At 46.4% G+C, this 70768-nt stretch overlaps 4 protein-coding genes across 4 annotated transcripts in view; 1 reads left to right on the top strand and 3 right to left on the bottom strand.

Moving 5' to 3' along the window:
- The first annotated feature begins 17732 nt into the window (after positions 1 to 17732).
- On the top strand, positions 17733 to 26803 carry LOC128048526 (pulmonary surfactant-associated protein D). The gene is made up of 7 exons (XM_052640929.1): positions 17733 to 17931; positions 22221 to 22337; positions 22619 to 22726; positions 23034 to 23141; positions 23501 to 23617; positions 24233 to 24316; positions 26427 to 26803. The coding sequence occupies exons 1-7, from the start codon at positions 17733 to 17735 to the stop codon at positions 26801 to 26803; spliced, it is 1110 nt and encodes a 369-aa protein (XP_052496889.1).
- A 13257-nt stretch (positions 26804 to 40060) lies between these two features.
- On the bottom strand, positions 40061 to 42684 carry LOC128048866 (mannose-binding protein A-like). Its single transcript, XM_052641324.1, has 4 exons — positions 42504 to 42684; positions 42001 to 42117; positions 41057 to 41131; positions 40061 to 40434 (listed from the first exon to the last, which is right to left on the bottom strand). Exons 1-4 carry the CDS (start codon positions 42682 to 42684, stop codon positions 40061 to 40063), a joined length of 747 nt encoding a protein of 248 aa, XP_052497284.1.
- A 7549-nt stretch (positions 42685 to 50233) lies between these two features.
- On the bottom strand, positions 50234 to 53342 carry LOC128048657 (pulmonary surfactant-associated protein A). The gene is made up of 5 exons (XM_052641083.1): positions 53255 to 53342; positions 52246 to 52440; positions 51878 to 51997; positions 51064 to 51141; positions 50234 to 50610 (listed from the first exon to the last, which is right to left on the bottom strand). Exons 1-5 carry the CDS (start codon positions 53340 to 53342, stop codon positions 50234 to 50236), a joined length of 858 nt encoding a protein of 285 aa, XP_052497043.1.
- Positions 53343 to 69660: 16318 nt separating this feature from the next.
- Positions 69661 to 70768, bottom strand: part of MAT1A (methionine adenosyltransferase 1A) — a 14831-nt gene continuing 13723 nt past the window's right edge. The window contains exons 8-9 of the mRNA XM_052641112.1: positions 70407 to 70540; positions 69661 to 69763 (exon numbers count right to left, since the gene is read on the bottom strand). Of these exons, the coding sequence (XP_052497072.1) occupies positions 69661 to 69763; positions 70407 to 70540 (237 nt within the window). The remainder of the gene's footprint in view (positions 69764 to 70406; positions 70541 to 70768) is intronic.

The following is a 70768-nucleotide window of genomic DNA, read 5'->3' as shown; positions in this document are numbered from 1 at the left end:
CAAAGGCCTATGAATGCTTAGTTGATTTTATTGACTCACTACTGCAAAGAAAATTTTAAATGAAATCTGTACTTCAGAAGTTGGAATGAGGCCTGAATGAACCACAGGCTCATGGAAAGGGGTGATGAATACCCCTCCTCCAGACAGGAAACCAGCCACTCTTTCCTTTGTTCCCAGGGACAAAGGCCCTTTCTGAATAGATCCCCAAGTCCCACCTCTCTTCCCAACACACTTGCAGCCACACTGAGTATATGGGACAGCATGCCTGAAAACAAAGCCACAGCTGTCAACAGCATGCAGCTCAGGCCCCTGCTAAGATCTTTTTCCTGTTACTGAAAATCTCCCTAATTCCTGGCAGTTTCTGAAATATAAACAGTTACACAATCATGAGCAAACAGCTCTCCAGTACAAAGACCATGCCTGGTCATTCTTATCAAGGGAGTTTAGGGTGGCCTGTTTTTACTGCAAATAAGAAAAACAACTAGATCTAATTAAGCCCAAGGGGGGCATTTTTTGCTGCAGAGAATTCTGAATTGACATGAGAAGGACTGGGGGGTGGTTATAGGCAAACTGTGCCACCTCCCTGGCTTCTGCCTCTCTGCCCATACTTACCTCTTGGTTATCAGTCGGGAGAGGGGTGAGGGCAATATAGAGGTGTGGGAATTGGAGGTAGAAACTGATGGATGTAAGATAGGCTCAAGGTTGTGTTGTACAACATGCGGAATACAGCCATTGTGTAATACCTGTGAGAGGAATCTAACCTTTAAAATTGTACAAAAATGCAAAATTAAAACAAAAACAAAAGATAAATACTTGGGTCAAAGGAGTCACTTTGTTTAGACTTGACTCCAAATGCAGCAAGAGGAAGCTAGAATGATTTTTGGCCCAGTAGAATGTATTGGTAATTGTGTCCTCTTGTTTCAGTGAAATCTTATCACAGTTTGAAACCTATTTTGTGTTTTGTATGCTCTTGCCTATGAGGAGATACCAGGTCAAGTGAAGACAGACACCCATTAACACAACAATAGGCTATAGGCTGGGGGAGGTAGAAGCTGAAGCATCAGAACACAAAGTAATAGACTAAACAAATTGAGAGAAAGTCATGGGATAGATCATATTATTGATTGAATGTATTTTCTATTCTTTTCTGTCCAAAAGGCAAAACTTAGATGCATATTATGTGAATAGATGCATATTATGTGAATGAGACATGATTCAATTTGGGGGTCACAATATTTCCTAAAAGGAGCATGAGGTCTTGACCCACTGTGGACAATTGTATCAATAACCGGTCAAGGTAGTTCAATTTTTGGCAGGAGTACCTGGCTTAACAGCTTTGGTGAGGTCGCACAGCATGCAGTGACTAGTGAATGGAAGTAGGCAGCACATAATACATTACGTTTCTCAAGTTAGTAAAAGTCCGTTCATTTATTTGGAGTTATCATGCATGTGAATAGCATAAATCTCACTTGAAAAGAATCTCTGCTCGCATAGATTAAGACCTCGAAGAATGCTTTCTGATCAGCTGAAGATTCTTTTACAATATGCTCAAATATTCAATAATCATATCATCCTTGGATTATTTTTAATTTTTTTTAACTTTTTCTAATTGATTTTTGTTATTTAATTTTTTTTTTTTTTTTTACTTTGCAATACTGTATTGGTTTTGCCATACATTGACATGAATCCACCACAGGTGTACATGAGTTCCCAACCCTGAACCCCCCTCCCACCACCCTCCCTGTATCATCTCTCTGGGTCATCCCAGTGCACCAGCCCCAAGCATCCTGTATCCTGTATCGAACCTAGACTAGTGATTCATTTCTTACGTGATAATATACATGTTTCAATGCCATTCTCCCAAATCATCCCATCCTCTCCCTCTCCCACAGAGTCCAAAAGTCTGTTCTATACATCTGTGTCTCTTTTGCTGTCTCACATACAGGGTTATCATTACCATCTTTCTAAATTCCATATATATGTGTTGGTATACTGTATTGGTGTTTTTCTTTCTGGCTTACTTCACTCTGTATAATAGGCTCCAGTTTCATCCACCTCATTAGAACTGATTCAAATGTATTCTTTTTAATGGCTGAGTAATACTCCATAGTGTATATGTACCACAGCTTTCTTATCTATTCGTCTGCTGATGGACATCTATGTTGCTTCCATGTCCTGGCTATTATAAACAATGCTGTGATGAACACTGGGGTACACGTGTCTCTTTCAATTCTGGTTTCCTCAGTGTGTATGCCCAGCAGTGGGATTGCTGGGTCATAAGGCAGTTCTCTTTGTAGTTTTTTAAAGAATCTCCACACTGTTCTCCATAGTGGCTGTACTAGTTTGCATTCCCACCAACAGTTTAAGAGAGTTCCCTTTTCTCCACACCCTCTCCAGCATTTATTGCTTGCGGACTTTGGGATCACAGCCATTCTGACTGGCGTGAAATGGTACCTCATTGTGGTCTTGATTTGCATTTCTCTGATAATGAGTGATATTGAGCATCTTTCCATGTGTTTGTTAGCCATCCCTATGTCTTCTTCAGAGAAACGTCTATTTAGGTATTTTTCACAGAGCTAGAACAAATAATTTCAAGATTTGTATGGAAATACAAAAAAAAACTTGAATAGCCAAAGCAATCTTGAGAAAGAAGAACGGAACTGGAGGAATCAACATGCCTGACTTCAGGCTCTACTACAAAGCCGCAGTCATCAAGACAGTGTGGTACTGACACAAAGACAGAAATGTAGATCAATGGAACAAAATAGAAAGCCCAGAGATAAATCCACACACCTATGGACACCTTATCTTTGACAAAGGAGGCAAGAATATACAATGGAGTAAAGACAATCTCTTTAACAAGTGGTGCTGGGAAAATTGGTCAACCACTTGTAAAAGAATGAACCTAGAACACTTTCTAACACCATACACAAAAATAAACTCAAAATGGATTAAAGATCTAAATGTAAGGCCAGAAACTATAAAACCCCTAGAGGAGAACATAGGCAAAACACTCTCCGACATAAATCACAGCAGGATCCTCTATGATCCACCTCCCAGAATCCTGGAAATAAAAGCAAAAATAAATAAATGGGATCTAATTAAAATTAAAAGCATCTGCACAACAAAGGAAACTATAAGCAAGGTGAAAAGACAGCGTTTGTGAAAATAATAGCAAATGAAGCAACTGACAAACAACTAATCTCAAAAATATACAAGCAACTCCTGCAGCTCAATTCAAGAAAAATAAAAACTGGGCCAAAGAACTGAATAGACATTTCTCCAAAGAAGACACATGGATTTTTTAAAATTTAAAGTGGTTGGTATAACCAGACTTTTCTGTGAACTCAGAAAGGAGAAGAAAACCTGGAAAATCCATGATACCTATTTTCTTTTTGAAGCAGCAGTGTTCTGGGTGGTTGGCAAATAGTAGCTCTTAAGGCCATGAAATTAAAGGACACTTACTCCTTGGAAGAAAAGTTATGACCAACCTAGATAGCATATTCAAGAGCAGAAACATTACTTTACCGACTAAGGCCCGTCTAGTTAAGGCTATGGTTTTTCCAGTAGTCATGTATGGATGTGAGAGTTGGACTGTGAAGAAGGCTGAGCTCCAAAGAATTGATGCGTTTGAACTGTGGTGTTGGAGAAGACTCTTGAGAGTCCCTTGGACTGCAAGGAGATCCAACCAGACCATCCTAAAGGAGATCAGCCCTGGGATTTCTTTGGGAAGGAATGATGCTAAAGCTGAAACTCCAGTACTTTGGCCACCTCATGAGAAGAGTTGACTCATTGGAAAAGACCCTGATGCTGGGAGGGATTGGGGGCAGGAGGAGAAGGGGAAGGGGACGACAGAGGATGAGATGGCTGGATGGCATCACTGACTCGATGGACATGAGTCTGAGTGAACTCCGGGAGTTGGTGACGGACAGGGAAGCCTGGCGTGCTGCGATTCATGGGGTTGCAAAGAGTCGGACACAACTGAGCTACTGAACTGAACTGAGCTGAAGGACACATTCAGAAATTTTAAAAGCTGGTCGTTAATCCATTTGTAGATTAAATGCATGAAAATTTGAAAACACTACGAAGAAGTACTTTTTACTTCGATGAGCTGCTTTGCCAGCACACCACTAGATAAATGTATATGGTGGGCAAATATCCTAGTCCATAAACAAAGATGAAAAAATCCTGGCATTTGGATTATAACTTACCTGCTATCACTGGCAAAAATGAGGCTTAGAAATAGGGTGGTCTGCTATCATCCCAAACTGTTCACCAAAAGTCATTAAAGTAGGCTTATTCAAAATGTTTTTCATGTCCTTTGTGCAAATTTTCATATTATAATTCTTTTCAGAACAGAATATCAGTAAAATGTTGGGCTTTTAAGTGAATTAATATGCTACCTTCTATTAGAGATAAATTATTTACCAATGGTTTTTGCTTTAGTTTTGAAAGGAAATGTAATGCCAGTTAACTTAGTACTTTCATGGTTAAAGATATTTTTATTATTTACTTTTTAAAGATGCTATTTTATTTCATGGTTTGTAATACAGAGTTTCTACTCATGTAATTTAGACAGTGCCACTAATGATATTAGAGGAAAATGATATTTTTCATGATAGAAGTATTTGGTAAATACACTGTTTTTTTTTCTTTCTATTATTTTTTTTATTTAAGAGACCATATCACTTAAAGGCTTTTTTTAAATTAAAGTGTATTGAGTTTACAGTGTTGTATTCATTTCTGCTGTACAGCAAAGGATTTCAGCTATATATATAGCTGTGTATATATATATATACACATGTGTGTGTATATGTGTGTGTGTGTGTGTGTGTGTGTGTACACACACACATTCTTTTTCCCTACTTTCCATCATGGTTTATCACAGGGTATTGAATATATCTCCCTATGCAATATATAATAGTTTGCATCTGCTAACCCCAAACTACAACTCTATCCCTTCCCCATGGCCCATAAAGAATGTTTTAATTGAACAAATTATGGATCATCTACAATGAGAAATATTATACATCTCCCTTTGTCTTTAATCACATGGATGTGTACTCTGAAATAATCGCAATCCACATTTAAGCAAGACTTTAGAACCTATTTTATGTTTTGTTATTAACACTAATATGTCATTTTCATATTTATATTGTCTTTGTAAATCATAATTTAAAATACTGCATTGTATTCTATCAGGTTGATATGCTGAAAGTTACTAGTTAACTTATTGTTTCATCAGAAGAATTTATTTCCATTCCTGTTTCTTATCCCTGATTTTCTGTGAATGCCATGTTTATTTCTGGAAAAGTCTGTGTCCCTACAGGGTTATTTCCCTTGGCAGCTGTCACAATAAATCAGTAGTAGAATAATTTGCTGCAGCAAATAAATTGTCCATTGTCTTAACACCATCTCAGAGATTCACCCAAGAGTGCCTAATGGGCAGTGCAGGTAATATGATAATCACATGGGAAATGTGACCACCACCTGTTCCTTACAAGTATAGGGCTGACGCTTCCTCACCAGCTGCTGCTGCTGCTGTTTAGTCACTAAGCTGTGTCTGACTCTTTGCAATCTCATGGGCTGTAGCCTGCTAGGCCTCTCCTCTGTCTATAGGGTTTTTCAGGAAAGAATCCTGGAGTGGGTTGCCATTTCCTTCTCCAGGGAATCTTCCTGACCCAGGGAATGAACCTCGGGTCTCCTGCATTAGCAGGAGGTCCTTTATCACTGACCACCTGGGATGCACTCCTCACAGCTGTAGCCTCTTATTCGCTTCCCACCTGCACTGAGGGAAAGGAATGCCTTTCACATGAGTCACTTCTGCTTCAGCTCCTACAGGGAACAATGAAGACAGATTTCAGAAATTTTTATTTTTTCTCCTTTGATGCTCATTGTCACATTTTTCTCAGTTTTTTCTACATATGTTGTCTTTTTTCATCAGTTATCATTGTTCTGTTTTCTTTCATTTTTTCCAGCATTGTTTTATTTATTTACTTTTACCACATTGCACACCTTTTCTTAGTCTTTTTCATGCTTCCTTTTCTCACCCACATGTCTCCATTAAAACAATTTTTTTTCTCTGATTTTATTCCATTCTCTTTTCTTTGAGTGGTCATAGCAGTGTTAGAAGAGCTGTTTCTAAGACAGGTTTTCTTGCTTAAACCTCGGCTTTATCACTTACTAGATGTATGACCTTGGGCAAGATATTTGTTCTCTTTTTGCTTCAGCATTCCTATCTGTAAAATAGGAATAAATCTAATTCTCTCATAAAGTTGTGTGAAGATTAAATAAATTACTACAGGTAAATTGTTTAGAAGTGTGCCTGGCCCATAAGAGTCTACTATTTATATTCTAATTGCTTGACACTCTTTATTTGTAGCTCATTTTAATTCTCTTTGGCATCTCTGTCATTTCTCGAGCTGCTGTGGCTGCTGCTGCTAAGTCGTAGTCGTGTCCGACTCTGTGCGACCCCATAGACAGCAGCCCACCAGGCTCCCTCGTCCCTGGGATTCTCCAGGCAAGAACATTGGAGTGGGTTGCCATTTCCTTCTCCAATGCATGAAAGTGAAAAGTGAAAGTGAAGTAGCTCAGTGGTGTCTGACTCCTTGCGACCCCTTGGGCTGCAGCCCACCAGGCTCTTCAACCCATGGGATTTTATTTCTTGAACTACCTCCTTTGATAGCCTCACATGGGTTTATATTTTCAATTGCTTTGCTTTCACTTGTGTTCTCTTACACTATTTTTGCTCTTTGAATTCATTTCTGCATTTTCCTGTGCACAGAAAACATTATAATTTCCTTTCAATTCCCTAATTCTTTTTTTGATATATTTTTGTTTCATTGAGAACTAATTGGTGTACATCACTGCCATCCTCGAATTCTTGACCTCTCTTTACTGTCCTTAGGTCCATTTTATTCATCATAGGAATGCAGTCTTCTCTAGGTTTTATATTTACCCTGTTTCCTTTAACATCTCTTCCATTATTGTTTATCTATTTCTTCATCATTTACTAATCTGGGCTAGTTATCTGTAGAGATGACATTTGTTCACATATTCTTTTTGTGTTTATATATCATTTCTGCTTCTCCCATCATCTCTTCTTCCCTTTATGCTTATACAGTGTTTTGGGTCTTCTATTGCTTTGTGTTTTTATTGATGAACATTTTGGCAATTTTAGTGTTTTTCACATTTTTATTTTCTTCCTCTTTTCTCTATTTATATTGTGATGTTTCTATGTATGAATACTTCTATATTCTTCATCTCTTTGAATATATGCTTTCTTCTCACTTATCATTTGCTGTTTTTTCCCTAACCTATTCTCTCCACCACCTCACCCTTTCTTATTTTCAATTCAATAAATTTATTTCTCTAGAGAGTCGATTCTTGATTTCACAAGCCTCCTTTATCTTATATTTTTTACCCACAATCTTCCTATATTTTTCATATTCTTTACTCTTTTTTCTCTAGTATAATTTGAATTCTCACTTGTTCTTAATATTTTCTCTTAAGGAAATCTTGCATGATTTATGGAATACCATCAAGGAGCTGTGGTACACATTATGGGAGTCTCAGAGATAGAAGAGAAAGAAAAAGGAGCAGTATATTTAAGGAGAAAATGGCTGAAAACTTCCCAAATCTTGGGAGGAAAAATGGACAATGAAACTAATAAATCTCAAATGACACCAAATAGCATCAACCCAAAGCAGATTACTCTGAGACATATTATAATTAAATTATCAAATCAAGAACAAAGAGAATTTTGAAAGTAGCAATGGAAAAGCTACTTGTCATATATAAGAGAACTCCCATAATACTATCAGCAAATTTTTCAGCAAAACTTTGCAGTTCAGGAGAAAGGCCATAATATATTCAAAGCACCAAAAGAAAAAAAATTAAACCAAGCATACTTTACCCAAAAACAATAATATTTTCAAAGAAAGAGATAATGTCTTTCCTAGACAAATAAAAACAGAGAGAATTCATCACCACTAGACCTGCTTGTATATCAATACCAAAATCAGATTGATATTCTTTGCAGCCAAAGATGTAAAAACTCTATACAGTCAGCAAAAATAAGACCAGGAGTTCACTGTGGCTCAGATCATAAATTCTTATTGCCAAATTCAGACTTAAATTGAAAAATGTAGGGAAAACCACTAGACCATTCAAGTATGACCTAAATCAAATCCCTTACTATTATACAGTGGAAATGACAAATAGATTCAAGGGGTTAGATCTGATAGAGTACATGAAGAACTGTGGATGGAGGTTTGTAACATTGTTCAGGAGGCAGTGATCAAGACCATCCCCAAGAAAAAAAAAAGAAGCAAAATGGTTGTCTGAGGAGGCCTTACAAATAGCTGAGAAAAGAAGAAAAGCTAAAGGCAATGGAAAAAAGGAAAGATATACCCATTTGAATGCAGAGTTCTAAAGAATGGCAAGGAGAGATAAGAAAGCCTTCCTCAGTGATCAATGCAAAGAAATAGAGGGAAACAATAAAATGGGAAAAACTAGAGATCTCTTCAAGAAAATTAGAGATACCGAGGGAATATTTCATGCAAAGATGGGCTCAATAAAGGACAGAAATGGTATGGACCTAACAGAAGCAGAAAATATTAAGAATAGGTGGCAAGAATACACAGAAGAATACACAAAATGATCTCTATGACCTAGATAGCCACCTTGGTGTGATCACTCACCTAGAGCCAGACATCCTGGAAAGTCAAGTGGGCCTTAGGAAGCATCACTATGAACAAAGCTAGAGGAAGTGATGGAATTCCAGTTGAGCTATTTCAAATCTTAAAAGATGATGCTGTGAGAGTGCTGCACTCAATATGCCAGCAAATTTGGAAAACTCAGCAGTGGCCACAGGACTGGAAAACGTCAGTTTTCATTCCAATCCCAAAGAAAGGCAATGCCAAAGAATGTTCAAACTACCACACAACTGCACTCATCTCACATGCTAGGAAAATAATGCTCAAAATTATCCAAGCCAGGCTTCAACAATGTGTGAACCATGAACTTCCAGATGTTCCAGCTGGACTTAGAAAAAGCAGAGGAGAGATCAAATTGCCAACATCCGCTGGATCATCAAAAAAGCACGAGAGTTCCAGAAAAACATCTATTTCTGCTTTATTAACTACACCAAAGTCTTTGACTGTGTGGATCACAACAAACTGTGGAAAATTCTGAAAGAGATGGGAATACCAGACCACCTGACCTGCCTCCTGAGAAATCTGTATGCAGGTCAGGAAGCACAGTTAGGTCTGGACATGGAACAACAGACTGGTTCCAACTAGGAAAAGGAGTACGTCAAGGCTGTATATTGTCACCCTGCTTATTTCACTGATATGAAGAGTACATCATGAGAAATGCTGGGCTAGAAAGGGCACATACTGAAATCAAGATTTCCAGGAGAAATATCAACAACCTCAGATAGGAGGATGACACCATTTTTACGGCAGAAAACAAAGAAGAACTAAAGAGCCTCTTGATGAAAGTGAAAGAGGAGAGTGAAAAAGTTGGCTTAAAGCTCAACATTCCAAAAACGAAGATCATGGCATCAGGTCCCATCACTTCATGGGAAATAGATGGGGAAACAATGGAAACAGTGAGAGACTTTATTTTGGGGGGCTCCAAAATCACTGCAGATGGTGATTGTAGCCATGAAATTAAAAGATGCTTGCTCCTTGCAAGAAAGTTATGACCAACCTAGACAGCATACTTAAAAGCTGAGACACTACTTTGCCAACAAAGATCCATTTAGACAAGGCTATGGTTTTACCAGTAGTCATATATGGATATGAGAGTTGGACTGTGAAGAAAGCTCAGCACCAAAGAATTTATGCTTTTGAACTGTGGTGTTGGAGAAGACTGTTGAGAGTCCCTTGGACTGCAAGGAGATCCAACCAGTCCCTCCTAAGAAATCAGTCCTGAATATTCATTGGAAGGACTGATGTTGAAGCTAAAACTCCAATACTTTGGCCACCTGATGGGAAGAGCTGACTCATTTGAAAAGACCCTGATGCTGGGACAGATTGAAAGCGGAAGGAGAAGGGGACAACAGAGAATGAGATGGCTGGATGGCATCACCGACTCAATGGACATGAGTTTGAGTAAACTCCAGGATTCGGTGATGGACAGGGAGTCCTGGCATGCTGCAGTTTATGGGGTCTCAAAGAGTCAGAAGCAACTGATCAGCTAAACTGAATTGATACACATATGTGCAAAGGAATATTATTCAGCCGTGAAAAAGAAGTATATCCTGCCATTTGCAATAACATAGATGGATCTTGAGGACATTAGGCTAGCTAAAATAAGTCAGACCGAGAAAGAAAAATAAGATATCACTTATACATGGAATCTAAAAAAGAACAAATTCAAAAAACAGAGTAAATGGTTACTAGTGGATGACAGAGAGAAGAGTTAGAATATTTTTTTAGTGTACAAACTTGCAACAAGTAGTAAATATGTCCTAGAGATCAAACACCTAGTGAATATAGACAATATCCTATTGTAATGAAACTAAGGGACCAGAACCTAATATTCCATCTACTAAAAAGAAATTATAACTGTCTTATGATAGAGGTGCTTATTATCACTACAATGGCAATCATATTACAATGTATAAATATATGAAATTAATATGTTGTGCATCTGAAATATACACAGTGCTCTATGTCAAATATATTTCAGTTTGAAAAAAAAGAAATCTTTGCATTCTAGAAACTAGAATCCAAGTATGCTCTAATTCCTCTTGCATTATCTCTCAGGATCAAAGTAAAGAGATAATCTGGGCTAGCAATTTTGAATCAATATTTTATATCAAGTATTTTTCTAAACAATTTTTACAAGTTATATCATACAATGTGAAGGATTAATAAAAATAAATTTTTCTGTATCTTCTACCAATGGAGGAAAGCTTGGTTTGGTGCATTCACTGATGGGGAAGGGACCTGGACTGGATATTCATCTCACAGTAGAAAATGAAGTCACATGAGGACATTGTAGAGAATGTAAGCAACAGGGTCAGTTTGATTATGGGATGTTGTCCTTGATGACTATAGTCAACACTAGAGAATAATGAACAGTATATACTGTGTGGACTCTGGATAAAATAATACCCATATTGCCAGTTTCAGACCAGGATTCCTTTTTTGCACTACTGTTGCAGATGGCTTTGACACAGGACAACTTATGGACTGGTAGAATAATTTTGAATGGAATAGTTCATATAAAAAAGGGGGGAAAACGTATCTAGTGATCAAATACACAGCTAGAAAGAAAATAGTTAATTTAGAAGAAGCCATTGGAGAAGGCAATGGCAACCCACTCCAGTACTCTTACCTGGAAAATCCATGGATGGAGGAGCCTGGTAGGCTACAGTCTCTTGGGTTGTGAAGAGTCAGACACAACTGAGTGACTTCACTTTCACTTTTCACTTTCATGCATTGGAGAAGGAAACGGCAACCCACTCCAGTATTCTTGGTTGGAGATTCCCAGGGACGGAGGAGCATGGTGGGCTGCCGTCTACGAGGCCACACAGAGTCGGACACGACTGAAGCGACTTAGCAGCAGCAGCAGCAGAGGAAGCCATATTCAGACTACCAACAAATAAAGTAAGCAACTTATTACAGATCAGGTTTTTTATAAATGTTATAGTACCCAATAAGCTATGGGGGAGCTTCCCTGGTGGTCCAGTGGTTAAGACTTCCTGCTTGTAATGCAGGAGATATGGATTCCATTGCTGGTCAGGATCTAGGATTCCCCCATACCTTGCTCCATGGCCAAAAACAAAAGAAAGAAACCAATAAGCTATGGGTTACAGGGACTTCAAAGAGGGTACTGGGGAGAAGACTTCTTTTTCTTTTTTTGGCTGTACCATGTGGCTTATGGGATCTCAGTTCCCTGACCAGGAATTGAACCCAGGCCACAGCTGTGAAACCCAGGAATCCTAACCACTGGGCCACCAGTTGTTGGGGGTTCTTTGTACCTTTGTGCCAAACCACCCCCCACAACATTTCTTGAACTCTCAAGAAGACATGTTTCTCTTGCTTCCCTTTGGGGTGTTTGAGACAGCATTTACTCAAATCCTAGTAGCTAACGTTCATCCCTTGAGAATACATGTGGCCTTGAGTGGCTGAGTGGTACAGGCTCATTTGAATGGATGGTCAAGAAGGAATGTGCATAAATAATGAGGGATCAGGCTGGTTGGGCATGTGGTTTATTCGTTTATTCCTTTTCTCCAAGGTACGAGAACAGATCATTTCTCTGGTAAGTTCTGAAATAAGTTATTATGAAACAGAGGTACATTGGTTACCAGGATCTTGGGTTTGAGAGCCCTAGGAGCCCATACAAACCCTGCCCCAAATCCAGCCTCCCCTACACCTTGGGATAACCTAATCATCTCAGTTCGTTGGGCTCATACTTGGTTGGGGCTGAGACACAATTATCCCTGGTTGAGAACTGTTGTTCTACAAAAGGTAGGAAGACAGTGGTTTGGGGTATATCTGAGTCTGTGAAAGAGTCATTTGTATCCAAAAACCTATGATCCTGCTTCAGATGGTTTGTAAGACCCTGTGTTCCATTCTGAAAGGAATGGAAATTCAGCCTCAACAGAAAAGTGTTTCTCCCAATACAGCCTGAAGAAAGGGTGTTGATTCTAACTCAGGTGTGTTTCTTCAGGACATCGTGACTGCTTATTTCTGAACATCTGTACATAAGAGATGAGCTTATAGTCATATCAAGTGGGCACGTGCCCACTGAAGGCATGAATTCACTGAAGGTATGAATTTCAATCCATGCCTAAACCAGGAAAGCCATCTGAGCCAGAGAAGGTGATTTTTCATTTGGATCCCAGCTCTTGGCAGAGGGAGAAACGTTTTAAGGAATGCCTGTATACATGAGGACTTGAGTACTCTGGGTAGTGAAATGAAGGCAGATCACTATTTCCCCTAAGAATCAAAAAATGGGAAATGCTAAGATGTCAAATTTAAGGAAATGAAAGGACAAGATAAGCAATACTATATGAGGAGCCCTCCATTCTAGCCAACCAATGGAGAAGCCACTCCTAGCCTGGTGTGGACAGTTGCTCTGAATTTGCACCTAGTTTGCAAGGATGAGATGAAAGGTATAAATCAAACCCCCAAGATTTGGCCTCAGAGACATTGCCCTCTGCTTGACGGGTCAGGGGGGAAACAGTGGAATCTTACTTCTTCTGATGGCCATGTCTCCTTTTCCTGCCCTTGTTATGGTTTTAGAAGCAAAGAGCTCAGCACCCAGAACAGAGCAGAAGGGAGTCTGTGAATGCTCTGGCAGAAGGCCTCAATGCCAGACCTCCCCTGACAGTTCCCAGAGACCAAAACCAAACAATCTGCCCACTGCTGTTGGGATGGACCTCACAGGCCTTTGTGCCTTGCAGATGCCTTGCCTTAAGACTGAAGTAAGAGGGAGAGATAGCAACAAAGGCACGACAGAGGATCTTACGTTTTCAAAACAGAAACTCCTAGAGTGACATGCCATCATTTATAGCAGATAGGAAATGGCAGCAATATTTGACACTGGGAAGAAGTGTCAAAGTGTCTCCCTATGATTCACTGGGGGAATTGATGTCAGTAGGGCTTATCTGTTACCAGGGAAACCTGCAGCTAGGGCAGCAGCCAGCATGTGGGCAGTTACTATCTAAGCCCTATATTTAAGAGGACTGGATAGACCTGTGAGTGGAGCAAGGACTGGTCGAGCAGGGAGGTGTAGAGAAAGCAAGAGAACAGCCATCTTGAATGGGCTGACCATACACTCCACCCCTACATAACCTTCATACCCCTTGATGTCTTGGTCAACCCCTCTTCCGCACCTTACCTGGCTCAGGTATATAGAGGTGTACCACAAACAGATACCACAAATGCAACACAGACAACCACAGCTAGTGAATACTGAGTCCAAAAGGTAGCAGCCTTTGGAGACAGGCATTTATCAGGTCAATTTTTCATGGGATTCCTGAGGACAACAGCAGCATATCGCTGCAGACCCAGCCATCAGGCTCATTTTGGGCTGAGGTCATCATTATTGCTCTGTCTGCAAACAGAGCCCTCCACTCAGACCAGACATGAAATATAAGATGTCTAACAGACTCATTGCAGGGAAGATCCTGACCATTAAGCAAAAGACAAGCAGTAAGAGCACTGTGACATATTAACATGCTTGACTGCGATTTTGTCCTGGGCTGCAGTACCATTATGCTGTCCAACCTCTGTCCTCTTCAGCCAGTGTCAAACACTGGAGGGGGGCTGGGTAACAGAACACAAGATGAATGGTGCCCTTCTCTAGTAGGGGACCGAGATTAATTTCTTAGTCTTCTTACCAGGGTCCAGATGAAATCTGTAAGGTCCTTTCTAGTCTTAATCCCCACAGGGCAGCAAACCCAAAACACCTGGGGCTTCCCTGCCAGTTTTAGTCCTGGGGCCACTTACAATATGTTCCCCTGGGGATAGATCCTGTGGCAAGGGCAAAAGTGAGTTATTCTCCTGATCGTTAGCTGGCAATGATACTCGGGTGGTCAACAGTTGAACTCCAATGATGTTGAATAGTTTGCTCTGGGTTAACACGATGTAGGTACGCCCTGTGCTGACTGCTCCTGGAATATTTAATGACAAGCTCTGTGACTTAAGCTAGCCTCTTGGTTCACAGGTTGAGACAGTGGGTTTCCTGTATCAGTTGTTGCTTGCTCAGTCCACTTGACCTTCTGTTAGCCCAGCAGCAGTAGGGCTGTAGGACAGGCAGAAACGCCAGGGTATGGCATTTTAATCAGCCCATTCCTGAACCTCATGGCCACTAAGTGGTGTTTTTCTGCATTGCTCAGCAAAATTGAGTAGGCCCACTGTGACAGCTTCCACCTGTTGTAAAGCATGTAGGCTGCATAGAGCTTTGTTCCTTGACACTATATCCCTGATCTGCCCCCTCCTACACCTGGGACCAGAAGCCCAGAGGGTACTCTTTTTATTTCACCATTCCCGCAGGTCCCAACCAAACCCTTCAGGGTAACCAACCATGGCCAATTCACAAGCTGTCCCAGTTAGTGTCCCTAAAGCTTGTAATTGTTTAGGGGTGGTGGGTCAAGGGTATGTTTGTATTTTGTAGAAAACAATAAAACCAGAAAGGCTCTTGTGTTTTGCCAGAATCACAAGCCCTCCCAGGCAGTCAGGTAAAGTACAAGCCCAGGCTGCTACTTTTAAACTGGAAGAGCCTCTGAGGTTAATAGGATGTCATCAGTTTAATGTAAGAGAAAGACATCTCTCCCAGGAACCCACGTGCTAGGGGAATGAGCCCTGGGATTATCCCCACAACTTTCCCTTGCCTGTCCTCATTCTCCAACATCTCGGCACTCACTGGATTATCTGCAGCTTTCTGGCTGACTCACCAATTGTTGGGCTGCACGCTGCGGATGTGCACGCATGTTGATGCCCAGCCTTGAGACCGAAGCAAGAGCTGGGAGACAGGAGCAAAGACTTCCATGGCTTATTAGATAAGGAATCTTAATGTCCAAAAAAGAAGGGTCTTCACGCAACCATGTTCAGCGAGAACAGGACGGGCATGGACGCAATCTTCACCGCTTGAGGGAGGAACCCCCCAGTCTAACAGAGAGTTGACGTCAGTTTGTTTATCAGTTACCAGGGAATCCAGTGTCTGGGGCAGCAGGTATGTAGGCGATTACTGTTAAACCCTTAATTAAGAGAATTGGATAGTCATGTGAGTGAAGGACGGCTGGGCAGGGGATGAACAGAGAGCATAGAAAGCCATCTTGAGGCAAGTGGAGCGTTGTCCTAGATTTACAGCAGAAAGCAAAAGAGTGACCCCTGCCAGATGGCAGCTCCAACAGACGCTGTCTCCCACAGGCTGTTGCCTCAGCAGCCCTTCACCTGCCCGACTTTGCTCAGTTTGGCCAAGCAGCTCCCAGCTCTTTCCTAGCATCTGAGCAGTAACGTTGAGATGAAGGTGGAAGAGAAGTGGGTGCAGGGGGTGCTGTTTCCTGGACTCGGCAGAGGCAGGCTGCATTCACAAGAGCTCTAGGCCATTGTGCAGCTTGCTGGTCTTCTCTGAACCTTGGATTCCTGGACATCTGTGAAACACAGACACTGACGCTGCCACTTTACTCACAGGGCTGCAGTGAGGTCCTGATGAGATCCTGGGCTGAGGGTGCTCTTTGAACTCTAAGATGTGTGTAGTCCTATGAATTTCAGTGGCAGGTGTCCAGAAGCCAGGAAAGGGTGCAATTGAGTGAGTCAACAAGGAAGGAAATTACCTACTTCTTGAAGAGAGTTTTCACGAAACGGGCTGAGGGTCAGGTTACAGGACAGGTATAAGGAGCCAGTTCTCGCCCAGGAACTCTAATTTGCCTGGACGTGCTAGAGCCCTACAGGAAACAACTGTGAGTGTCTCTGTCCTTGCCTCTTGTTTTCCAATGTCTGGTGAATATCTCCCTGCCTATGTGGGTGGTTGAAGAAGGCAGGGTGTGTATAGACCTTCTCTAGGTGGTTCAGTGCTGGTGGTGGGAGAAAATGGGGTAATAAGGGGAGCTCTTCATTCCGTTCCCTTTGTTTGGTGGGAGATGTGTTTCCAGATGTGTTTCCAGCTCTCCAGATGTGTTTCCAACTCTCCAGAGAGGGAGAGTTGGATGTGATATCCAACCAGATCTCTGATGCCATTGTCTGGCAGTCCCTTTGGAAAGTGCATGTCATCTTCCTCTTGGAAGGAAGCACTTCTCTGGCCAGGAAACTCCTTCCCTCCCACTACCTCAGCCTGCTTGGCAACCCTTGGTCGTTTGCACAAGTCCCTCGGGCTTTCTTCCACGTTTCTGCACCTCCCGTGATTCTTTTCCATGCTCAAAACTTTACAATTTCTCTGAGAGAGGAAAGAAGCCCAACACTGGAAGTGACCCATGTCCTGCACCCTGATCTCACTTAGCTCCTGAGTCCCTTTCTGATAGTGACTGGAAGCTCTGTTGGACATTGGCTTTCCTCCTCTGAAGCCAGCCTCCCCCTGATGGCACCCATCTCACAGGTCCCCTCTTCCATGAGGCCCCTGTCCCAAGTCCTCTCAGGAGGCCTGGGCAGGCATGCTAGGTGTGCCAGGAACTTTCCTGGTGGAGCCCAGGAATGACAAATCCTGGAAAATAAGCAGCCATGCCCCATTCTGTGCACAGGACAGACCTTACCAAGCATTAGCACTCTGGCTTTTTTTTCAGATCGCACTGCAGACTCCAGTCCTAGCCTGTCCAGAGCAGCGAGAGGAAACAAGCCAGCACTGTAAGAGGTAAAGCATTGGACTTACTGGCATAAAAAGGGATAAAGAGGCCCAGAGAGAGAAGGGTCCCACCTGAGGACCCTCAGTGAGTCCCTCCTGGGGTGACAGTGGCCTCAGTGAGGAATTCTACACCCTGGTCACAGTGCCCCTGGCAGGGATGACAAGCCCAAAGAGGGATGGCACAGAGCGTCTGAGAGTAGAGTCATGTGCTGGCAGAGCAGGACGGAGGCCCGGCTGGTCCGCTCATGTCCTCCCTGGCCAGACCTTATCCTAACTTTCCCTAAACTGCTTTCAGAGCCCTGCTACTCTTGGCCCCAGAGGATGGGAGAGGAGATTGGGGAAGGGCTTTTCCTGCCCTCCAGGAGCTGGGCCAGCCCTAATCCTCGTCCTTGGACCAAGAGCACCCCCCTCTCTGTTCCTCTGCCTAGGACATGCTTCTCCTCCATCTCTCCGTGCTGCTCCTGCTCACACAGCCCTGGAGATCCCTGGGAGCAGAAATGACATTCTATTCCCAGCAAACACTGGCCAACGCCTGTACCCTGGTTATGTGTAGCCCCCCGGAGGGTGGCTTGCCTGGTCGTGATGGACGAGATGGGAGAGAAGGCCCCCGGGGAGAGAAGGGAGATCCAGGTAGAACTGGGTCCATGGACTTGTCCTGGTGGGAAGGGGTGGGCACTGGAATTGTAACCAACCCCCAAACTCTGAATCTTCAGTGGAAACCTTGAAGATGGTCTTTCCAAGTGGGTGGGTTTCCCCCAGATCTTCAGTCCACCTGAGACATGGCTTTACTGGTTGGCAAAGACTGGCTTGCCCAAGTCCCCAGCTCCATAACCACCTGTGCTGATTCCTCCCCTAGGATCTTCTGACCCCAACCACCCCACGAATGTACAAACAATGAGTGGATGACTGGTATTTGGGGTCCCCTGCTGCAGAACTCATTGGGCTTACCAAGTGGTGCTAGTGGTAAAAGCCTGACTGCCAGTGAAGGAGATGTAAGAGATGCAGGTTCGATCCCTGGGTCAGAAAGGTCCCCTGGAGGAGGGCATGGCAACCCTCTCCTGTATTCTTGCTTGGAGAATCCCATGGACAGAGGAGCCTGGCGGGCTTTGGGCCACTGGGTTGCACACGACTGAAGTGACTTAGTACACTCATGTAGGAGACATAGGAGATGAGAGTTTGATCCCACGGTTGGGACAATCCCCTGGATAGAAAATGGCAACTCACTCTGTTATTGCCTGGAGAATATCATGGACAGAGGAATCTGTCAGGCTACAACCCACAGAGTCTGATGCGACTGAGTACACATACTCCAAAACTTAACTGTTCTTCATTCGTATTAAATGTTGCCTCTGGAGAAGGTTAAATATTTTTGAACTGATGACAGTGTTGTAAGTTTCAGTTTAATCATCTGTAGATGAGAATAATATCGACCACACAGTGACAAAGAATTGAGCCAAGGCTTCATTTTTTTGGTGGGTCTTCAAGATAGTTTATTCTTCTGCTGTCCCAACCAGCTGAATTCTCCTGAGGTTTCCAAATGTATTGATTATTAAGGGAATTTTCTGGAAACACTGCCCCACAGGAGAAGATCTGGTTTTTACTGGCAAGAAGTGAGAATTTGATGAACCAGCGACAAGGACAAGGGGACCACCATGGCCCTGGGCCAGGGCTATGGGGGATCAATGAGGTCTTTTATCTTTCTGAAGTTTGTGTTTTGATTGGAGAGCAAAGAAATGAACAACATTAAAGCTGAAAAGAATACATAACATCCCCAGGATTTGTAGGGTAAGAGACAAGTATCTGTCTGCCTTTTAGAAAGAGAGCAGCTTCTAACATGAATGGGCTGGGGCTTGAGAAGGCCTGCTAGAAGTGATCTCAGAGGAGGGGTGGTATTCAAGATGCCAGCTTTCTCTAGCTCCCCGAGAGGCCCTGAATTGAAAAGTATCCCTTCTTTTCCCTCCCTGCTCTCACGGCCTCCATGGTTGTGCAAAGGATGGGCAACCTCTCATGCTCCCTTCTAAGGAGTGACTTGCTTCCAAGGTACCTGCTGCCCTCCCCAGCCAGAGGGGAGCCCAGGAAAGGCTAAGCCAGGGACCAGCTGTCTCTGCCTGAGCACAGTGCACCAGGGGTTCTGGGATGCGGGGCCCATCCTCCAGGCTCCCACTGATTGCCTAGTTAGAATTGGAGCTAAGAGCAAGACACAATGTCCAGCACAGAGGCTCTCACCACCTGCACAGTCTTGGCCCAGGCAAGCCTGGTCCTTCTTACCCTGGGGGAGTGGTTTCCAGATCTGAAATGTCATCTCTCCTCTCCAGGTCTCTGAATCCTCTTCAGCCTTGAAGTCCTGTTTCCTATGAGTACCTGTGTGTCCATGGGTTGGGGGTACTGGGATGGGACGAGGGATATCTAATAAGCTGTTTTCTTCACTTGTTACCTGTGCCTCACAGTTTAAAACTTGATGATAAATTCCTTGCAGACCGGGACCTGGTGCTAACGTGTACATCCTGCTCAGTACTAGGCAGAAAGTGATGTTCCACAGATAGTTTCTCAGTGAACAGAGAAATGAAATAATGAGGAAATGAATAAATAAGTGAATGAACAAGTTAGTAGTATCCGACAGATTTCTTTTGTTGTCTTTTTGCACATGGATGCTTACTCACAACAGTCAGAAGATGGAAACAACCCAAGTGTCTATCAAGATTTATGCATGGTGAATGAATAAAGAAAATGTATTGCATTCATACTATAGAACATTTCTCAGCCATAGACCAGAATGAAGTACCGAGATGTGTTACAATTTGGATGAGCCTCAAGAATGTCACTCCTAGTTTAAAAAGGCAGACACAAAGGGTCATACATTGTATGTCTTTATATAAAATATCCAGAATAGATAACAGAGACAGGTAGCTTCATAGTGGTAACCAGGGCCTGGGAGGAGGAAGGGACGAAGTGATAAATGGGTATGAAGTTTTCTTTGGGATTAATGAAATAGTTTTAAACTAAAGAGAAGTGGTAGTTGCACAATTATGTCAATGTTCTAAATGCCACTGGATCGCATACTTTAAATGACTAATTATAGGAAATTCCTGGAGGTCCAGTGGTTAGGATTCGGTGTTCTCACTGCCAGACCTCAGGTTCAGTCCCTGATTGGGGACCTGAGATCCTGCAAGTTACACATCACAGTAAAGGAAAAAAAAAATGGTTATTTTTATATTATGTGAATTTCATCTCAATGAAAAAAGAATAACCAAGCTCACAGAATTGAGTGTATAATTCTTGAATCAATAGCCATTTCTCCCTTTAGTCTTTGAAGGTAAATCTCTCATAATTTCAGACTTAGGCATCCTTCTTAAGGTAATGTGATTTTTAAATGTTCGATCATTTTTACAAAACAATTAACATGTGATCACTAATCACAAAAAGAAGAAAATTAAAATTACCTAATTGTGCCCCTTAGAAAAAATAACTGTTAACACTTGTGTGTGCTCTTCTTGTGGTTTTTTCAATGTGTGTTACATGTGCACATGCCTGACACATGTGTGCACATGTTGAAAAAACTGATTCAAACTAAATAGAGTATTTATAGCCTACATTTATCACTTGATGATGCACATTAATTTTGACTATCTTCTTTAATTTTAAAAACATGTTACATAGTTTTTTCTCTTTATATTAAAATAGAATTTATCTATAATAGATTCAGATGTATATAATAATGATTTCATATTTGCATATATTGTGAAATGATGTCACAATAAGTCATGTCAATGTCATCAATACACATAGTTACAGTTTGTATGTGATGAAAACTTTTAAGATCTGCTTGCTCAGCAATGTTCAAGCATGCAATCCAGGAAAACTAACTATAGTAATTTCGCTGTACATTGTATTCCTAGGAATCAATTGTTTTTTAACTGGACCCTTGTACCTTTTGAAGATTTCTATCCATTCTGCCCACTTCTCAACCCCACCTCTAGCAACCACAAATCTGTTCTCTGTATCTGTGAGTATGTCGTTTCTATTTGTTTTCTTAGATCTCACATATGAGTGAGATCGTATAGCGCCGCCTTCTCTGTGACTTATTCCACTAAGCACAGCGCCTTCAGGGTTCACCAGTGTTGCTGCAAACAGCAGGATTTCATTCCCTTTATGCCTGAATGATGTCCCATTGTATGTGCACCCTGCACTTTCTACACCCGTTCATCCATCCACAGATACTTGGGCTCTAGGCTGCATCCATGTCTGGGCTACCATGAACGACGCTGTAATTAACTTGGGGGTGCATATATCTTTTCAGGTTAGTGTTTCCATTTTCTTTAGTTGAATGCTCAGAAGTGGAATTGATGGATTATACGGTAGCTCTAGTTTTAACTTTCTGAGAAACCTCCATACTGTCTCCATAGTGGCTGTTCCAGTTTGCATCCCTACTGCACAAAGCTTTCCTTTTCTCTACTTCTCCAGCACTTCCTATTTGCTGTCTGATAATAGCCATTCTGAGAGGTGTGAGGTGACAGCTCATTGTGCTTTTGCTTTCTGTTCCTCTGGTGATTACTGTCAGGTGTCGTTTCTGACAGAAACTTTGGTTTGGGGATGGGGGACAGCAGGGAGTCCATGGTCCAGAGTTAGAGCTGACAGACTTACCTGCCATAAATACTGTGGCCTTGGGGCAGGGGCAGGTGCACTGTATGCAAAGTCGGGCGAATCTTGGTCTGGATCCGCCTCCAATTCTGCAAGCCTGTTCCTTCTCCTGTAAAATGGAGATGTGAACACGCGTTTCCTGCATCACCACTGGACCAGTCACCTGGAGGGGGAGTGTCTACCCCCTACAGAACCCCGAAGGAATGCCAGGGCCCGGACTCTGGAGGCAGCTTGCTCCTCCTAGGCTGGGTCAGCTGTATGTTCATTTTTTTCTGCCACAGGTTCACCAGGACTAGCAGGACAAGCAGGAATGCCAGGACCAGCTGGCCCTATTGGGCCAAAAGGAGACAATGGCTCTGCTGGAGAACCTGGACCAAAGGGAGACACTGGACCACCTGGTGAGCAGCTGGGCATGGAATGCAGGTGTCTGCAGATGGCGTGCTGCCGCTAGGCCATGGCAGTAGGCGCGCACAGATTCTGCCCCAGGAAGAGGAAGGTCATTCTCAGGGTGGCTTGGGGTTATTTCAGGGAAGAATGGAGCTCCTGGGGAGGGCGGAGAGTGAGGGTAACATCTTTAGGAGGAGGCTGCCTGTCTGATTTCTATTATAGCCCCATCTTTTATGCACTCCCACTTCCAAGGAGATTCAGTGTCACTAACCAGGCTGGTCCTTTTTCCCAGGGCCTCCAGGTATGCCTGGTCCAGCTGGAAGAGAGGGCCCCTCAGGGAGGCAGGGGAGCATGGGACCTCCAGGCACACCAGGCCCCAAAGGAGAACCTGGGCCCAAAGGTAGGAGGGTGGTATGTGGTGGATTGGGGAGGGAGAAGGGAGGGGTGACGTTGGCAGCCCTGGTGGGGACCAGGGTATGTGCACAGTGCCTGGAAAGCCTGGAACCCCTGCGCCTGGTAGGCCTGGGCTGGGCCTCTCCCCTGACATTCCCACACTGACTGAATTTCCTAGAGGAGACCAAGCAGTCAGGAGCAGTCTCCCGGGTCACTCTCTCACCTGGAGCTGTGGGTGACAAGCTGCACTGCTCAGGAAATGGTACCTGCTGAGCACACTCTCAGCCGTGTTTCTCAGTGTGTTCCTTCTGCAGGAGGAGGGGGTGCCCCAGGCATGCAGGGCTCCCCAGGCCCTGCAGGTCTCAAAGGAGAAAGAGGTGCCCCTGGTCAGCCCGGAGGCCCTGGACCTGCGGGGCTGGCAGGTGAGCAATGGACGTGGGGCTGGGCTCATGTTCCCCTGTGCCCACCCCCACTACCCTTCAGGTCAGAGCTAGCATTCTAGGGAGAGAGCCAGTATTGGGTTCTGGGAACTGTCTGTCTCTAGGAAGAGGGTGGTGTGAGCAGCAGGGACTGTGTATTCAGGGAAGGCTGGTTGTCGGGTTAAGGGACAGTCAGTGTGCAGAGAGGATGCAAGCAGAGGATCCAGGCACTGAGGGACATTTGTAAAGGTGGAGGGTGTATGGCTGGGGGATAGGAAGTCCATGTTTGGGGGTGGGGAGTGGGTATGAAAATGCTGAAATATATGTTCAGCACTCACCCATTTCTACTTCTCTGGTCCCAGGGCCTGCTGGAGCCATTGGTCCACAGGGGTCTTCAGGTGCCAGGGGCCCCCCAGGACTTAAGGGGGACAGGGGTACTCCTGGAGAAAGAGGAGCAAAGGGTGAGAGTGGGCTTGCAGGTAAGGAAACCTTGGGGACCCCATTAGGGTGTGGGGCAGGGAGGAGGCCTTATTCAGCTCAGCTCTCCTTTCAGGTAACCTGTTTACTTACAGGTGGGGGTCAAAGCAGGAAAAGTTGACAGGGTATATGGCGAGGTGGACTCTGGGCTTAGCCTCTGTGACTCGCTGGAGGACAACCTGAGCAGATTTTCTATCTGATCTTTATGACAAGCAAACCTGCCTCTCCAGTTCATCAGATAACCCTGAACAGCAAATAACTCAATGGATGCATTTTCCATCCATTGTGTATCCTTTCCTACAACCATACCACCCCCTGCAATACAAAAGGAAGTGCTATCAGATTCCTAGAATTTGGAATTAAAATGATATCTGGTTCACTGTCAGTGAGGTGCAGGGACCTGCTCAGGAGATACTGTTCAGAAGAGAACCACAGGAAATCCCATGGACGCAGAGGCCAGCTAGGTCAGCAGAGGTGGGCTTTCTAGGCCTCTGTTCCAACTTCTTACCCCACCCCCAACTTGCATCTCCACCTGGACACTCTTTCCTTGAGTCCTGAGCTCTGAGTGACCCCAGGCTGTTCTGGATTTGTCTTCACTTGGCCTCTCTCTCCTGCAGAGGTCAATGCTCTCAGGCAGCGGGTGGGAACCTTAGAGGGACAGCTACAACGCCTCCAGAATGCCTTCTCTCAGTATAAGAACGGTGAGTTCCTGGACCTGACCCTGAGCCAGTCCCTGATCATGGGCCTCAGACTTAGTCTGGGCTTGGCTTACGGTTCGCTGGGCTTGGGTCTAAACTGGACTTGCTGGGACCATGATTGGGACTGGACCTAGACCTGGGGCAGGAGTGGGGCTGGGACAGATCCGTGCTCCAGGAACTGCAAGTAGACACACGGAACAAGGAGGAGGAAGTGTTCATCGTTACCAGTTCAGCAGACCTTATCCCAGCATACCCTAGGCAGGTGCCTACGACAGACGAGGGGATACCCAACCCTTGTCTTTCTTCTGTGGGGCCAGGTATGCAAGTGCATAGAGAAGCAGCCACACAGCCCAGGGCAGCAGAGAATCCATACCTGATCATGGGAATGGGGCTGGGGTGCTTCATGTGGGGTTCAAGGCTGCTGGGGACCTGTCCTTAGTGTGTGGCCTCCAAGTATCTCTCGCTAAACATGCCCCCAGGTCTGGCAGGAGCAGGCTGCCTCCAGTCTCTGGCCAGTGCTGGACTCCCCCGTAGCTCTTGTGGAGTTTAGAGCAGAGACTACTCCCTAAGCCTGGATCCTAAGCAGGCAGAGGCCTCCTGCAGCACATGCCTGAGTGCCCTGTGCCCTGGGACTCTCCACCAACTGTCCCTCCTCCTTCTCTGCTCTCCCTGACGACAGCTTCGCATTCACATCATTCATCCAAACTCAGTGATTGATCAAACATTTTCTGAAGGAGCAGAGCATAAAGGAGCCTGATCTGGTGAGACGTATTGTTGGCTTCTAAGGACTCTAGCCAACTAAGTACCAAAGTAGTTCAGAATGAGACTTGCCAGTGTTTGGTATGTCTTCGTCCTTCCACAAGCATATCTGCATACATATTTACTCCCACACGTGCACACTGATGCAAACCAAGAGGGCTTGGGCACATGCACTGGCTACGCACATCTGTACCTAAACACCATCATCTTGCGACACCATCTACCTACATGAGCACCGTGTATGCATAGGCTCTCCTATCCAGATGGACCTTAAGTCTGCCCATGTATCTTCAGATAGACACATGGGCGTATTCACTGATACAAATACACACCCACCCAGATGCATGGGCTGTAAGCCCAGTAGTGTCACATGGCTTCACACTGACCTTGTTCAGGGCTGATCTGGGTGCCGTCCTGACCCCCCAGAGAATCTGTTCCCTGAGTCCCTGTTGAAGCTACTCAGAGAAGGGCAGATGGTCAGGGTGCAGCCTGGGTTCCTAAACAGTCCAGGAAGCCCTAAACGTTTCCATGTATGACCCTAGAAGTCAGAGTGATGGGGACGGGTTACAATAAGAAGAGATACTTACATCACACAGAGGATACTCTTATACTGTATACCCCTACCTTAGAAATAAGGAATGAGACCCTGAAAAGGGAAGTGACTTTCTTGTGTCCACCTGGAGCATCATTGCCAAGGTGAGGATGAACACATGGTCTTCTGGATCCAAAACAGAGTTGTCTTTAGTGCTGATCCCATCCTGCCCACTGTTCCTACACACACTGCCCAGTGGTCCAGGGACACTGAGTGACTTGCATCACAAGCATGTCGAGGCCAATATTAGGCTGTTCTCAGAGGCACCCCCATCCTCTCCTTCCCCTCATGCCTTCAGACAGCACAGAACTCCCTGTGACAACCCCATGCGCCTGATCGTCATGGAGGGGTTGGAGTGAGCCGTATGATGTTTTCCACACTTCCAGGAACTGCCCTGGGCTGCATGGTGTCATTTCCCTCCTACCCAGTAACTGAAAACTTGATTCTGGCATGCAACACAGGGAGGAACAGAAAGTGCAAGCTTTAGTGTCACCTCCATCCAGGTCTGATCCTTGTCTACACCTGACAGCTGGGCGACTTTGGGCCTCTTACGTAAGCACCTGAGTTCCGGGGTCCTCACCTGTACCTGGAGACCACGGCACCATCACAGGGCACATCGTGGAGCCAGGGCTGCTCAGAACCAAGTGCCTCACTTTCTTCCCATCTGGTGCCCTGGTACCCAGATGGGAGGCTGGGGATTCTGGTTGGAACACAAGGTCTAGGTGCCGCCGCATCCACAGCCTGACTCTCCTCTTCCCTTAGCGGTGCTCTTCCCTGATGGCCGGAGTGTCGGGGAGAAGATCTTTAAGACGGCAGGCTCTGAAAAAACGTTTCAGGATGCCCAGCAGGTCTGCACACAGGCTGGAGGACAGCTGCCCTCCCCACGTTCTGCAGCTGAGAACGAGGCCTTGACTCAGCTGGCCACAGCCCAGAACAAGGCCGCTTTCCTGAGCATGACCGATACCAGGAAGGAGGGTACTTTCATCTACCCCACGGGGGAGCCCCTCGTCTATTCCAACTGGGCCCCCCAGGAGCCCAACAATGATGGCGGCTCAGAGAACTGCGTGGAGATCTTTCCCAATGGCAAATGGAATGACAAGGTCTGCGGAGAGCAGCGCCTCGTGATCTGCGAGTTCTGAGCTCCTCCCACACACACACACAGTGTGTGTGTTGGGGAGGGGGGTGCAGTGCCCAGAGCTGCATTTTTCCAATGTTTCAATAAAATGGTGACCCTCTGCTGGCCAGGGCTTCTCCACAGAGCCACAGGATAAGGCCAGAGACAGGGCTCCTATGGAATACATCCCTCAGAATAAAGTTCAAAACTGGCTTCACACAAGAAAGATTTGTCAGAGGAAAAGAGGGGCAGCCTCCCTTCCCAGAAGCAAGGGTTAAAGGAAGTTCTCCAACTCTCCCCTGTTGCAAAATCCAGTGTCTCTGCCTCATCCCTCCATCTCTACCAACCATCGGTTACATTTGACCTCACTGATCACTGTCTCCGCCTTCTTCCCTTTTCCTCTCCTGCCTGCGGTTTTCTTATCTTCCTGGCTGCTCAGCATCACTCTCTTTCCCTCGTCTCTCCTCCTCTCCTCCAGTCCACGGAGGAGGTTGGGAGCCTCAGTTCTGGCTCCCTTCTCTCCTCACACTTACTCCAGGCTTGGGCTCATTCTCTCCCATAGTTTAAATTCCTTCTATTGATGCCTCCCCAGGTACTGTTCTGTTCAAGGCCTCTCCCCAAACCCTGGATTTCTCTAGCCAATGCAAGCTGTCGCCCTGGGGCTGGGAGTGTTGCAGGAAGGAGGACCCCTTCCAGGGCCCAAAACTGGGCTCTTGTCTAACACTCACTCAGAAAAGAATTGTCCGAGGAGACGCATGCACTGACAAAGCAAGAGATTTTATTGGGAAAGGGCACCCAGGTGGAGAGCAGGAGGGTAAGGGAACCCAGGAGAACTGCTCTGCCACGTGGCTGGCAGTCTCGGGTTTTATGCTGATGGGATTAGTTTCTGGGTTGTCTTTAGCCAATCATTCTAACTCAGGAGTCCTTCCTGGTGGTGCACACCTTGTTCAGCCAAGATGAATGCCAGAGAGAAGGATTCTGGGAGGTGGTCGGACATGTGGTGTCTCATTTTGACCTTTCCCGAACTCTTCTGGTTGGTGGAGGCTTATTAGTTCCGTATTCCTTACCAGGATCTCCTGTCATAAAACAACTCATGCAGATGGTTATTATGGTGCCTGGCCAGGGTGGGCGGTTTCAATCAGTGTGCTTCTCCTAACAGGAAGTCTCTCAGTGGCTGCCTCTTGCTTCAAGCCCTGAGCCTAGAAAGCTGCACAGGTATAGAGGCGTGACCTGGCAGGAAGGCACCAGCTTCTCTGGCCAGACTGAGTGGGCTTACACACAGTAGGACCCTCACTCTTGAACACCCAGGGTCTCTCTCTCCCCTTGACCATGTGACTGCCATTGGCTCATGGGAGAATATACCATGTGCACAATCATAACCACTTTTGAAATCTCAGGCAAAGAGGGTGTAGAGCCATATTCAGTTTCACCCCCAAACCTCTTCCTGCCTGGCAGTTCTGGGGATGTCCGTCTCCACTCTGCCTCAGAGATAATCTAGTCGAGCCCTTCTCATTTTACAGACAAGGAACCAAGACGCAGACAGGAAGGGAACTTGTACAGGTAGCACTGGTGCTGCTGCTCACTCTTGAAAAAGGCCATACGACCCCAGAGCTTATACTTTCAGCCTGCAAATTCTTAGATCAAGAATTTTCATATTTAGTTGATTTTATTGACATGGTGCTATAAAGAAAGATTTAAGTGACACCTGTGGTTAAGAAATTATAATGAGGCCTGAATGAACCACAGGCTAATGGGAGGGGGTGATGAATATCCTCCCCCAGACAGGAAACCAGCCTCTCTTTCCTTTGTTCCCAGGGACCAGGAGGACTGCCTTCTCTGGCCCTTCCTGAATGGGACCCCCAAGCCCCACCCCTCTTCCCAACATGCTTACAGCTACCCTGCATATATGAACAGCACATCTGAAAACAAAGCCACGCCTCTCAACAGCATGCAGCTCAGGTTCCTGCTAAGATTGTTCTCCTGTTACTGAAAATCTCCCCAAATTCCTGGCAGTTTCTGAAATATAAACATTTACACAATAATGAGCAAACAGCTCTCCAGCACAAAGGCGTGGATCTTAGAGCAGCCTGTTTTTATTGCAAATAAGAAAAACAACTGGATCTACTTAAGCCAAAGGGAAGTCATTTTTTTTTCCCCCCTAAGAACAGAGAATTCTGAATTGACTTTAGAAGAACTAGGTTGGGGGGCAAGCAAACTTGTGCCACCTCCCTGGCTTCTGCCTCTCTCTGCCCATCCTCACCTCTTTCCCTTCTTTACATATCAAATCCTCTGCATCCAGGTCTCTTGTGTGTCACAAAGGTCAGAAAGTCTTGCTCTCTTACTTGACATCTATTCAAAACTATGTGAAAATGCATCTTTCTGTCTCAGATGCCCACCTCTGATCCAATCAGCTCACTCTGGAACCTCATAATCCAACATGGCCATGGGATGCACGGGAGGTCTTGGTCTGGGCGGATGCTCTGTGGGTGATCACTACTCATATCCCAATGTGTAAGCCACGCCTATTTCTTGGCAAGAGGAAACTATGTGATGCCATAGGAAGGAAAAAAATCTGTGTTGCTGAAGTCTGCAAATGCTGAGAAAGAAGCTTAGATCAACCCGCATCGTGGGCCACGGGAGTCCGGTTTGCATCTCTCCAGCACAGAGAATAAATAAGGAGAGTCTTCAGGCTCTGTAGACACAGTCCGATTAAAGCAGAGGAGAAAGGCAAGGATTTCAGAAAATGCAGGTTTTTAACCATTCTTGGTCACAGAGGTCTCTCCCTCCTACACTGTCAGTCATGAACAAATGTGAACATGGATCTCCAGCCACATCAGCCCCACCCCAACCACAGTAGCCATGACCCTAGTTTAGTAGCCTAGGTGCCGAGTGAAGCCAGAGCTGTGGGCCTCTTATTGTCGAGAGATGTTAAGACACTCACAATGCCAGCTGACATCGTGGGAACAAGACATCCTTCCATGTCTGGAGGCGGGACAACCACATAGGGAAGCCTCTGTTTATAGTGTGTTCTCAACCATCCTGTCACCAGCCCAGCCCACAACCTATACTGAAGAGCCTATGGGAACCCCGCCCACATTTTTTTTTTTTTTACTTTTTTTTTTTTTTTAACTTTTCTAGGATCCTAGCTTTGTTCTGAATTTCGCTGATATAACAACACTGGCATGTGAGTTGTTTACATTCAGAACATTCTTGATCACTCTACTTTCCAGATGTCCTTAATTCAAGCTTAATGGTGTGGTGGACTTTTTCAGGTTACCTGTGTTTTATATAGTGGAGCAAAGAAACCAGGTACCTATCAGAAAAAGTAAAATATTAATTGATATGCCAAACATTTATTCAGGCATGTCATGCCTTCACATATACTAAAACCTAAAACCTGGAACTTCCTTAACATTAGAGATCAGATATAAAATTGTGTTTCAGCAATGGGTGTTGGAGGTGCTCAGAGTGTAAACTGGAAAACAGTGGATGGATTGTAAAATGTTTTCACCAGGAGAATAGAGGAGAGCCTTCTTCCTGTGGAGGCACCAATATATTCAGAGACCTAGATACTCATTATTGTTCAGTTGAATTGCCTGGGACTATTAGGCCTCTGTATAACTAATGACTGGTATCTTTTGGTAGATTTTACTGTTTTTCACTAATGTTTCAATAAGAGAGGCCTTATGGAGGCAGACATTGCCCTGTGACATGTGTTTCTCCTGGATAGAAGAAGATGAAGGCCAGTGAATATTGCTGAAATGCCCAATTTTTTGCTGCCCTGGTGAGCACAGAAATGTTGGTGATTATAAGGTTGGACATCCCAGGATTCTGGACAACTGAGCAAATGCGTGGAAAACAAATGCCCTTGGGGATCACCTAGATCCACTTGGATTTTGAGTGTGGTTTTAGAGTTGTTACTAGATCCTATGCAGCCCATCCTTACTGAATACATTCTGAATATTCACATATTTGATCTCCATTTAGTTAAGCAGAGCAGTCTCTCAGACTGGCTGGCTGAAACAACTTGGAGCCACAGAGTGACTCAAGGGGGCCCTGCCTGAGCGAAATGGTACTCTTCCTATTTATTTAGTAAGGAGAAGGAATGAACAAAGTGAGTAAGTGGGAGACTTCAGTGAATAAGATCCTTCATTCCTACTTGTAAGTCTATTTATAGCCCTGAAGAAGGTGATTTCAAGATGTTTCCAGGCTCTCTGATCTGAAGAAACAGCGCCATGACATCACTGCCAGCTTTTCTGCACATTTATCAAGTCCCTGAATACTTCAATTCACGGGTAAGGGCCAAAAGGTCAGATGACAACCTCAGACCCAGCAAAGGCATTCTGTGAACATAAGGATGGAGCAGGATGGGAAGAGGAGGAAAACCAGTGGTGGGTTTTGAATAAGCCTAGGATGCTTAGTCCCCAGCTACAGAGAGTCTGAGGGAATAGAAAGAGAATGAGGGGGATGTGAATTCTTCAAAGACTCAATCCCTGCAAAAGGGTGACTGAAGCTGTGAAGACTTCATCAAGGGATTCCAAAGCTCTGGTGAGAGAATAAACATCCTAGAACAGACATAAAAATTAATTTTAAAACATAATGAGAATAGACTTGGTCATTTTAAAGGGTTTTAGACAGCTAATATAATTACAATAGTGTATCACTGACGCAGGAATAAACAAAACAATGTAAAAAATAACAAAGTCCAAAAGCGGGTCCAAATATACATATATTTATACACATATATCTTATATATGCATAATTATGATAATAATTCTATTTTTAAAATTTATTTATTTTTCCTCAAATTGCAGGAAAATAATCTTTCAATTAATAATATTGAGCTAAAAGCTTAAGCATTTATAAGAAAAATGAAATTAGGTTCTTTTAGTTACATATAAAAATCAAAATCAGAAGAATATGTTAAGTCATGATTTATGCAGTCTTAGAAGGGACAAGAGCAATCTAAGACTGTCAGAGAGGGCAGCGAGATGCAAGAAGAAGTATATGGGCTAGTTGATTCTGAAGGGCGGTGAGGGAAAAGGATTAGCCATGCCGTCTTTAAATATATACAGTACCATGTGTGAAATAGATAGCTAGCAGGAAGCTTCTGAATAACACAGGGAGGCCAGCCTGATGCTCTGTGATAACCTAGAGGGGTGGGATCGGGGGAGAGAGGCTCAACAGGAAGTGGGTGTATGTATATATATGGCTGATTTCACATTGTTGTACAGCAGAAACTGACACAACATTGTAGAGCAATTATTCTCCAATTTTTTAAAAGAATAAATAAAAACAAATTGGAGGAAAAGAGAAGGTGATCCACACCACAAAAGCCACAGTGGCCACTGGTCCCTGCAATCAGGCTGTGTTAGTCAACAGGACCATACACATATCAGGACAGCTAGGCATGGACTCTGCAGGTAGACAGCTTGTGCCAGGAGAGTGGCAGAAAGAGCTAAACAACCTCTCACAAACACGGGTAAATTTCTGAAAGTAGCAGGCTGGGACTTCACAAATGTGATAAAAACAACTGTTTTGCTGGCTGACATAAAGGACTTCAATACTCTCAGTGATATTTACAAACAAGATTTTCAGAGTAGCAGGTTGCTGCTTTGCCAAAAGGAGGCTGGGTTGAGACTGCAGCAGTAGCTGTGCAAGGACCTCTCCTGATAGCATCACTCTCAGTGGGTCCAGTGTCATTTCAGTTCAGTTCAGTCGCTCAGTCGTGTCCTACTCTGTGCGACCCCACAAACTGCAGCACGCCAGGCCTTCCTGTCCATCACCAACTCCCGGAGTTCACTCAGACTCACGTCCATCGAGCCAGTGATGCCATCCAGCCATCTCATCCTCTGTCATCCCTTTCTCCTCCTGCCCCCAATCCCTCCCAGCATCAGTCTTTTCCAATGAGTCAACTCTTCGCATGAGGTGGCCAAAGTACTGGAGTTTCAGCTTTAGTATCGTTCCTTCCAAAGAAATCCCAGGGCTGCTCTCCTTCAGAATGACACTGATCTCCAGTGTCATTTAGTCTGGAATCTAAATAAGATTTTTAAATTAATGTCTTCATTTTTACAGTCTTCATTGGAAAGTGTAAGGTTGACTGAAACATCTGAAATGATTATGGAAAGTCCACTTAATAAGGAAAATTGAACATGAATTGAAGGTTAATGATGAATCTAGTTACTAATGTTATAAATTACACTTCTAGAACACTCATATTACTGGATGTGGGGAAACAGACATGCATTACATAATTCTCAGAAACACAAAAGTAAAGGGAAATAACATGGAGGAAAGATGAGTTACAATTCCTGAGAAATAAAGAGCACATCTAATTCAATCAAATCCTATTAATTTAATGATGTGAAATACTTAGTTCTCATGTCAGATACATGATTCTGCTTTTACTTGAGGAAAATTTAAGCATTTAAGTTTGAATGAAAAACATAAAGGAAAAGAAACTGGACTAAATTTTATATAGATAGTATTTTTCTAATGGAAATAAAATAACATCCAGATTAAAAAAAAATAAGACTATCAGAGACAAAAACCCAAATAAAATACTGATATATCTGCACAAAAAATTAGTACCTAAGTATAAAAAATAAGAAAAGTGAGAATTAAAAGAGAAAATTCATAAAAGAAGAAATAATGATGGCCAATAGTATGGAACCATGAACAAATGCACAATTTGAGTAGTAATTAAGGAAACTCATATTAAATAGTAACAAGTATCCAAAAATCTATAAGCTATAGCTAAAGCTATTCTCAGAGGAAAATATCTTACTTTTGCCATTACAATTTTTTAAACCATAAAAATATGAACTGAAAATAATTGAACATTTATCATTTTGAAACAAATGTTAAAAACAACAAAAAAATAAGGATAAAACAAATGAATATAAAAGTGAAATTAATGAAATATTTTAAAAATAAAAGAAATGATAAGTTAACCCAGAAACCAAACATTTTAAAGTCAAATAAAAAAAATGTATCCTGATAAATCTATATAAGAAAAAAAAGACAAAACACTAACAACCAGAGCAGTAGAGATAAGAAAGATGCTGTAACCACAAACATGAAAAAGATGAAAAGAACTTTAAAGCAATACATTCATCTCCTTTCAGGTACTGGTCATAATTAAACAGGACAAGGATGAAGGGAATCTGGCATCTCAGCTTAGCCCTCCCTCACTTTAACTTCGTGGCCTGGGGTCAGATTTGATGTCCTTGCCTTGGGGCTCCGCGTGGTTACAGCTCCTGGTCAGGGAGGGGGAAAGCGGCACTGCTTTCTCTCTAATCTGGAATTCAGCCCAGAGCCCCAGGGTATTGGTCCAGAGTGCTCACAGTGAGTGTGGTCTTAAGCTGGTGAGTCCAGGGTGCTGGAGACATGTGTGGGCGTGGGGTATCTGGATCTGGCCCTGCGGGTAGGGGCTTTTAGGGAAAGGCCTTCCAAGAGAGTGGAGCAACCAGGGGGAAGGGGAAGAGCCGGAAGCAGGATCTTGTGACGTCTCCAAGTTCTGACAGAACCCCGCCTCTGACCTGGCTGCCTTGTGATCTTTGTTTGCTGATCCTGTCTTACAGATGCCAGCAGAGGGCAGCAGGAGGCCTCAGCTCTCGGGGCACGAATTCACCGGACCCCGTTGCTCGAGAAAGGAGGCTGCGCCCAGAGCCGTATTCCAAAACAAATCTGGCTACTTCTCTTTTGGATCCAGCTTGAAGCTGAGTCAAGCTCCAGAGAAGGGAGTCGGATCACACATTTTGGGGGAGGATTTAGATTCAGTCATTCATTTGTTTACGTATCCAACTTTATTGAGTGTGTATGTGACTTCTTGGGCTCCCCTGATAGATGAGCTGGTAAAGAGTCCACCTGCAATGCAGGAGACCTGGGTTCAATCCCTGGGTTGGAAAGATCCCCTGGATAAGGGAAAGGCTACCCACTCCAGTATTCCAGCCTGGAAAATTCCATAGACTGTAGAGTCCATGGGGTCTCAAAGAGCTGGACACAAGTGAGTGCGTCCTTTTCTAGGTCCTGGAACTGCAGAGGTGAGTGGCAGTGTGGTAATACAAGAACAGTGAGAAGAAATGTTTGCACGGCACTTACTGCAGGCTGATACTGCTCTTAATGCCTCACTTCTATCAGCTCATTTACCCCTCATGACATCCCTGTAAGGTGGGCAGTACTACTGCCCCCATTTTACCAGGAAGGCAGCTAAAGCACAGAGTGTATGTGACTTGCTCAGGGTCACACAGCTATAGAGTGGTAGAGCCAGGTTTCTATCCATACATTGATTTTGCCACACTGATACAAGTTAGTGGTCAAGATGATTTCAGGTAACTATAATTGCTAAAAATAAAATAAAATAGGGCATTGCAATGATGACTGGGGTTGGGCCGACCTTGCTTCAGTGGTCAGATAAGGAGTTTGGGGTGGGGATGGGACAATTCCCTGGAGAAGGGAGTGGCTACCCATTCCAGTATTCTTGAACAGAGGAGCCTGGTGGGCTACAGTCCATAGGGTTGCACGGAGGCGGACATGACTGAGCACTGAGCAATCGATAGTGGTGATTACAATGCAAGACCTGGCAGGGGTGGAGGATCTTATTAGCACCCAGATAAAATCTGCTGGAAAATTCTGAAAGAGACGGGAATACCAGGCCACCTAACCTGCCTCTTGAGAAACCTAGATGCAGGTCAGGAAGCAACAGTTAGAACTGGACATGGAACAACAGACTGGTTCCAAATAGGAAAAGGAGTACGTCAAGGCTGTATATTGTCACCCTGCTTATTTAACTGATATGCAGGGTACATCATGAGAAACGCTGGGCTGGAGGAGCACAAGCTGGAATCAAGATTGCCGGGAGAAATATCAATAACCTCAGATATGCAGATGACACACCCTTATGGCAGAAAGTGAAGAGGAACTACTAAAAAGCCTCTTGATGAAAGTGAAAGAGGAGGGTGAAAAAGTTGGCTTAAAGCTCAACTCTCAGAAAACGAAGATCATGGCATCCGGTCCCATCCCTTCATGGCAAATAGATGGGGAAACAGTAGAAACAGTGTCAGACTTTATTTTGGGGGGCTCCAAAATCACTGCAGATGGTGACTGCAGCCATGAAATTAAAAGACACTTACTCCTTGGAAGGAAAGTTATGACCAACCTAGATAGCATATTAAAAAGCAGAGATATTACTTTGCCAACAAAGGTCCATCTAGTTAACACTATGCACTATGGTTTTTCCAGGGGTCATGTATGAATGTGAGAGTTGGACTGTAAAGAAAGCTGAGCGCTGAAGAATTGATGCTTTTGAACTGTGGTGTTGGAGAAGACTCTTGAGAGTCCCTTGGACTGCAAGGAGGTCCAGCCAGTCCATCCTAAAGGAGATCAGTCCTGGGTGTTCATTGGAAGGACTGATGCTAAAGCTGAAACTCCAGTACTTTGGCCACCTCATGAGAAGAGTTGACTCTTTGGAAAAGACCCTGATGCTGGGAGGGATTGAGGGCAGGAGGAGAAGGGGACAATAGAGGATGAGATGGCTGGATGGCATCACTGACTTGATGGACATGAGTTTGAGTGAACTCCAGGAGTTGGTGATGGACAGGGAGGCCCAGAGTGCTGTGATTCATGGGGTCGCCAAGAGTCGGACACAACTGAGCAACTGAACTGAACTGAATGGAACTGAACTGAAAAGTGAGAACAGCAGAGCTGGAAGATCCCAAACAAAGACTGCCCTGCAGGTTTTGCAAGGTCTTGCTGAGCTAGGATCCATAATCCAGGCTGGAGCCTGGGCTTGAATGTTGCAGGTTTTGGTGGTTATATTCATTCTGGTCCAGGAATGAAACCTGTATCTATACTTTCACAGGAGAGAGTTGACTTACAGACATAATTTAAACTTGGAGTCCACATCTTAGGAGCAGGGAGTATTTGCTATTCTAACTCAATCAGAATGACTTTCTATGAACCTGAGAATTGGTGATAAGTGGTTCAGGGCACAATTAGTTTGGAAAAAAATTGTCAGGTAACAAAAATGGAAGACAATCCTTCGAACCTGCAGCGTTGCCCCTGAGATGGGCCCTGCAGGTCTGAAACTAGGTGTGATCATGGATTTATCCAGCTTTAAAAAGGAGAAGCCATCACAGACCAGTTTGTAGTTGGGAAACTGAGGTCCAGGGAGCCAGCATGTTATGGCAAAGACTCTTCTTCCATCAGCACAAACAACAGGACTCAGAGGCTGCTCAGAGTCCTGAAGCCCCAGTGGAAATGTGCTGCCTGAGGCCCCTGAAGTCTGTCCTTGGAGCACCTGGCTTAATTAGGTCCCCTGTGCAAGAGATCTCAGGCATCATATGCCCTTTAGAAAAGGAAAACAGCCTGCTTTCAGCACTTGAGAGAGTGAGAGAGATTATCTGGACAGTCTTCTTGAATCCATAATCTCCCTCTTGTTCCAGGTCTTGGGAAGCCTGGCTTAACTGCAGTTTCCATCTCTGGACTCTCATGAGAATCCAATTTTATATTAACTCCATGTTTTCTTGAGCTGATCAGCATGGGCCCCACTGCTTGCTGATAAGAACTGGAAAGTGAATTTAGGGATACGGTTCCCTCAATACTAGACTGAGGGAAGAATGCTGCCAGGTATACAACTAGAGACAGGAGCTCTGAAAAGACAATCAAGTGCTCAATTAGAGAGAGAACCAGCTCTACCTGTCCAAGAGCCTGGGGAGAAGCTTCATGTCCTACAAGGTGGGCCAGGACAAGAGGGAATCCATAAGGATCTTCAGCAGGACTGGCTTATGGGTAGGGGAGCAGGATCGGGTCTTGTATCTCATGGGACGCTCTCAGAACATGAATGTGAAGCTCTAATGAATGAGGGATGTAGCAGGGAGGGAGCACCATGGAAGGAACTAGAAGAAGAAGGCTGAAAGGGAAATGGAAGAATTTGAGTTCATCCACAGATTTTTATTACATTTCCCTGACCGAGGGGGCACTCATTACATTCAGTTCAGTTCAGTCGCTCAGTCATGTCCAACTCTTTGTGACCCCATGGACTGCAGCACACCAGGCTTCCCTGTCCATCACCAACTCCTGGAGCTTACTCAAACTCATGTCCATCAAATTGGTAATGCCATCAAACCACCTCATCCTCTCTTGCCCCCTTCTCCTTCTGCCTTCAATCTTTCCCAGAATCAGGGTCTTTTCCAATGAGTCAGTTCTTCACATCAGGTGGCCAAAGTACTGGAGCTTCAGCTTCACCATCAGTCCTTCCAAATTCTTCCATTTCCCTTTCAGCCTTCTTCTAGTTCCTCCCATGGTGCTTCCTCCCCCCTTCAAATTCTGAATGAGAATATTCAGGACTGATTACATACTGGGAAACAATTTCTGTGAAGCACATGACTGTATCCTTTTCAAATTTATAGCTAGACACTGTCCCTTCCGCACAGTGTAAACAAAGGAGATATTCATCCCAGGGTAGAAGTGGTCCCCATTCCCGTTCATTCTTATTATTAAAATAGAAAGAATTATATAATGGTTACCTGTCCGTTTTCTCATTTTCATCTTGGCAGTGATAAAATTCAGGTGTAATTTTCATGCTTGGTTACCATAATTCTCTTGTTCTGGGTCATCATCTATGTATCTTCTTTCCTTCTAAAATGTTTCTCGACTTTCCTTCTTCTGTTTGCCATAGCCTACATTCTTTATGTTTCATATATGCCTCTTCCATACATTTTGGGCACTTTCCCATTCCTTTGGCAAGCAGCCTGGATTTGAAGTGCAAATAGTGATTTGCTTGGCTCTGCATCACAAAAGCACCCTTCTCACTGCCCCCAAGAGCAGTGCCTGAAGAAGAGCTACAGGAGGTTGAAAAGTCAGTGATGTGACCATTGTGGTGGGCCAGAGGCCACGGACAAGGCACTCTCCCCCTTACCCTGCCAGCCCCAGTGTCTTTAGCACACCCCGCCCCTACCCTGATAGCCTTGCAGATGAAGCACAGCTTGGAGAGAACTCTACCCTATAATATTCAATTCTCAATATTCCACCCACTCATCCATTTTGCTAAGTCTTTGGTGCACCACTCCAACAAATGCTCATCAAGTGTTTCCCAAGTACAAAGTGTCCCCTCTGGTACTTTGGATACAAAGAAAAATAAAGTGGAAAACTAATTTAACAAAGATATTTCACTAAGTTAAAGTGGTCCTTAGCCCACTCATGAAATATTTTCAATCTCATTTTGTGATTGACCTACAGGTGGAGCCAGAATTCACTCTCTTCCCCCAGTTGGTTGCATGGGCTCTATATAATCTCAGCTCCATCACCCTGAGATTGCTCAAGAACATCCATAGTCTTGAGCTTGACTGTCAGCCAAGATGGTGTCAGAACTCTGCTCAGAGGGGAGGTTTTATTTGCTGACTGGATGGTGCTGTACAACTTCCCCTCCAGGGTATGAAACTCACCCTTGTGAAGTTTCCCTCTTGTCTCTACTAATAATGGACCTATTGACCTATAACGGGATGAGGATGTCACAGAAGGAAGAGGATGCTGAACACGGAGGGACTAAGACCAGTGATGCTGTGGGGAACGACACAGCCTGCCTGACCATTTGCTTCTATGATGCTGGCATACGCTGCACTGTCAAATCAGTCTCCTAAAAGTATGCAAGAAGGAAAGGCTGCCCTTTGTCCTCAGGATCACCACAGTGGCTATAGGGAGACCACAGCCACTTGAGCAGGCAAAGGGATTCCTAGGACTATTCACTGTTACCCATGCCAGGAGTTATAGTCTGGCAGTGAGAAATTCTCAGGGGTAGCTCATGAATAACTAAAGCAACACTTATGTTGTAGACATGGCTGGGCTAGCCATCAGAAGGAAGGAGACTTTGACACCAAGCAGTGGCAACTTGGAAAAATGGAACTGGATCTCTTGGAGGCTGAGACTAATGCTTGCTTGGACACAGACGTGGTCCTCCACTGATCCATCAGCTGGGCTGATGTCCTCACTAAAAAAGGAGAGAGTTTGCTTGCTTTTTCTGTAATTGACTCTGACCCAATGCTGTGCTCTTAGGCAGGACAGACAGTGTCCTTTGCCATGGACTGGACCAGAAACCTTCATGCCCCACTGTCAGCCTCTTTTCACTTCCTCCTCCCGCAATCCAATACACCCCTTCACTTTCCTCCCATCCCCAAGAAGGAATGAGTCAACACTGGATGTGGGAAAATAAACACAGAATTCTCTTCCAGAGCAGCAGAGAGCTCAGCAGGGAGTCACTGGGGGAGCAGAGGAACTTGCCTCTTCAGGCTGGAAATTCACAGATGGCCAAGAAGGAGGAAGAACAGGAGATGTCGTTCCAGAGCCCATCTGGTAAGAGGAGCACACAGTCCTCCCCTGAGCCATGGTTATTGGGCTCATTCTTCTTCCAGTTGCTGTAGCCTAGCCTTCCTCCAGTTACATACATAAACTGCCCTTCGGTCACCTCATCTGTGATGCCCAGGAAGGCGATGTCGGGGGCCATGTCCTGGATGGCTTTGTTCTCCTCTGCATTCTTGGGTGTGGCCACGGTGGCCCCAAGTGCAGTGCACAGAGCCTTCACGCTGGAAAAAGGCATCTTTTCACCATTGGTCACGTACAGCTTCTTCCCAGACTTTTTGCCCAAGGAGAAGGTTTGCACTGAAATCACAAAGGGTAGGTGGGGTTGATTTGGCTTAGAGCCCAGCCCTGGATAGATGAAAAAGCCCTTCTCTGGGAATCTGGGATTGAGCCCCATTCTTTACCACCTCTGGTGAGATCCTGGTAAGAAAGTGAAGGCAAGCCCCCGGCAGCAAGCCAGCGATCTCCTGGGATAGCCCATCCTTAGGACAAATATCTGGAAAAATTGTCCCTGTACTGGTGAATCTAGGGAAAACATGCTAGAGCCCCACTGCCAGGTGTGGGCACCAGAGTGAGAAAGAGGCGTGGATACCCATCTGAGACCCATGGGTGCTGAGGAAGGAGCAAAGATCCCAGAGTCAGCAGACCTCCACTCCATCCTCCTCCATCCTCCTAACTGCATGCTGCATGCTTCCTGGACCTAGTTTTTTCTCACCTGTCAATAAAATGGGTGTAATACCCACACATAGGGATGGCAAAAGGATTGAATGAAATCATATTATTAAGAAAATGACAACCAACCTAGCCCTGGTATATAATAAGTGGTCATACATGTAAGTTCTTTTCCGCTCTTCCCCCTGAACCTAGAGCTCTCTGGAGATAAAAGAATCCAGAACACATTGGCGACAGAAAAAAAGCTTACACTTTTTGACATGATCCAGTTCTGATCGCAGGTTCCTTATCTGTCCCTCCAAGCTAGCCAGCTTAGCCTCGGCAACTGTAAAGCAATAGAGAGAGGATATTTATTGAGAAGAAGACCTTAAATTGGAAAGCAGAGTATTTTGAAAATACATGTATATATTAGTGGAGTAAAAAGTATTCCAGAAAAATAAAAACATAAAAAGAAGCAAAAGGAAAATAAAATGTATTCCTGCCTTCCCAAGTATATATAGTAACTATTGTAAAAATATAACTCTGGAAATACTAATAATAGTAGTAGTAGTAATACCATAAACTATAGCTCTGGGTCCTTTTCTTCATATATTTCTTAAATATTATAATTATTCATAAGAAAGGCCCAACAAATTATTCTCCTTTTTGAAAAATTTCCCTAATCTTATTTTAACTTCTTATTGTAGGCAAACTCTTGAATACATTTATTATTTTGATAGGCCAGTGGATAAATATTAGTAAGAGGTCATCATTTTGGTTCTGTTGTTACTGAATTTATTTTACTCTGAACTAAGTTGCTATGATGTCCCCCATTATCCAGGCATTCTATGAGGCCAACACTTTTCATGCCACTCTTGTGACAACAGGCATAAAGTAAGAGCAGAGAAGAGCCGTCTCCATCCTTGCAGCCTGCAGCCACGCGCTGGACTGCTGCAGCCAAAGAAAGGCCAGGGCACACGGCCTACAGCGGCCTGCTCAGGGAGCAGCTGGCGGACTTTGGAAGTCTGTACCCAGGCAGCTGTGGAAATCCCCTCAGGCCCCGAGGAGCTGAGAGGAACAAGAGTGCTGGGTCAGGAAGCAGAGCTGAGCATCTTTCAGTGGGGCAGCAGGAGACAGGGCACCTCCCGCCTGGCCTGGAGTTCCCAGGGCCTGCGTCCCCTCAGCCCCTGCTACATGCTGGGGTGGGCTCCTTACCCGAGCTAGCGCCACGATCTCCTTTGTAGCCCCTGGGTCCTGGAAGCCCAGGGTTCCCTATATTTCCTGGAGGCCCCATTTTCCCTGGAGGGCCCTGGGAGCCTCTGAGCCCTTGCCCTGTTGGAAGATGAAGGAAATATGAAGAAGTAGCTGTCACTCATTCTCTTTCTCCGAAAGCACGATAGTTGATTGACCCCAAGAAACCGCCACTCAACTTGTGGTGACTCAAGGAAGAAAGATCCTCCTGCATCCCGGGGATGGCCTGTCCTAAGGCAGCTCCCTGAGCAAACAAGACACCCCTTCTCTAAGGACAACCACGTACCGCCAATTCCAGGGTGGCAGTGAGGGATCCTGGAGGGCCAGAGAAGCATCTTTAGAGAATGCCCTTTCACAGGCATGCACCATAATGAAAGATGAGCCTCCTCCTGTCTCTACGCTAGACCCCTTAGAGAGGACGCTCTCCGACTGGGGCAAAGGTTTAAGAAGACTGGCCTGTCATCTACCTGGTTCTCCCTTTTCTCCCTTGGGTCCATCTCGCCCGTCTCTTCCTGGGGTGCCGTTAGTGACTGGGATGGCACAGGCCACCACTGGACAGGTCTTCTGAGCATCCTCAGTGGCTTTTGTATTTGAGAAGGGTACTGTCATCACACACAGGAGGACAGGAAGTGATGAAAACAGGGACATGATCCGTACCTTAGAATGAAGAGAGTTGAGGAAAATAGTTTCATCTTATTTTGTTTAGCCAACATTTGCCACCACCTCTGCAAAGAGGAACTAAAAAGCCTCTTGATGAGGGTGAAAAGGGAGAGTGGGAAAACCTGGCTTAAAACTCAACATTCAAAAAACTAAGATCATAGCATCTGGTCCTATTATTTCATGGCAAATAGAAGGGGAAAAAGTAGAAGCAGTGACCGATTTTATTTTCTTGGGCTCCAAAATCACTGTTGACAGTGACTGCAACCATGAAATTGAAAGACACTTACTCCTTGGAAGGAAAGTTATGACAAACCTAGACAGCATATTGAAAAGTCGAGACATCACACTGCTTAAAAAGGTCCATATAGTCAAAGCTATGTTTTTCCCAGTAGTCATGTATGGATGTGAGAGTTGGACCATAAAGAAGGTTGAGTACTGAAGAACTGATGCTTTCAAATTGCAGTACTGGAGAAGACTCTTGAGAGTTCCTTGGACTTCAATGGGATCAAGACAGTCAATCCTAAAGGAAATCAACTCTGAATATTTATTGGAAGGACTGATGCTGAAGTTCCAATTATTTGGCAATCTGATGTGAAGAACCAACTCACTGAAAAAGACCCTGATGCTGGGAAAGAGTGAAAGCAGGAGGAGAAGAAGGTGGCAAAATATGAGATGGTTGGATGGCAGCACTGACTCAATGGACATGAGTCTGAGCAGGCTCTGGGAGATGGTGAATGACAGGGAAGTTTGGCATTCTGCAGTCCATGGGGTCGCAAAGAGCTGGACACAACTCTTGGAGCTACTGAACAACAACTGATGTGTTGGGCCCTGTTCTCAGGGCAGTTGACACAGGGAAATATCACAACTCTTGGCTCCAAGTTACTCCTAAGCTACTAGGAAAACTACTGCTAGGATAAGAAAACTATTAGAGTTAAATTCAGTTCAGGTCAGTTCAGTTCAGTCGCTCAGTCATGTCCGACTCTTTGCGACCCCATGAGTCACAGCACACCAGGCCTCCCTGTCCATCACCAACTCCCGGAGTTTACTCAGACTCACGTCCATCGAGTCCGTGATGCCATCCAGCCATCTCATCCTCTGTCGTCCCCTTCTCCTCCTGCCCCCAATCCCTCCCAGCATCAGAGTCTTCTCCAATGAGTCAACTCTTCACATGAGGTGACCAGAGTACTGGAGTTTCAGCTTCAGCATCATTCCCTCCAAAGAAATCCCAGGGCTGATCTTCTTCAGAATGGACTGGTTGGATCTCCTTGCTAACACATGTTTAGATGCAAGAGTAACCTAATAGGGGCCCATTTTCCCTGGGGCTCTTTTGCCCTGTGAGTTCAAGGCTTGTAGTTTAGGCAGCATTAAAGCATGAGAGCCCATGGGGTCTGCACGTGACACACAGGCCCTGTTCCTTTCAGAACAGCTGATGGCCCAGCAAAGAGAGCTCATTGCTGGCATGAGCTTTGGCTGCTCTCTTAACTCCCTTTCTTGAAGGTCTACATGGCCTAAGTTTCCCTCTTCAATCCCCTCCTATGGACCCTAAAGCTAGACTCAAAACTGTTGCAGGTGACCCAAGGTCCCACAAGGCCCATTGCTTGATGGCACCCGTTTTTACAACATCCATTGTCTCATTTCACATAAAAATCTGTTTTACGCCCCAGGGTCCCAACCACCCTCAGAACCACAGCTGTTTCCCAACAGCCTGTCAATCATCTTGTTTAATAAAGTCTCTGTTTTGTGACAGGCACTTGCTGGGACTAGGGACCCAGATTGCCCTGAGGTATGGAACCTTATTCTAACCCTGAGAATGGAGGCTTCTTGGTCATTGATCCCAGCCAACTGAGACTTAGATTTACCTTCTTCCCTTCATTTGAATTTTCCACGGAGAGGCCATTTGTTCAGCCAGAGCCCAGGCTTCTGAAATTTCTGTTCACTCTGGGCCCGGTGGGGTGATCTCACGTTCCTCCTCCTGGCAGGATTTGCTGCAAGCTTCCCAGATGCCTCTCTGGCTCTGCACCCCATCCAGCCATCAGATCCCCATCCAGTCTTTGCCTGAGCTGGCCCCCTCCCAGAAAGCCTTCAGAGCCCTGCCGCCGTGGGCCTCCCCCTCTGCTTATCTCTGGCCTCTCACCCCAGTGTCCCTGGAGCAGCTTCGTACTACTGCCTCTGTCCTTGCCCCCCCTGGCCTGTCAGCTCTCTTAACCCTTTCTTTTCTCCAGGACTCAGTGAGAAGCAATGAGTTGGAAGGGAGATGTCTTTCTTTTTTAGGATTTTGAATTTGGGGATTAATTGATCTCGTTTTTGGCTGTACCACACAGCATGTGGAATCCTAGCTCCTGGACCAGAGATGGAACCACTGGTGGGTAACCCCTGGACTGCTGGGGAAATCCAGGAATGGAGTTTTCTTTATCAGAGCTTCACCTTTCTCCTTTCTTTACCTCCCCTGATTATGCTACAGACCAAAGCCAGAGCTAAACATGTTGCTAGCATATACACCCCATTTGCATCCTTCCATTTGGCTGAAAAGACTACCTTTAGTTTGCAGATGGTCAACTAGATCCAGGAAGGGCACAAGGCCCTCAGGGAAACTGATGACCCCACCATAGCCCCTGCCTGGAACTCACCAGGATCAAGTCAAATGGCCAGACTCTTGGCCCAGGCCTCCACTTCTGTCCTCCACGAATGACCTACTAGTGCCACCTCAGAGCACAGAGGCTGTGGCCGAGAAGCTGGTCCTCCAGCCTGGGCCTTTGGCAGATGCCTCAGCAACGTCAGCCCCAACCAGTCTAGTGAGCAGAGACAGTGGTGGACTGGCCTTCAACCCCAGATTAATGAACAACCATCCTTAGAACTGCCATATCCTGGGCAGTTCTCCAAGGCTGCTGGTGGGTCCTCCACCTTAGCACTGGGCAGCTCTCTACTGCAGCACCCCAGACACCTCCTACTGCTCCCTCTCACACATCCATCTCTACCACTCAGCTATCTGACCATCTAGAATCACAGATTCTCAGACCATGAATCAGATTCATAGAGGATAGTTCTTTCCCAATATTTATTTCTGGAAGAGACATGCATACACATCCTACCAAACAAACACATGCTCGTGCACACACAGACACACACACACACACACACACACACACACGAGTACACACCTCTCTATCTGTTGTTCTGCCTAGTTCACCCCTTCATCCATATTTAGTTTACTGGGGGTAGGAGGGAAGGGGTTAAAGACCTACAACATGAAGTCACCTCATCCCTTTCTTCTCATTCAGAACATCCGTTATCTGTCCTCTCTGGGTGCATCACAGGCCTAGGCACAAGGAAAGGAAGTGTCTGTAAATAACTCAAATTCAGAGTTGAACATGGGCATTTGTGCTAGGTGATCTAGCCGAGAACACTTCTCTCCATCTTTGCACAATTACTTGTTGTCATTCAGATTTCAGCTTAAGTGATATCACTGGATAAAGCCCTATCACAAAATTAGAGTTCTCTGCTTTAATTATCTGCTTCTAGTCCATCTCTATGTAAAATTGTCTCATGTCTTTGGTTGCCGTATGTATTGACCAGCCCACTCCTTTACAACAGGAAGTTCATCAGAACAGGGATTTTACATCCCCACCTAGAAGAGGGCCTGGAACAGAATCAGTGCTCAATAAACATTATGAAACAAAAGAATCCTCCAGCACCGTGTCCTCAAAGAGGCTCTCTTGACTTCCCTCCACCTAGAGCTGATATCTGTGCTCTCTTTTCTAGGGCAGGAGCTGCCTTTGATTCACTTCCTTGTCTCCAGGGTGTAACTCAGGGCTGGGCACACAGCGAGAATCCATCAGTAGAGTGAGGAGAGAAGCAGAGACCCTGAGCAGGGCAGACACCAGATCAGTCCATGGCGCCTCCACGCCTGGGTTTCCAGGAGCACCCAGTTCTTATCTCCAGAGCCTGATCAAATGGCCTTTTTCAAGTCCCTGATGCAACTTTGAATTCCTGCCTTCCCCTAAACTTACACCTGCTCTTTGAAACACTTATTCTAACAACTAAAGCAACTCTAGAGGTTTGCTTTGTCCCGGGGGGTGGGGCCACTTCCCGTTGACTCTACTTCGTGATTGATGATTTGGCTCCTCAAGCATTGGCCCTTGTGTACTCAAGTCACCGTGCCCTGTTCGGCAAGCCTCCCAGATTCCCGTCATCAAGGAGCCTGCCAGGCGCTGAGAGGAGCCCACTGTAGAGAAGATCGCCGCCTCCCACCAGCACACCAGGATCATGTTTCCTGATGCCATTGACATAACTCTGAAGGGCCCTCAGAGGACAAAGAACACTCAAACCTTACAGCAAATGAGCAGACCTCCCAGAAAGGGGGAAATCTGAAACAGAGATTTACATACAGCTAGGACACGATATCGGAGAAGGCGGTGGCACCCCACTCCAGCACTCTTGCCTGGAAAATCCCATGGACGGAGGAGCCTGGTGGGCTGCAGTCCATGGGGTCACGAAGAGTCGGACACAACTGAGCGACTTCACTTTCACTTTTCACTCTCATGCATTGGAGAAGGAAATGGCAACCCACTCCAGTATTCTTTCCTGGAGAATCCCAGGGACTGGGGAGCCTGGTGGGCTGCCGTCTATGGGGTCGCACACAGTTGGACATGACTGACGTGGCTTAGCAGCAGCATGGAGCTATTAATAAAATTTCAAAAACCTTGTTCTTTGGAAAATCAAATATATTTGGCAGATAGGTCCACAGTGGCTTGAATGATTGCTCCTAGTTTCTCATGTCTTCTTTTCATAGAAATACATAGCCATGCCCTTTACTATTGTACTTTGTAGCACCTCCCACTGAGTGTGTGGAGTAAACACCCTGACCCCTTTGGTATTTGACTTGGCTGTGTGAACATGAGCAGACACTCAGGGAACAGCAGCTTTAAATGTGAGAAGAATATCTCCCTAGTAGCCACTAATATCAGGATAATTAAATGATGTAGAGAAAATAGGAAGCCCCCGAGGAAGCTTGACATAAAAAATAGTTATTAAAAATCTAGTCGAGCATCAACGGTTAATAGCCCAGTCCCTGGACTCTGACTTTCTGTATTTACAGCCCACTTCTGCCATGAACTGGCTGCATGATCTTTGGAAAATCATTTTAACCTATATGTGCCTCAGTATTCATTTTTAAAGACTCTGGTGCTGGGGATGATTTGAAGGCAGGAGGAAAAGGAGATGACAGAGGATGAGATGGTTGGATGGGATCACCAGCTCGATGGACGTGAGTCTGAGTGAGCTCCGGGAGTTCATGATGGACAGGAAGCTTGGCGTACTGCAGTTCACAGGGTTACAAAGAGTTGGACACAACTGAGTGACTGAACTGATTCATTTTTAAACTGGGTATAATGATAGCATCTACATATTAGGGTTAATGAGGATTATATGAGTTGGTACAAGTATAATATATGGCGCATAGTAAGTGCTATGAGAATATGAGCCGTTAGAGTTGGACTGTGAAGAAGGCTGAGCGCCGAAGAATTGATGCTTTTGAACTGCGGTGTTGGAGAAGACTCTTGAGAGTCCCTTGGGCTGCAAGGAGATCCAGCCAGTCCATTCTGAAGGAGATTAGCCCTGGGTGTTCTTTGGAAGGAATGATGCTAAAGCTGAAACTCCAGTACTTTGGCCACCTCATGCGAAGATCTGACTCAGTGGAAAAGACTCTGATGCTGGGAGGGATTGGGGGCAGGAGGAGAAGGGATCGATAGAGGATGAGATGGCTGGATGGCATCAGTGACTCGACAGATGTGAGTCTGAGTGAACTCCGGGAGTTGGTGATGGACAGGGAGGCCTGGCGTGCTGCGATTCATGGGGTCGCAGAGAGTCGGACATGGCTGAGCGACTGAACTGAACTGAACTGAAAGTGCCATGAGAATATGAGCTATTAGACCAAGTTGAGTATATTCCAGGGATGGAATTGTTCAACATTAAGAAAGGCATCCATGTAACTCACAAATTTTATAACACGTTCTAGAATCTTAATAATCTTATAGATAGGTACAGTCTTGAAGCCTTGAAGCTCACTCTTTTCCTCAAACTAATACACAGTCTCATAATTATTTACATATATTTTTCCTTAGAATGCAAACTTTCTGGGGTTGATTTAAAATATACTCCAAATGATTATTGCCCCTAGCTTTGTCATTAAAATCTGTTTAATTTCTGATTCACCACCACCCTGGCCATAGAGTGGTAGGTTCTTAAAATGAAAGGTAGGCAGTAACTTTTTGACTTATTCTTTTGCATGTGTGGATGGTAGAGAGAATGATGGTGCCCAATGTGCTTCCAGGATGGAACCAGGTGGCCCCTATCACCCAACAAAGAAAATTTAACCTGAGATTGCACTTCCCACTTTTCAGGTAAGTGGGGGTTCAGAGCTAGAGTTAACTTGACCTCTAAAAATACAGAAATGTTTCTTGAAACCAAAGCAGTGGAAACTCATGTTAACACATTCATGATTTATTACACTTGAATCATCTCTGTTCAATGAGAAGGTGGGGTGGTTATGAGCACAAGCTTCAGGTCCAGGTAGATGAGTTTGAAACCAGCCTCTGCCAATTGCTTCATGTTTAAAAAAAAGAAACTCAAAACATTTAACTTCTCTAAATTTCAGTATTGTTATATAAAAGATAGGGGAAAATAACACTCATCCCATGACACTGTGCGAAGATTAAATCATATAAGATGTTTTAGAAGTGCATGTCAAGGTGCTTGGTATATAGTATGTGGTCAATAAATGGTGGTGTGACAAGTGGTGTGAACCCCTCACTGAGTTCTGAAGAGGTGGGGAATGTGTTCATCAGCAGGCAGTTACTTGGGTAATGTCTACGGTGGGGGTGAGATCTTCCTTAGAGGCGCTGGCGGACACCCCAAGACTCAAGGAAGTGGATAATACCTGCCAATCACTAGGAATAAATTGGCCTCCATCATGCTGGAGCACCACCTGACCCTCTGACTTCATGGAGAGCCTAACAAGATGCCTCCCCACAGATCTCAGGTTGATAGATAAAATGTATCCTTAGCTCCACATGTGTGAAATTTCCCAGAAGTCCACCTATCATTGTGCTTGAGCAGAACTGCTAAATCTTGATGAGGCTGGGCAAGCAGTGAGCTGCAAAGACAGAGTAGAGGGGGCCAGGAAGCAGGCACCCAGTGTGGTGCTTTGGAGGGAACCTTCATCTCAGGACCTTACTGTTGCCATCTATAAATAAAGGAACTGGACAAGAAGAGGAGGAAAGAAACCTGTCTCTTGCAGAAGGGCAAAGTTAGAGTGGCTGCCAAGAGTGCAATGCTGAGAAGGGGTTCTGGGGGAGTCAGACTGATTAGTGATCACTGGGGAGGAGTTAGGATCCACCCAGGAGTGGAGTGATCAAGAGTGCCTTCAATTCTGATAGCCACAAAGGAATTATAGCACCTGATCCATAGACCAGGTGGATTCCCAGGATGGAGGCTGAAAGGAAAGATAGGACTCTGTCCATCCTGTGGCTTTGGTGCCTGCTCAGAACTCACAGATGGCCAGTCGGTACTGCAGGCAGTTCTTGTCATTCCACTGACCATCTGTGTATATCTCTACACACTTCTCTTTACCCCAGCCCCTGGGCTCCCCTGGGTACCAGTTGGTATAATTCACAGGGGCTCCATCCAGGTAATAGAAGTCTCCAGCGGTGGGGCCTTCAGCCAGCCCCAGGTAAGCATAAGTGTTGTGCTTCTTCACGATGCTGGTAATGGCCTCATTCTCCTCTGGACTCCTTGGGGCAGCGATGTGTCCACCTGCTCTGGCACATAACTCTTTAATGGCATCAAAATTGAGTGACTGCCCATTGGTAGAGAAGACCTTCTCTCCCACTGCCAGCATGGACCCCTGCAAAATGAGGACTGACAGCAGAAGAATCCAGGTCAGGCCACAGACCTCTTTGCCTCCTTCCCTTCCGGCTCTCCACCTTTGTGTTCTCCCCAATCTCTTTATCTTTGCCTGCCTCTGTCATCCCTCCTTCTTCCAACCCCAGTCTTTCTGGATTCTCTGCTATGCCCTCATGATTCTGTTTATTCCTTCACCCATTTAGCAATTACTTATTATTATGTGTTATAAACTGTGCAATTTCCTGGGAATCAAAGAAAGCAATATCGATAGGGACCTTGCTTCCCCAGGACATAGGGAGCTAATTCATGTCTATTTCTCTCACCTCTGGCCATTTAAGAACATCTAAAAAATGACTTCCACATCTACACTTGTTCATCAAGTCTCTAGATTCTGGAGCCTGGTTCTGAGGATGAGGAGAACTAATGGGAGACCCCCTACCATATAGAGCCCCAAGGAGGACCCCTTACCGCCCCATGACTGTAGGACTTGATGTCTGATCTCATGGAGTGTGCCCTGGAGCTCTTCATCTAGATACGCTGGAAACCCTGTAGAGAGATCCCCAGCAAGATGAGAGAACCAACAGGTCAACAACAAGCCCACTTGCTGCCAAGCAGATTTGAGATCAACTGCAAGCCTGGAATTCGGCCCTTCCCTTGTCTAGAGCCACCACCCAGGCCCCCGGTCGTAAGGGTCCACAAGGCCGGAGTGGGTTTCCGTCTTCCCTACACGCTCATCCCTCAGTGCCTCCTTGCACCTGCTTGCCCCTTCCCTGCTCTTCTTTCCTTCCATGTCCTTCCATGGCTCTGTCTGTCCATATCTGTGGAGTTTTCTAGTTCCTGGGCAGGGCCCCTTTCCCACCCTCCATTAAGAGTAAACGTGGTTCTTTCTGTACTCTGATGCACCCTCATTGCTGCTATAAGGCATAGTAAGAAACCAAGAGCTCCAGAGGCCCCCTGGGCAAGCAGGGCCCCCAGTTTCATCATCTGTCTGCTCCTTGGTCCATGTGAGCCCATACACCTCAGCCCCAGGAAGGGCTTCCCCTCCTTCCATCACTATTCCATTTCCCACACCTGATGTCCCGTATCTTCCTGGCAGCAGTTGTAATGCACAGAAAACTTTTGATTCCCACCAGACTCTGCACTTATGACCCACACCCCAAACACCTCCAGGATGCCCTTTGGGAACTTGCACAGTTTTGTCTGACCCCCATCATTCCTCATGTGACTGAACACATGGGCACGGTGTCCAGTTGCCTCTGCCCACTGGCCCCATCCAGCTCACCTGGAGGACCTCTCTCTCCAGGCTCTCCCTTTTCTCCACGTTCTCCAGTGAGGCCAGGGGCTCCAGTCATCCCATCACGCCCAGGGAGGCCTGGCATTCCTCCAGGGGGGCCCATGGGGCCTGCAGAGAGAGGGGGAGGAGGATGCATGGTATCTGTAACCCACAATGAGTTGGGGCTTAAGTGACTGGACCTCCATTTCAGCCAGGCTGACTTGCCTGTCCTTCCACGGGCACTGAGGATAGACCGTCCAGGGCTGTTCCAGTCTAAGGGTCCCAGGAAATACCCACCATCCAGCTGACCCTTGGACCCACCTGGGCAGGTGCTCCCCTTGAAATCAGGTCACTGTCCCCCAGCTCCCACTCAGTACCTGGAGGCCCAGGGTCTCCTTTGATACCATCTCTCCCATCTCTTCCTGGCAGGCCATGGGATCCGGGAGTGCCAGGAATGCCAGGGCTTCCAAGACAAACTTCCTTCGTGTCGCACTCGAGGCTAGAAGCCACCATCCAGAGGAGCGTAAGGGTCAAAGAGCACAGCAGCATGGCGCCTGCTCCAGCGGCTCCTCCTGTGGAAGGGAAGGGCCGTGGCCCTGCTGAAGCATTTATCAGGGTTTCCCCTTGCTCTGCTTTGTCAAGATTCAGCACATGCTGGGGCCTGAGGGCTGGGTTGGTACTGACAGGAGCTCTGGAAAGACCCAAACTATTCTTGGAAATGTCAGCATCATTTGGTACCTAACACGGTCTCATGCCCCATCCCCTTGGCTGGAGGTGGTATGGTACCTGGGCAGGTGAGGGGTTGTAAAGAGCTCTGGAGAGCCAGAGGACCTGGGTTCTAATAGAGTCTCTGTTCCTCGCTGTGTATCCACAGGGAACTCTCTTGGCTTCCCCTAACACGTCTGTCCTGGAGGAAATCCTGGCCTGTACCTCCCAGGTTGCTGGGAGGAAGGAAGTGGTCACTCACTCACTCATTCTGTCTGTCCCTCATACTCTCAGATGGCCTCCTTTTGAGTTGAGGGATCACAATCCTGAGGATGAGGAGAAATGACCAGGGCCCATGGCTTGGCCATTCCCAGTTGGTCAACAACAGGGAGTCCCCTCCTCCCTGCTCTGGTGTCCCTTTCTCCTTGGCAGGCTGTTTCTCCCCCTGCCCCAACCCTGCTGGCCCTGCTGAGTCCTTGGGGAGAAGGGACTTGGCCTAGGAGCACAGTAAAGAATGAGGATATCTGCAAGCCCATCATCCTGCACCCGTAGTTAGGACTCTATGGAATAGCTCCCAGTAGTACAGAGGAGGACCCTCCTTTCCACCTGACCCGTGGTGAAGCCTGTGCCTGCTGGGCTGGTTCGCCCTGGGGAAGACTCAGAGGATGGGGCTAAACTCACCTGCACGAACACAGCCCGTGCTCCCTGCCTCCAGAGCAGTGTGGCCAGGTGGACGGTGCCATTTATACTGATGTAGGCCCCCAGGCATCCTCTCCAACCTGTAGAGGTTCCTGTCACAAGGGCCTCTACACCAGAAGGGCCGGGCAGGAAGCCGCCATCTTGTTTACTCAGCATTTCCCCACAGGCACTCAGGCTGGAGAGGCACTTAGAAAATCTGCTAACGAGAAACTCCAGGTCGGTAAGAAGGGAAATTTCCCATGGGCCGGAGGTCACCCACTCTCCCTCCATCCATCCAGTTTCCCACGCAGTGAAGGACGAGAGCGCTTACAAGGAGGCATGTGGCAAAGGAAGTCTTCTCCCTCCTGGGTCTCAGGTCCCTGGTCCTGGCTAGTGACATGTTCACACTTCTGGGATCACTACCCTCAAAAAGCCCACCAGTGGGAGAGAACATAGCAGGGCTGGACTCTTTTCCCAGGGGAGCAGAGGGACAGATCTGTGGTATAAAGGGCTGTCCACTGGGGCCATTCCAGTTCCAGAGACTCTTTGGTCTTGGAAGCATCCTTGTGGCTCTAAACCACGCAGAGGTCATGTCTCAAGCCAAGGGATCATCAGACTGAGCTGGAACAAACTGTCTGTCAAGGGGCATGGCTCACTACTGAGCCTCCCAACTCCTGCTTCTGGGGTCTGTGGCTGAGTTGATGGGTACATGGTTCACTGGCACAGGTGATCCCTTGGCTGGGTCCCCGCTCCTTTGCCTTGGCAGGCTCAGTGGTAGGGAGACAGGGCAGGAAGCCATATTTTCTGTCTTGACCATGGTGATGTCTAATGACCTGCAGTGGTGATATCTTTAAGTAGTAGAATGACTTGTGAAGACAATGGAAGAGATTCCCTCTTCAAGCCACTTAATTAGGAGGGAATCTCTAACGTAGGATGGTAACAATGGAGAGCCAAGACAGGAAAAGATTGCCATGTTTACCTGTGAGTGGTCTGAAAATCTTGAGATCCGCAGGGAGAGTGGGAGCCCAGCTAATGGAACTCCTCTCCTGGGAGCAGGCCTGTCAGAGCTGATCTGGAGCTCTAAGTGCTTCCAGCTGCCCTGCTGCCACCTGTCACATGCCTGTGACTCTGCCGGCATGGGATGGGGAGCCAGGGCCAGCACTGGGCTGGGGCAAGTGGGGAGAAGGTCCAGCTGAAGGACTTCAACTTGGCTTGGAGAGAGTGTGGTTCTTGGAGTGAAGGAACAAGAACAGGGAGAGTCTTCTAGGGAAGATTTTGAAGGGCCCTGGGGAAGGCAGCCTGGAGGTCAGGGCCATGTGATTGGTGGGGGAGGGGGTGGACTTAGGAGTCAGAAATACTCAAGTTGTGATTTGGAACTGCCACTCTTTATCCATGTGGTTTTGTTCAGGTTATATAACTTCTTGAGCCTTTTTAAATTTTGAATCAAAATTAAATTTCCTATCAAGCCTATAGGAAAGATGCAGGGCAGTACAAATTTTTTTCTGAAACCATGACATTCCATCACCCTAGTACCTTAATTTATATTTTCTACATAGATATTTTTCCACATAACCATCACAATGAAGAAATTAGCACTGGTTCAGCTATTACTTTCATTAAACAGTGACAAGAGTATTATGTGGTGTTTTATTTCATCATTTAGGTCATCTGTTTAACAAGTTACTTACATAACTTAATGCCAATATATAAAAGTGTGTCATAAAAATTCTAATAAAATCAAGAATTAATTGTTTACCTGGCCTTACCTCTTTCTTTATCTCTTGTTCCATCAATTCTCCCTTCTGCAGCTTCTCAGAGGATGATGCTCCAAGTTCACAGAACTGAGTGCTGCTTTCCGTGTCTTTGATCATGATTCTTCTCTTGTTTGGAGTGTTCTGATTGTATTTTCTGCCACGAAAATGTAGATATCATACAATATTTGTCTCTGACTTATCTCACTTGGCTTCCCTGGTGGCTCAGAGGATAAAGAGTCTGCCTGCAAAGCGGGAGACCTGGGTTCAATCCCTGGGTCAGGAAGATCCCCTGGAGAAGGAAATGCAACCCACTCCAGTATTCTTGCCTGGGAAATCCCGTGGACAGAGGAGCCTGGCAGGCTACAGTCTTTGGGGTCACAAAGAGTTGGACACAACTGAGTGAATAGTACTTATCTCACTTAGCATAATGTCCTCAAGGTGTGTCCATATTGTTGCAAATGGCAGGATGTCCTTTTTCTCATGGCTGAATAATATTTCATGGTAGTATACACCACATCTTATTATCAGTGGACATTTAGGTTATTTCCATACTTGGCTATTGTGAGTAATGCTGCAATGAACACGAGAATACCGATATCTCTTGATAACCTGTTTTCGTTTCCTTTGAATATATACTCAGATATATACTTTGAATATATACTGAGATGGCTGGATGATCTGGTAGTTCTATTTTAAAATTTTTGAGGAGCCACCATACTGGTTCCCATAGTGACCAGACCTGTTTACCAGTTTACAATCCCACCAACAGTGCACAAAGGAACAAATAATCTTTTTACTATAAGTATGCAATATTATTACTCATTGGTTATCTGAGGTTCAGATGCAGTTGAGCATCTTATATTTTATCTGGCAACCCTCCCTGCAGGGACCTGGTCCTGCAGAGGTTGAACAGAGATCTCCTTTGGCTTTGCTGTCTCCTCATGGGTCTAATTTGGGACCACGTGGTCAAAGTGAATCATCTTGGGCTCTGACCTCTGTGTGGCTGGTGAGCAGGAGAGTGTGTGGGTACAAATGAGGCTGCTATTTAAAACAAACTCCAAAAAAATAAATAAATAAATAAAACAAACTCCAGGACTTGCCCGCTGGACCAGTCATTAAGACCTCATGCTTCCAATGCAGGGAGCGTGGGTTTGATCCCTGGTCAGGGAACTGAGATCCCACGTGCTGTGGAGTGTGGCCAAAAAATAAAAAATAAAACAAGCTCCAGCTCTCCTGAAGTTGCAGGGGATACCCAGGAGCCAGGGGTGAGAATGCTCAGGGCTTGCTTCATGCCCTGCCTCCACCTGGACAAGAGCGACTCTCCCGAGGGAGATCCCGTGGCTACATCGGGAGGGCAGGCAGGGAAGTGAGATACGGTAGGAGAGAGAAAAGGAAAGGACCGTGTGGCCGGAGTGCCTGACCAGCCTTCAGGGGGACGAGTGTCCACCAAAGCAGAGATGTTGACCATGTGCAGAGGTTTCTCACAGAGTCTAAGAGTCCCTTTCTCTGGGGCAGTGGGCTCCAGACACCTTGCAAAGCACACATGCTCAGCCCAGAGAGGAGGCAGCAGCCAGGGCTCAGGCTCTGGAGCTTATTTACACGTGACTGCCTGCTGGAAGCAAAGCTGAACGTAGCCTGCGGGGTGGGGCAGGTGGACAGAGGGACTAGCCCCAAGCAGGTTGGGGCTCACCTCCCCGGGAAGGACGCAGGATGGGCTGCCTCTGGATCCCAGCCCCAGGGAGTTAGAGAGACTGTCTGCCACCTACACTGTGAAGACTTTCAACAGCCTGCACGCTTCTTCACAAACAACGCTTTAGTTTGTCCCAGGATCGAGGAGGCCCTGGTCATCAGAATCAAACACGCACATTAGCCTGTGCGCTGAACAGTTACAGGGTTCTGGGAGGAATCCCACACTCAGGACAACATGGAACTCTCTTTCCGCCCCTGATTTGCAGAACCACCAGCTTCTGATCTGGCTGATTCCAGCCTCATGTCTGTATTGGAGTCGAAGGGACTTTTCCCATCATGTATCTCCCCATGCCTCCCCCACATTTATTATATTCATTTATTACACTCACCCAGGCCCTCCACTGTCCCTCAGAGAACCTCGGCGCCCACATCCTGATACACAAGTGACCCTGTGTCGGCCTTGGCCTCCACCTGGGAGCCTGGCCCCAGAACAGCATGGAGTCAACAGTGTGAGTCTGCACAGAGCTCTCTAAAGAGGCTTGTTCTTTTGGGTCCTTCCACATGGTCCACTCTCCCGTGTGCAGTGCCCTTCGGCGAGCCCTCCTGTATTTAATCAACCTCTGATTACAGCAAGAATATCTCAGTACCTTCATCCTAGACTTTAGAAAACATTTCAGAAGGGCTCAAAGCCTCTGGGCATGAACGCCCTGCAGTGCTTGTCCCAGTGACCCGGGATGTTGGGACAATGTCTCCTCAGGCCAAGATGTGGGCCTAAGATCGGCTATGGTCTGGGTATGGTCTGGGTTTCATTTCTAAAAGACCTTTCATTCTAAAAGACCTGAATGTTCAAGAGGGGATGTTGTCTGGAGAGCTTTCAACTTAGAGCAGCTCAAGAATGGGGCTGAGAAGGAGGCCTCAGCCCCTCCTACTCTGCTCTCTCACAGCACCCTGGCAGGCCGCCAGGCCACAGGCTACCCCACCTCACTGAGCTGCAGAGATGATGAGACAAGAGTTCAGGTAGTGGTCCTGGCAGGGGGACGGATGTGGGGAAAATCTGGTCCTCGATGGAGTGGCCCACATCTGTAGGGAGCAGGGTCAGCCCCTCACACACTAGCCAAGTGTCCGCCCTCTGAGGGGCAAGCAAGGCTTCCCTGGCCTCTACATCACTCCTAACTCCACAGTCTTCTGATACCACTCTCTGCTTTGTTGCTGCTGCCTCCAATCCCTCCATCCCATGTACCGTTGGATTCACTGCCCCAGGAGAAACTGACTAGGAACAAGTAAAGACTCCAGATTCCAATCAATATGTCTCTGAAACAGCTTCAACCAAACACATTTTGGTTTACCGGGAGATGGTGTTACTATGAAAATTATGACTACAAGCATAAATGTAAAAAACTGAATTTGTGCTTCATATATGACCTGAGCCAGGGGAACTCAGCCTGCTGCCAATTGAGCACAGCCCCATCCTCTGCCAGAGCTGGGACTCCCCTAAGCTACATGAACGTGAAAGCATTTCTATTAGTCGCGTAGTTGTGTTGGACTCTTTTGCAACCCCATGGACTGTAGCCCGTCTGGCTCCTCTGTCCATGGGAATCTCCAGGCAAGAATACTGGAATGGGTAGAGTGGATAGCTACATGGCTAAGTCCCAACTCAAGACCAGAGGGCACACACTGGCCGTGGCCCCCACACTGCCCAAGGCCAGGAGCCAGGTCTGCAGGGACATTCAGAGAGGTGGGGCCTTCAGGAATCCAACTATGGCAGGTGACCCCTGCAGGGCCACTGGCCACCAGCTACGTCTGCTTCCATAAAAGGGCCTTGTCTCGGCAACCCAGCAGTCCTGTCCTGGGTCTGTGCCCTCTGTCTGCCCACAGCTCTACAGATATCCATGGGACAAACAAAGATTCTGCATGAGATCCCAGTTGGCCCAAAGACCAACAGGGAGGAGGAGAAAGAGCCTGCGCCCAAGAAGTGCGTAAGAGTAGGCTGAGGATAAGTTTCTCGGATAAACACGAACCAGGGAAGGGAACAGTGAACTAATCAGAGTCCCACAAGGATGCAAGCCACACCATGGATGTAGAGGAAACCAAGTGGCCAGCAGAACATTGTTCCACAGCCCCAGAGAATCGCAGAGAGTTGCCTTGATTGGGAGACACTCATGAGAGGGACAGAGGGGCCCAAGGAGGGAAGGAGACCAGGTTGGTGCACGCAATGAAAGGTCGGGGGGCGGCAGGACACAGTGCCACAAACTCTCCTGCTTGCGCCCGAGTCTCACAATTCTGGGGAGATCCTTACTCAGGAAGCCCCCTCGTTCCCAGCTGTGCCCCTGAGGCCTGGCTCGCTGCAGGGGGATGATGGTGCCTGGGGCAGGGCCTTCAGTGTCCTTGATCAGGCCTTCCCTTTGCCTTCTAAAGTCCCCTGAAGAGCAGACGCGAAAGTTGGACAGTCTGCGTGTTCCATATGGATTCCTGAGGAACCTACGGATCAGGCTCTCGTGTGCATAATCCCTCCCCCTGAGGAAAAGGACTTGCTCCACAGATGGAATGTTAAGAAAATGGTTCTGACTTCTCAGGGCCTGTGAGTGGTTTCTGTACCTACAGAGGTGGAAGGTGATCCCTGAGCCTTAAGGCTCATCATTCCCAATAGAATTCACAAGAGGGAGCCCACAGCTCAGTTCAGTTCAGATGCTCAGTCCTGTCCAACTCTTTGTGACCCCCTGGACTGCAGCCAGACTTCCCTGTCCATCATTAACTCCCGGAGAACTCACGTCCATCGAGTCAGTGATGCCATCCAACCGTCTTATCCTCTGTCATCCCCTTCTCCTCCTGCCTTCAATCTTTCCCAGCACCAGGATCTTTTCAAATGAGTCAGTTCTTCACATCAGGTCGCCAAAGTATCGGAGTTGCCACTTCAACATCAGTCCTTCCAGTGAATATTCAGGACTGATCTCCTTTAGGATGGACTGGTTGGATCTCCTTGCAGCCCTAGGGATTCTCAAGAGACTTCTCCACCACCACAGTTCAAAAGCATCAATTCTTCAGTGCTCAGCTTTCTTTATGGCCCAACTCTCACATCCATACATGACTACTAGAAAAACCATAGCTTTGACTAGATGGATTTTGTTGGCAAAGTAATGTCTCTGCTTTTGAATATTCTGTCTAGGTTGGTCATAACTTTTCTTCCAAGGAGTTAAGCGTCTTTTAATTTCATGGCTGCAGTCACCATTTGCAGTGATTTTGGAGCCCCCCAAAATAAAGTCTGACACTGTTGCCACTGTTTCTCCATCTATTTGCCATGAAGTGATGGGACCAGATGCCATAATCATAGTTTTCTGAATGCTGAGTTTTAAGTTTTTTGACTTTTTCTCTCTTCTCTTTCACTTTCATCAGGAAGCTCTTTAGTTCTTCTCTTTCTGCCATAAGCGTGGTGTTACCTGCATATCTGAGGTTATTGGTATTTCTCCCGCAGTCTTGATTCCAGCTTGTGCTTCATCCAGTCCTGCATTTCTCATGATGTACTCTGCATATAAGTTAAATAAATAGGGTGACAACTTAACAGCCCACGGCTCTCCCATAGGAAATGTATGGGTCAGCTCTGCCCTCTGGTGGCTGCAGGAAAAATTGCAGTCAAATGAGCCGATCTGAAAACAAACGTCGCACGTCACTCTCCCTGTTCACTCATTCCACCTTCGCGAAGGGCTGTTTTATTTCAGGGGTCTTGATAAGTCCTGACAATCCTCTCACTCTCCTGGCTCTGCCATGAGGATCTGCTTTCCCCCTGACCTAGCCTGATAGAGTCTTCACCCTTGGACGTTCCATCCCTATTTCCACAGAGGCTGGCTCAATGCTGTCCCTGGAGAAGGTGGATGTGAAGCAGTGTCCCCTCCTGAGCACCTGTTAGGTTTCTCTACATCCACCATATCCTTTGCAGGGCCCATCTTTACTCCCTTAAATAATAGAGGAACCGAGGCTCAGTGAGGCTCCATAACTTACCAGAAGTAGCACGGTCTGCAGGGTCTAGAGTCAGGTTTGAACTTCTTCCCATCTGAGCTCACAGAATCCTGGGCAAAATTTCCCTGAAGATCCAGTGCATCCTTTCCCCACAGGCTTAGGCTCTGGATGGACTCCTCTTGGACAGTCACTCTGCAAGGTAGACATTATCCAAGCCTCAGGTCCCAGGACTGCTTACTGTATCAGCCAGAAGCTCCAGCCTTGCTCTTTGCCTAGAATCCACATCCACCCCTGAGCATGTTTGATCCTGGATCAGCTAGACTACTGGGCGCAGCGACTCGTGCCCCAGCCTCCAGCCCCAAGGCTGCTGCTCCAGATCTTGGCTCAGGCTGCTCCTAGGCCTTCAGCGGGCGCACAGCCAGCGGTGCCATCAGGGAAGGCTCTTCACTCTTCGATGAAAAAGCCGAAGGCCTCCCTGGCCCAGAAGCCCTGGAGAGGTGGGAATCCCAACCTGCGTGTACCTGCGCAGCCCTAAGTAACTGAACTCAGTCCAGCCCTGGTGACAACCAGAGGGCAGCAGCCCTGCCAGAACCAGACAGACCACCAGGAGCCCCTGATGCCATGATACAACCTCCGCTGTTCTCTTACCGCCCAGCCACACAGAAGCTTCAACAGAGAAACAGTGTTCCGATATGTCTAACGTCTTTGGTGGTTGAACTTCTCCCAGATAATAGTTAAGAAATAGTGAATTACATCAAATTTACCTTATTACATTTTCTAGAGATTAAAATATAATGGGAATCATTTTAAAAACCACTACCTGCTAAATACTATCCATAACTTTGTTTATAATACTACGGAGATGCAATATGAGAAGAAGAAAAAGACTTCTGTAAAAACAGTTCTTTAAACTAAAAACAAATACTCCTAATTCAAAAAAACATTTGGACAAGGTGAGTTTTTACATTGGGCCTTGGGGTAATTTTGGGATTTGGATTAGCAAGGCCATGCGCAGGGGCAGAAGGCCAAGAGGTAATCCATTTCTACTTTCTGTTTGAGGGAATGCAGGGAAGACCCAGCCCCCAAGGGAGGACCCGGAGAACAATGACCCCTTGGTGAGAAGCTAGCTCAAGGGCCCAGGCTGGCTTCCTGGAGGAAAAGAAGAGAACACCCTGCTGCCAGGAACTCCACAGGTGCATTCACGGGATGGTGTGGAGGACGAGGAGGAGCAGAGAATGCCTGGCAGGCAAGGAAGGGAGAAGAAATGTGTCCAGGGCTCAGAGAACACGTCCTCCCTGACAAACACTCCATCTGGATCATTAGATGCGTGATCCAAATCTAGACTCTCTGTGGTTTTTCAATTAAACTAGAGTTGATTTATAATATTAGCTCAGGTATGTAACAGTGATTCAGTGTTTTATAGATCATACCCCATTTAAAATTAATATAAATATTGGCTATATCCCCTTGTCACCTGTTGAAACATAGTTTTTACCTCTTAATCTCTTGCCCCTCCCCCCTTCTCTACCATGATAACCACTAGTGTGTCCTCTGTAAGTCTGTTTCCTTGTTACACCACATTTTATCAGATTTTAAATCTGAGTGACGACATAGAGTCTTTGTCTTTGTTTCATTAAGCTTAATACTCTTCAGGTCCATCCATGTTGTTGTAAATGGCAGAATTCCATTCTTTTTATGATTGAATAACCTTAGTCCGTAAAGAATCTGCCTGCAGTGCAGGAGACCCGGGTCCGATCCTTAGGTTGGGAAGATCCCCTGGAGAAGGAAATGGCCACCCACTCCAGTATTCTTACCTGGAAAATCCCATGGACAGAGGAGTCTGGTAGGCTGCAGTTCATGGCGTCACAAAGAGGCGGGCACAACTGACTAACACTTCACTTCACATTTCGTGAAATATATACATCTTTGTCCGTTCGTCTGCTGATGGACACTTTGTTTGCCCCGTATCTTCGCTACTGTGAATAATGCAGCTGTGAACGTGCGTGCTAGCATGCTAAGCTGCTTCAGTCGTGTTCGACACTTCGCGACCCTATGGACTGTAGCCCACCAGGCTCCTCTGTCCATGGGATTTTCCAGGCAGGAATACTGGAGTGGGTTGCCATTTCCTCCTCCAAGGGATCTTCCAGACCCAGGGCAGGTGGGTTCTTTACCACTAGTGCCACCTGGGAAGCCCCAGCTCTGAACATTAAGGTGCATATATCTTTTTGAATTAGTGTTTTTATTTGTTCAGGTAAATACCCATGAGCAGAATTGCTGGATCATATGGTAGTTCTTTGGCACTGCCTTGCTTTGGGATTGGAATGAAAACTGACCTTTTCCGGTTGTGTGGCCACTGCTGAGTTTCCTAATTTGCTGACGTATTGAGTGCTGCACTTTAACATCTGTTAGGATTTGAAATAGCTCAGCTGGAATTCTGTCACCTCCATTAGCTTTTTTCATAGTAATGCTTCCTAAGGCCCACTTGCCTTCACATTCAAGGATGTCTGGCTCTAAGTGAGTGACTACACCATCATGGTTATCTGGGTCATTAAGACCTTTTTTGTATAGTCAGTTTTCATTCCGATGTCAAAGAATGTTAAAACTACCATGCAATTGTGCTCATTTCACATGTTAGCAAGGTTATGCTCAAATCCTTCAAGCTAGGCTTCAGCAGCATGAACTGAGAACTTCTAGATGTACAAGCTGGTTTCCAAGAGGTAGAAGAACCAGAGATTAAACTGCCAACACGGACCATGGAGAAATCAAGGGCATTCCAGAAAAACATCTACTTCTGCTTCACTGCCTACACTAAAGACTTGGACTATGTGGATCACAACAAATTGCAGAAATCCTTGAGAGATGGGAATAACAGTCCTAACCACTAGACCACCAGGCAACTCCCCATTTATTCTCTTTTTGATTACCGCCATTATGACAGGTTTGAGGTAATATCTCATTGTAGTTATGATTTGCATCTCCTAATGTTTAGTGATGTTGAGCACCTTTTCATGTGACTGTTGGCCATCTGAATGTCTTCTTTAGAAAAAAATATCTACTCAGGTCTTCTGCCCATTTCTTAATTATTTGTTTGTTTTTATATTAAGTTACAAGAGCTCCTGTCTGGCCTGCAAACTTTCTGCAGAAAAATCGGCTGACAGTCTTACAAGGGTTTCCTTATATGTGAACTGGTTCTTCTCTTGCTGCCTTTAAAATTCTCTTTAGCTTTTTAAATTTAAATATCTTGGTGTAAGTCTGTTTGGGTTCATCTTGTTGGAGACCCTCTGTGGATAGGAGTGGGGGAAGGAAAAAAAAGATAGGAAAAAGGAGGGATGGTTAGGAGGGGGAGAGAGGGAGTGAGGCAGGAGGGAAGGAAGAGAAGGGGAGGGAGGAAACCACCACTTGCCATGCCTGAGCATTCACACATTACTGTTCTCTTTCATCTATAGCTTTCCCTAAGGAAAGCTTAAAATTACTGTCCATTGGAGTATCTGATTTACATAATTCAAAACATTTAAACAACAAAGTGAAATAGACGCAAATCTACATGCTAATGACATCAGGTTATCACATAAGATGAAAATTCACCATTTTGGACTACAACAAAAACCTCAAAATTTTTTGAAAAATACAAGTAACAGAGATTATTTTCTGTAATTGCCTGTCAGAGAAACTAGAAACAAGTGAAAAAGTTGAAGCGGAAAATGATGTGGAAACTGTAGAACTGCCTCTGGGGTAAATTTTGGATCTAGAAGCCACTGGAATCTATCTGGAGCTCAGAAAGTTAGAAATGGAAAATGAAACATAAGAAAAGCAGAGAAACAGAAGTAAGACAGAAACAAGTGAGATACCGTGGAGCTCATGACCTCGGGATATTTGGTGCCAAAACCAGAGCTAATTAAAGGTGATCTACCTTCTTCCCTTCTCCCCCCACCACATTTTTTTTTTTTTTTTTAGGGAGAAAGTTCCTAGGTAGGACCCTCAATCTTGGCCACAGGAGGGGGGCACTGCTCTTCAGAGGTGTGTGGAGGGAGGTGGAGGGGCCTGCCTCTTGGAAGGGGGCGCAGCCCTGGGGGAGGCAGCACTGTCAGCCTGGCCAGGGCTGCCCCCTGGAGCTGTCTAGGAAACCCTCAGCCCAACAGAACAAGCCAACCAGCTTTACATCACCCACAAATATCAAGAGACCCCCTACCCCACTGCACCCAATCCAACCTTCAGTCAGGAGGAGGGAGGTGTGCGCCAGTGGGCCACAGGGTCCAGGGGTAAGTGAAAGGGAGTTCCCTACTCCTCCCCAGGGGCCCATGGCTGTCCCTCTTACCGGAGAGTACACACAGCTTGGAGGGTCCTCATACCCTACAAAGCAGCATGGTGAGGCCCAGTGCTGGGTGGGACATGATCCAGCCACTTCTTGCAATGAAGTGAAGGGGACTCAGGCACCACACCTGTGGTTCCTATCCTGCCTGGGGACAGGGTCAGCCCTTTATGGAGTGAGGATCCTCAGAGGTGGCCCCACACTCCTGAGCCTCAGTTTCCTCCTCTGTAACTTGGGGATCTGAATAGTCCTCTTAGGCTACACAAATGCCTCAGCAGTTTCAGCCTTGGCTTGTAGAGGACAGGGGCTCCTTCTAGCCCCCAGTGTCCCAGGGCCACCCTGTTGGGACTCCACAAAACACCCTAGAGGGAGCCCCTTCAACCTTGGCAACAAGAAAGGACCCTGCTCTTAGGTAGCCAAGAATAGACATGGGTTTCCCAAGAAGAGTCACATGCCCACCCTACCACCACCACCATGATCCATTCAGCACACACCAACCTTGCCTTCCTGGTCATCCTCAGGATGGGGCATGGCCACCTGACCCACAGTTCAGGGAGCAAAGCACTCCCTCCCTGTCTTGATGGCACCTCTGACCCAGAGGTCAAACCAGACAAACATGGCATTTAAATGTTAAGAACAAAAGAACCGAGTACCCTCTTGGAAGTCTGTGAACAAGTCACAGGGACTGTATTTGGAAATGTGTACTTCCTTATGCCTTTGATAGCTCTGAATTTTAAGAATATTTCCCCACCCCACCCCCCAGCCATTTCTTGGCCAAGATCCAATACTGCATTTTTTTAAAGTCATTTCTTGAAATGTGTACAGCTGAGCAGCACTCATTTCTGGTGGTTTGTTCCATTACTTTAATGACATCTGTCTATTCCTGTTCTTGTATTTTGTTCATTTACCTCTGGGGTTTTGGCTGCTTTCTTATTGTTCTCTGGTTCATTAAATTTGACATTGCAAATATTTTCCATTTGTCACTTATGTTTTATCTTTGTGTTTTTCCAATGCACAGAAATTTTTTATGAAACGAGATATAGTGAACTATTTCCCTTCTGACTTTTGAGGCTCACATTGTCTTGAGACAGTCACAGCAAATGGGTCTGTTGGACTCCCATATTGTAAAGGGAGGTCTAATGGCACCTTTGATGCAGACTTCTAGGGTTGTAAACTCTCCTGGTTCCCTCTGGCTAGTTTCTGCTTACATGGAGTTATTTCCCTACCCACATTTTTCTGCATTGATGGCTGGATGGCATCACTGACTCAGTGGATGTGAGTCTGAGTGAACTCCGGGAGTTGGTGATGGACAGGGAGGCCTGGCGTGCTATGATTCATGGGGTCGCAAAGAGTCGGACACGACTGAGTGACTGAACTGAACTGAAGGCTGATATGAGCCGAACTCAGAGCACAGCCTCTCTTATTTCCCCAAAACCTCTTTCATGAAGATGCCACAGTAAGAAGGCAGTAGATCTGAGAGTCCAGGAACCAGGCGTCTGTCCCTCTGCTTTTTCCCCACAGACTTACTGAGATATAATTGACCTATAACATAGATACGCTTAAGGTGCACAAAGAGCTGATTTAATACACTTAATATACTGCAAAATGATTACCACCAGAGCATTAGCTAACACTTCCATCATGTCATGCAATTATCATTTCTTTTTTTGTGGTGGGAATATTTAAGATCCACATGCTTAGCAATTTTAAGTATATACAGTGCTATTAGCTATAATCACTGTTATATATCAGCTCCCCAGAACTTTTAACTGGAAGTGTGCACCCTTTGGCTAACATCTCCCCATTCCCCCATCTACCCACCGTCTCACCCACTCACAGCCACCATTCTACTCTCGGTCGGCTTTCGTAGATTCCACAGGGAAGTGACATCATATCGTTTGTCTTTCTTCGACTTATCTCATGTAGCCTAATGCCCTAAAGTTTCACCCATGTTGCTGCAAATGGCAGGATCTCCTTCTTGTTCATGAATGACACTCCACGGCACATGTAAAACGCATCCTCTTTATCCATCCATTGGCAGACTCAGGTTGTTTCCATATCTTGGCTATTGTGTCATTGTTCCTGATACTGTGCCCCAGTCATATCAGCTCTGGGGAATTTGTCGAAAATTTCTCTTAAAGTCCCCCATTCCAAGTCTTTCACCCCAGCCATCCACTGCTGGGTTGCTATTTATTCCAGTCCCCTCTCATTCCCCAAATCCTCCATCCACCACCACCTCCCAGACAAACTCCCAACTCTGCTGACCAACCCCCTTGGCTCACTCACCTCACTTGACTTCAGTCACTGAACCGATCGACAGATACTGCCTGAACACTCGCTTCATGCCAAGCACACTGTAGACAACACGCAAGAAGGGGAAGCAGAAGAAACCAGGCGAGGGCGAGGGGCACACTCCGAAGGCTGGGGAAGCCACCTGTCAGCCACTCTGGGTCCTAACCCGTTTCGGTTTGCCTCAAGGTCTCCACGAGTAACGGGGGTTTCCTGGGTCCGCCCACCTCCATGCAGTGTGGTGTGGAATGAATAGGTGAGGCAGCGATAACACACAAGCTGGCGTGAGGCCCCGGAACCCATGTGGACAGGATGGCAGAGACTTCAGTCGGGTCACCTGAGGGCAGGACAGCCGCTTGGCTGCAGGATGGATGAGGTGATGCTACTCGGAGGTGAGGTGTCTAGGGCAGCTGCAGACAGAAACCGAGCATAGAGTAGTTGCTTCTCGAGGTTTTATTCACTGGCTTAGCAGGCACTATTAACAAATAGACTCCCATTTCATATAACAGTGTTGACCCAAGAAAATCTTGTTTCTCCCAGGGGGTGCAGAAAGTATAAAAATTTGAATTTTCACTTCAAATATTTAGAGGAACTCAGCCACCTGCAAACCTAAGCCTCCCTCTCCGAAAAGGAACTTGAGACTTCCCAGGTGACCAGAGCCCTGTGAGACTCCTGAGCTTCCATATCACACATCAGCTCTAGGTTTTTATGGTCATTTGGGCTTCTTTTTCTGCCCTGAACAGCTGCCTTGCCCCTGATGGAAAGAGAAAGCCAAAGGTTTTTGTGCTTCAGGCCTACAGTTCAGTGCAGGCTGTCTGCTGCCCAGATGAGGCTTCCTGAGCTGTGCATCTCGGCCGGAGCTGGCACCGAGTGCCACAGGAAGAAGCCAGCCCCCAGTATTCTCCGGGGACCTGTGGAAACTCCTGCCTGAACCTGTGGTCTAAGGAGCGGGGGATAAGGTAGCGGTGCAGCAGTCAGAGGCCCAGGTTGGGGAAGAAGTACAGGGAGGTGCTGGCCATGGAAAGGAAAGCAAGAGAATGCATAGCTTCTAAGATCTTAATGTGCCGAGAATCACCCAAGGCCTCGGGGGTAGCCCTGGCCCCAGAGGCCACCTGGCAAAGGTAGAAATCTCCTCATGACATCTCAGCCAACTTAGCTCCCTCTAGGAGTCGAGACTTGCCACTTCAGTCACCATTTATCATTTGAATTCAGGCCTTTGGGCTGTCCTCTCTGGAAGGGGGATCTGAGAGGCTCACCCACTTATTCCAACAGCACTCAGATTGCAGGGGTTACGAGAGAGAGAGACGAGAGAGAGAAAGGGGTCAGAGAGAGAGAAGCACGCAGAGGACACAGGGTTCCATCCCTTAAGGGACAGGCTGCTGCTTCTGCTCTAGGAAGCCTTATATGGGACAGGACTGGCCTTGGACCCTCATCGGAGGAGTCCATGGGCCCAACCCTGCGTGTCCCTGAGTAGTCAGGGGCTGGGATAACATAGGTGCCTCTTAATTTCAAACTCCAGCCCAGCCCCATGGGCCAGGATATCCAGCACCGCCTGATCTTTCTTCTGAAATTACAGAGGCAAAGGAAATATCCCTTTGGTTCTGTCTTGGCTCTGTAGATCACTGCTCAGGGGTCACCAAGGGGGTCGATCCCCTAACTCCCAGCAAACTCAGGTCTTCAGGACAGAGGTCACAGCCTCATGTCTTCACTCAGACCTGTTTCTAGCATGAGATCAGGGTGGGGGGTGGTGCTGAGGGTGAGGGGCCAAAGTGTATGGGCTCACAATTCAAAGATCCGAGACGCATGTCCAGGCCCCGACCCGCGCAGCTGTGGGCCCTGTGAAAGTTACCTCGGCCTCCTCACCTTAAATGCAGGTAACACAAGGGGTCACCTCATCATATTGCAGTGAAGAAGAAATGCGATCAGTGATGAGCGTGGTCTCTTGCACGCTAGCTGCTGTCACCCCTGCCCCAGGCATGGCCTGGGAGGGCCTGTGGGAAGGCCCAGGATCAGGACGTTGACCACAGGGCTGCAGACCTAAAGGGTGGCCCGGCACGCCCAGACCTTCACGGAGCCCTGAGATCTTCCTAGCACACGCCAGGGAGGGAGGGGCCCGCTCAGGGTCCAGGCTGCGGGGGCGGGTGAGTGAGCAGGTTTCCTCCGACAGGGGTGCTATTTCCATTAAATTCACATCACGTTGGTCTGGGGGAGAGGCAGGGAAACATAGTGACTGGCGTCATGAGTAGACCTGAGCCCCAGCACCAGAAGGCCCCCTTCCTCCTGCTCAGTCAGAGGGGCCTGGCTCTGCCCAGGAAGGGGGCAGTGGGTGATCTGAGAGCTGGGGTCCTGGAGGAGAGGAGCATGGCTCTGTCCCACCTGAAGGCTGCAGGGCTCACCAGGCCTGGCCCCCAGCAGAACTAAAATACAAGCTCCTTGGGAACTTCCCAAGGGAACTCGCTTCTCCCGAAGTGGCCGTAGCACGCCGTCTTCTGGTAGATGGGTTTCTTCAAGTCCAAGTCCCTGCGCGTTCAGTAGAGCAAAGGGTCAGTTTTAATGGAAGAGGAGGGGAGTGTCTTTCCCTGAATTGGGGGCACAGGAGTAATGAACAGACTATGAGTGTGTGCGGTGTTAACCACTCAAGAGCAATTCTCCCTAAATTTCCTATCTCTGCCATGCCACACCTTACAAGGTCACTGCCACTGGTGCTTAAGAAACAGTCTCAGGGTTCCGGGACAGCCTGATCAATCACACAGACAGACGCACCAGGAATCAGGATTTGAACTCTGGCCTACACTCTGCTCCACTGACCTGGCACAAACCAACATCGACACCACAAGCTCCAGAAAACAGGGGTGGCATTAGAAGCAAGATCAGTTGGGGCCAGACTTGCTGACTCAGTTCCCAGTCATCTGGTCTTGCAGTTATTTTCCTAAGATCCCCAACCTGCTCAAAGATGGGCTCCCTGAAGTCAGTGTCTGTTGGGCTCTTTCAGCCTGAAAACTAGACATTCTGCATTTGGGGTTTGCACTGTACTGGGCCAGGAGCTTGAAGCCCCTCCTGCTTCTAGGGGGCTGAACATCCTTCCTTCTGATTCTCTTTCCGATAAGCAAGCACCAGGTGGGGGAAAGTGGGCTTTTTCCAATGGCAGGGGCGGCCATTTTACCTGACGATGACACCAGGCCGAAGGTCGAAGTTCTTACTGACCACATCCAGCAGCTCTCTCTCTGTCTTCTGGGAGGTTCCATAGGTGAAGATGGAAATAGACAGTGGCTCAGCCACACCAATGGCATAGGACACCTGTCAGAAGAGCCCAGGGTCAGGGACAGGCCCCTCACGGAGACCTTGATGTCCTCAGGGGGAGGCCGTTGAAACCACACACGCCCTGCCCAATACACTCTCCCTACCCCCAGCCCTCATCTGCGTAGATACACCCGCCATGTCACAGCTGCAGTTTCCACGCATGCCCTGCTGCCTGAAGGCTTCTGCTATCCCACTCCTGGGTTTGCAGGACAGTGGCCACAAAAC

The sequence above is a fragment of the Budorcas taxicolor genome, chromosome 5, assembly GCF_023091745.1.
Source record: "Budorcas taxicolor isolate Tak-1 chromosome 5, Takin1.1, whole genome shotgun sequence".
NCBI lineage: Eukaryota > Metazoa > Chordata > Mammalia > Artiodactyla > Bovidae > Budorcas > Budorcas taxicolor.
This window is presented reverse-complemented; position numbering and strand designations above follow the sequence as displayed.

Coding starts and splice junctions, on each gene's coding strand:
- LOC128048657 (XM_052641083.1), bottom strand. CDS start 53,342: ATGCCTGGGGGCCTACATCAGTATAAATGGCACCGTCCACCTGGCCAC. Junction 51,998..52,245: donor AGGAGACCCTGGGCCTCCAG/GTACTGAGTGGG, acceptor CTCTCTCTGCAG/GCCCCATGGGCCCCCCTGGA. Junction 50,611..51,063: donor AGTCCTACAGTCATGGGGCG/GTAAGGGGTCCT, acceptor TTCTGCTGTCAG/TCCTCATTTTGCAGGGGTCC.
- LOC128048526 (XM_052640929.1), top strand. CDS start 17,733: ATGCTTCTCCTCCATCTCTCCGTGCTGCTCCTGCTCACACAGCCCTGG. Junction 22,727..23,033: donor AGGAGAACCTGGGCCCAAAG/GTAGGAGGGTGG, acceptor TTCCTTCTGCAG/GAGGAGGGGGTGCCCCAGGC. Junction 24,317..26,426: donor CTTCTCTCAGTATAAGAACG/GTGAGTTCCTGG, acceptor CTCTTCCCTTAG/CGGTGCTCTTCCCTGATGGC.
- LOC128048866 (XM_052641324.1), bottom strand. CDS start 42,684: ATGTCCCTGTTTTCATCACTTCCTGTCCTCCTGTGTGTGATGACAGTA. Junction 42,118..42,503: donor GGGAGAAAAGGGAGAACCAG/GTAGATGACAGG, acceptor ATCTTCCAACAG/GGCAAGGGCTCAGAGGCTCC. Junction 40,435..41,056: donor ACTGGATCATGTCAAAAAGT/GTAAGCTTTTTT, acceptor TTGTGATTTCAG/TGCAAACCTTCTCCTTGGGC.